The sequence below is a fragment of the Hippopotamus amphibius genome, chromosome 2 (assembly GCF_030028045.1).
Source record: "Hippopotamus amphibius kiboko isolate mHipAmp2 chromosome 2, mHipAmp2.hap2, whole genome shotgun sequence".
Classification (NCBI taxonomy): domain Eukaryota; kingdom Metazoa; phylum Chordata; class Mammalia; order Artiodactyla; family Hippopotamidae; genus Hippopotamus; species Hippopotamus amphibius.
In genome coordinates, this window is record NC_080187.1 from 174,347,728 (window position 1) to 174,419,816 (window position 72,089).

Consider the following 72,089-nt stretch of genomic DNA (forward strand, 5'->3'; position numbering starts at 1 on the left):
GAACTAGAGCCCACATTCCAGTGCACCCTGGTGCAGCCAAATAAATAAATAAATATTTTTTTTAATAAAAATTAAAATGTAGGTAATGTTCATGTGTTCAAAATCCCAAAAGTATAAAAGGATATAGATTCTCCCTCCCACGCTTGCCTCCTAGGCAACCAACCCAAAATCCTTTTGGGGTTTTATGATGGCTTCATTACATAGGCATGGTTGATTAAATCATTGGCCATTGGCGATTGATTCAATCTCCAGCCCCTCTCCCCTTCCATAAGGTCAGGGGAGGTGGAACTTAAATTTCCAATCTTCTAATGAAGTGGTTGGCTCACCTGGCAACCAGCTCCTATTCTTAGGTGGGGTCCAAAAGTCACCTTATTAACATGACAAAAGGCACCATTATCACTCTCAGCACTCAGGAAATTCCAAGGGTTTTAGGAACATTATGCCAGAAATGGGGGTTAAGACCAAATATATATTTCTATTATAAATCACATTATCACAATAGACTTTTTTAAAAAAAACTTATAAAGTTTTATTACAAATAAGGTTCTTAAACCTACACTACTTTATATTCCCTCCAGCAATGTATAGGAGTTCCAATTTCTCCACACCTTCACCAAATCTAGTTATTATCTGTCTATTTTATTATTGCCATCCTAGTGGGTATGAAGTGCTATTTTGTGGTTTTGATATGCATTTCCCTGATGGCTCCACATGATGGGTATCATTTCATGTGCTTATTGGCCATTTTTTATCTTCTCTATAGAAATGTCTGTTCAGATCCTTTGCCCATTTTTTATTGGGTTATTTACCTTTTTATTGTTGAATTCTAAGATCTCTCTCTCTTTTTTTTTTTTTTTTTTTTTTTTAGGCCAGCACTAATTTCTGTTTTTATTCTTTCTCTGGGTGTCAGAGGCTTGACTTACCTGGGACAAGAATAGAGTAATATAGTTATGATGCTGGTGTAATAATGAACAAGTAAGTAAAAATGGGAAATGGCTTGATAAAATTTACTTTGAAATCTGGGAGTAACAGTCAGTAGCTCGCCTGAGCCCACTGCAGAGACCTGACGTGGGTCTTACCTGTGGAGAACAATTATGGCTTACTGTTCTTACCACACGTGCCTTCTTCACAGCTTAGCACGCCTGGCATTTTGATCCTTTCGCTCACTGACGCTCACATCAGTCTGTCAAAACATCAAGGGGGAAATTCCCCGAACTGAATAGATGAATAAACACTTTTAATGTGAACAATCATATTCAGATCAACCTCTTTTGAAAAAATACAAGTCAGTGGGTTTTTTAATCCTTAAGTAACTCAAATATTACTATTTTTCTGCCTTACTAAAATGGCACTTTTCATTTTATTGACATTAGCCAAGTATTTGCTACTTGCTTCTATGTTTTTCTGATCACATTGGTACCCTATGTTTTCCTTTTGATTGAGGCTTATACTTTCCTTTCCAGAATAGCTGATCATTGCCTAACTTTATCTCATTCTGTGAATAAATCTGCTACTGATTAGTGAAAATCACAAAAGCAAAAAGGAAGCTGTGAGTACTAGCAGGATCTCACTTCAACATTCGTACAATTTTTTAATGAGAAAAATATTCATCTTTATTTTGGAATCTAAAACCACTATTGTTTGATACTGTCTTTTAGCGTACTCAAACGGGTCGACATTCAATATGAACAGCAAGCTAGCTCACAAAAAACAAAGTGTGATGCACAAGTACGTCCAACTGGTAGAATCCCAGCAGCACGGTAATAAAGTGCAGCAAAAATTTCCTTATTTGAATAAGAACTCCAGTAACCTCTGAATATTTTTGGTAAAGCTAAGGAAAAGCTACTGCAGTCTGGAGATCGGTAAACTTTAGACTTCAAAGACTGGCTACCAGGGACCACAGTGAAACATTAGACCTGAGGTCAATGAAAAACACTAGCTTAAGAAGGAATGGGTTTTTCAAAAAAAAAACAAAAAACAAACCCAAAAAAGCAACATTATACAGATGCTTGATACTACAATTTGACAGATTTACAGTGATAAAACAGCAACAATAAATGACAACATTATTTATACTTTTAGTGTATAACACTAAATAACACAGATTTAAAAATTGGCAGCAAGAAATTCTATGACAGCTCCTGAGACAAGGTATCCTATGCCCTACAGCCATTCCATGCCAATGATGACCAGTCTGAAGGGTAACACAGAGTAAAAACAGTCACCTACTGTATGTGAATCAGAAAGTACTGGAAAAGTGACAAAACTGTATGTTATTAAATGACAAAACATATTTAGAGGCTTTATTTAAAAATCTCTCACTGTTCATTATCAAAGTTACAAGATTGCATACCAATAGACAGACTGTAAACATAGGAAATTTTCAGTAAGGAAAGATGGGTTTACTGTAATTTGATCTTTTACAAAAAATTACTGAAAGTTATTGATAACAGAATTTCTCTTTTACTTTCTTAAGTCTAATTCTCTTGAAAATTAAACCAATGTTTCCACTCCCTCGAGCTAAAGTTCAACCATGGTCACCTTAGGAAATACACCTGTTTATTTGTTAATCAGAGATACAAATTGAGTGGCACATATTTCCATTTTCTTCTTAGGCCAAAGGTTTCGGCTTCATTATATTTTACAAGAAAACAGAAGACTTGCAGTGGTCCTGTAAAGTCTTTCATGTTGCAGCTGAGGTTTAATGACGGCAGTGGAGGAAAGCAGTGGTGATGCAAAGTAAGACCAGCCCGAGTGCCCTTATCTGACATGGAATCTTTTTCCTGTTTGGCTTGTAGCAGTGTTTCTGGTCAGGCTGCCTCCACCAAATCTGATTGAAGCAGAAGGGTGACATGCTCTGGTACATTCTGTTTAAGGGTGATTCCACGCAAGCAAATGATTGATCCTTCAATCTGTTGGTCGCGGGATGATACTAATATGAAGAAAATTATCCGGATAGCTCAGATGTTCACTCAGCCACTGCAAAGGTGTTTCCAACATTGGCTCAATTCCATGAATCATCACTTGATTCTTTTTTTCCCCATCTTCAGGAGCGACAGCAGAAGGACAGACTTCTTTGAGGAGATCTCCTAGTGCATGCAATTGTCCATCTGTAGCCACAGGACGAAAAAGCTTTTGAATGAAAGGCCGTTCAGTTGTTGTCTGGTATATTCTAAAAGGGATGTAATGAAATCCATTTTCTTCTGCAGGATATTCCATGAGTTTCCGATTGATGGCCCAAAGCTGGTCAAATCTGTCATTTTGTAAACCCATCCAGAGTTGCTTGTGATCTTTTTTCTGCATTTCATTGATCACTTGACTTTTGTGCTTTAAAGCATCTGCTTCTTTCACACAAGACATAAAATGAGCTTCAATTACATCCTTAGATGGACAGTGCAGAAGGTCTTTTTCTGGAAAACTCTTAAAATGTTCTGTGATGCTCCAAGGAAGAGCTGAACTTGATGCAAGAAGATCAAATAGCAAACCAATTGGATAATGCCATTTCAGTGGTGTGCCTTCATATTCAAACCATATCTCACTAATGTCTTCTTGTCTCATAACCTTCTGAAAGTGCTTTTTCACTTTGTCAGTTACCAACGTCAAATAACTTACTCTTGGCAAAAGCAAATAATATGGTTCTGCCTCCCGTTCAGTTATCTCATCCTGATACAGGGTGAAGCAAGTTGGAATTCGTCCAAACCACACATCTCGAAGCACATCTTTGTCATCTGTCATTCTTCCAGTGGTTAAAGCAGTACATATAGGCTAAATTCTCTTTCAGCCAAAGCCAAACTTAGCAAGGAACTGATGCATTCCCGGAGAGACCGCGCAGGCTACCTAAGATCTCTTTATATACTCTAGATGCAAATCCCATATCAGATATATGATTTGCAAATACTTCTCCCATTTCATAGGTTGTCTCTTCATTTTATTGATGGTGCCCTTTGAAACACAAAAAATTTTAATTTTGAAGTCCAATGTATCTACTTTTTCCTTTTTTTCTTGTGCTTTTGGTGTCATTTCTAAGAATCCATTGCCAAAACCAAGATTATGAAGATTTACTCCTGTGTTTTCCTCTAAGAGTTATAGCTTTTCCACTTAGGTCTTCGATGTATGTTGAGTTAATTTTTATATATGGTATAAGGTAGTATAACAGGTAAGAGCCATGTTGGACTACATGTTGGATCTGTTTCTTTGACTTTAGCCTTTGCTTTTCATTGTTTTTGTTATTATAACCATACATAATGGCCTGCTTCAGGGAACCCTACCCACCTGTGAATGGCTGAAAGAAAGAAGAAATTAACACATCCCCTCCCTGAGGCTTCGACTTGGTAACAGTAGGAGTGTGACTTTATTCTTTTGCATACAGATATCTAGTTGTCCCAGCACCACTTGTCAAAGAGACTATTGTTTCCCTCATTGAAAGGTCCTGGCACCTTTGCTGCACATCAGTTGACTACAGAAGTATGGGCTTACGTCTGGACTCTCAGTTCTATCCCATTGACCTACACTTTTCTTCTTACACCATTACTCCACTGTTTTGACTACTCTGGCTTTGTAGTAAGTAAGGGTTGAAATCTGATAGTGTGAATCTTTCAGTGTTTTCTTTTTCAAAATTATTATGGCCGTTTTGGGTTCCTTACAATTCCATATGAATTTTAGTATTCTCTTTTTCATTTTGAGATAGAAATTCCATTGACTTTGAGCGGTATTGCCATCTTAACAATATTAAGTGTTCCAATCCATGAACACAAGATGTCTTTACATTTATTGTGAACTTTAATTTCGTTCAGCAATGTTTTGTAGTTTTCAGTGTACAAGTCTTGTACCTCCTTGGTTAAATATTTTACTAACTATTTTTATGCTATTATGAATGAAATGATTTTCTTAATTTCATTTTCAGATTGTAGTATTTTATATAAATCTAGTCGTGATTCCTTTTTAAATAATTCTTCCCCTTAAATTAGGTGATTTCTTCTTAGTCAAGCTATTTTTTAGAAGAAAGGGTGGGAAAAACTTCAGAAAAAATGTTCTAAGTCAGCAAGCCTTATTCGTTCTCAAAGTGAAGCCATGGATAGTACGTATTTTGTGTCTGTGAAACTGCAAGGTGATTTCCCTTCTCCTTAGTTAACAAAAGTAAACAGCTATAGAATTACTTGCCATGCTGAGATTCTTCTCCACAGGCTGCATTGTTTCAGAGACAGTGTTTAAAATTTCCTCATTCAAACTCTTCTGCCACACTGTGACGCCAAGTAGACTAGACTCTTACAGCCACTCCTAATTTCTTCTAAAAGAGTAGCCAGTCGCTGGCCCCTATAGAGAAATCTATGCTTTGTTGACCCTGCTCAAACTCTGTAATGCACTTGTATTTCCCTGGCATCCTCCCTTGCCCTGATCCAATTTCAAATGCACTGATTAGCTCTTCTTTGTACATTTTTGTATTTTAAGTGTTCCCTTTTTAATTAAAACAGATGAAGTACCCCCCCCCCTTCTTCTCATTTTCCTCGTATTCAGTTGATTTCAGAGAGGAAGTTAATGGGCAGATAGTCCTTTATTCTGCGTCTTCCGTTTCTAATTTTCAAAGCTAGCATTTGTTGAATGCTTAATATGTGCTATGGCTGTGCTAAGATTTTACTTGCATTAACTATTAATCCTAACTACCACTCCGTGATAGGCATTATTATACTCAGTTTGCAGATGAAGAAACTAAAGCTGAAAGACATTAAGTAATTTGCTCAATGTCGCACTGGTTGTAAATAGTAGAGTCAGGGCTTGGACCCAGATGTATTTGGCTCTAAAGCCACTCTTAATTACCACCCTAGGTTTTTTATTTTGTTTTGTTTTGTTTTTTAAACAGTTAGCTATAGTCTCCCTCTGGTGTCTCCCTTCTGGAGTTACTACTGAATAAACCTAACCCAAGATATCAAGCTATAGGACCAAGGGCCAAATTGAGACTGCAGGTATATGTTGCTTGTCGAATATAAAGGATTTTAAATGTCTTTATTCAGTTAACAATATTTTTAATTGGACTACTTTTCAAGCAACTCAAGGTTTCCACCTCCTTTTGATCTGGCAGTACTGGGCTATGTGCCCACATAGCAACAATTAGTTTTTTCTAAGTAGTAGCCACTCATTTCAGAAGATGCATTCACTCTGGTTAGCCATAGTACCTACTCTTGATTCACTTATATTACCTGCCTGACCCTTGACACATCTGAATTTGTAACCTTTCGTCTAGTCCCCCCTTCATAGGAGAAACTTCAAAAGGTTTTTTTATCATTAATTCTTTGCAACTTTGTAGGAAGGCATTTTTTACATTGCCTAATTTCCAACTCCTTTATCATCTTGGTTTCCCTCTAGTAGAATTTCAGAATTTGTGAATATGACAGAAGTAAACTGATGGGGAAAGAGCAGTAAAATTTCTCTCTCTCTCTCTCTTTGGACTGTGAGAGATTAATTTATGACATACAAATTGTCTAGGACCATGTATATTTTTCACTAGAATTAAGGCCAACTATACTAAAACACTCCTTCCAAAATTTTTTTCTTAGGGACCCCAATTCGAGCCCCAAACTGAGTTTTGGCTGGGTTCGAATCCCAGTACATGGGTTCAAGTCCCAATCTGAGGTGCACAGTTTCAGCATGACTAAATATCACAAAACATTCATGTGAATACCACCAGCTTTATCATCAACAAGTTCTAGCTGCATTTCCAACACACCCATTGTGTGATCTGAAATATGGAGATTTAGTCTTCTGGAAAAGACAGCAGATATATATGTCATAGAGTGTTCTGCCTATGTTTTCCTCTAGGAGTTTTATAGTGTCTGGCCTTACGTGTAGGTCTTTAATCCATTTGGAGTTTATTTTTGTGTATGGTGTTAGGAAGTGTTCTAATTTCATTCTTTTACATGTTGCTGTCCAATTTTCCCAGCACCACGTATTGAAGAGGCTGTCTTTTTTCCATTGTATATTCGTGCCTCTAGGTGGCAAAAGAATGAAATTAGAATACTTCCTAACACCATACACAAAAAATAAACTCCAAATGGATTAAAGACCTACATGTAAGGCCAGACACGATAAAACTCCTAGAGGAAAACATAGGCAGAACACTCTATGACATATATCAAAGCAAGATCCTTTTTGACCCACCTCCTGGAATCATGGAAATAAAATCAAGAATAAACAAATGGGACCTAATGAAACTGAAAAGCTTTTGCACAGTGAAAGAAACCATAAACAAGACTAGAAGGCAACCCTCAGAATGGGAAAAAATAGTTGCCTATGAAACAACGGACAAAGGATTAACCTCCAAAATATACAAGCAGCTCATGCAGCTTAATACCAAAAAAGCAAATAACCCAATCCACAAATGGGCAGAAGACCTAAATAGACATTTCTCCAAAGAAGACATACAGATGGCCAACAAACACATGAAAAGATGTTCAACATCACTAATCATCAGAGAAATGCAAGTCAAAGCCACAATGAGGTATCACCTCACACCGATCAGAATGGCCAGCATCACAAAATCTGGAAACAACAAATGTTGGAGAGGGTGTGGAGAAAAGGGAACTCTCCTGCACTGTTGGTGGGAATGTAAGTTGGTACAGCCACTATGGAAAACAATTTGGAGGTTCCTTAAAAAACTACAAATAGAACTACCATATGACCCAGTAATCCCACTACTGGGCATATACCCAAAGAAAACCACAATCCCAAAAGAAACATGTACCATCATGTTTATTGCAGCACTATTTACAATAGCCAGGACATGGAAGCAACCTAAATGCCCATCAACAAATGAATGGATACAGAAGATGTGGCATATATATACAATGGAATATTCCTCAGCTATAAAAAGGGATGAGATGGAGCTATATGTAATGAGGTGGATAGACCTAGAGTCTGTCATACAGAGTGAAGTAAGTCAGAAAGAGAAAGACAAATATTGTATGCTAACTCACATATACGGAATCTAAAAATGGTACTGATGAACTCAGTGACAAGAATAAGGACACAGATGCAGTGAATGGACTGGAGAACTTGAGGTTTGGGAGGGGGCAGGGAGTGAAGGGGAAGCTGAGACGAAGCGAGAGAGTAGCACAGACATATATACACTACCAACTGTAAAACAGATAGCCAGTGGGAAGTTGTTGTATAACAAAGGGAGTTCAACTCGATGATGGAAGATGCCTTAGAGGACTGGGAGGGGGAGGATGGAGGGGACTCGAGGGAGGGTGGGGGGGGGGTCAAGGGAGGGAGGGAATATGGGGATATGTGCATAAAAACAGATGATTGAACTTGGTGTACCCCCCCAAAAAAATAATAAATAAATAAATAAAATTTAAATTTTAAAAAAAGGGGTGGGGGGAAGACAGCAGAGAAAATTGTCCTGGAGTCTCAGCAAAGAGACCCTTGGCATAGACTGTTAAATGACACAACAATAAAACCTCAAGGTATTGACCCTTGGAGTCATGCTTCTTGACTAAAAAAGACACATCAGTTTCTCATGACTCTGGAAACCCATTCAATTGGAGGACTTCAAACTGAGGAGTTTTATAAATTCTCTAGAAGCTGATGACTGCAGAAGTGAATGACTTCTTTCCAAAACTAGGAAACAGGTACTAACTACTAAAGTAAACAGCTTCCTACCAAAGAAAACAAAATAAGACTAATTTTCTCTCCTCACCCTCTTTCTTTCCCTTTGATCTATCACTAATCTTGTTTATTATTGTATTCAACCCCTTCTCTTACCTAACTAAAAGGATTATCAAGGGGATCTTTCCCATCTTCATCATGTTGATGGTCCTCTACCACTTGGAGAAAAAGCAAAATTCTCTGGTGTCTTTCTCAGACCACAATCACAGATTCAGCTGATTGCCAGATTTGTGATCCCTCACCTAATCTTACTGACAAAAATATAATACCTGTTCCTTTAAACACTTCAGAAGGTAAATTCCCCTCTACATATGTGCTCTGGTACTTAAGGTTTTCTCACGTGATTAATCTCAAGTTTTAGTCTTGTAAAAATTGGATTTTCACAACAATATCTTCTTTTGCAGTCATTATAATCCTAACACAAAACTCAATAGATCAGAAATGGAAACTAAGATTGGGGCTATCTTTGATATAGTACTCAGTTTGTTCTGAATATTATAAAACTGAGACCCTCCAATTTACTTTGCAAGAATTGTTTAACTCCACTTTAAAAATCTGCTTCCTTTAAGATGAAACGATTGTCTCACTCCTGTTGAGTTGAATAATGCTCATATTCCCAATAATTTGTGTCCCTCTAAGTCAATACCATTTATGAAGGGACTTCCCTGGTGGTCCAGCAGTTAAGACTCCACACTCCTAATGCAGGGGGCCTGGGCTCAATCTCTGGTCAGGGAACTAGATCCTAGCTAAAAGATCCTGCATGCGGCTGCTAAAGATCCCACAGGCTACAACTAAGATTCCTCATGCTGCAACTAAGACCTGGTGCAGCCAAATAAATAAATATATATATATATATATTTTTAAACATAAAAAGGGGGCTTCCTAGGTGGCGCAGTGGTTGAGAATCCACCTGCCAATGCAGGGGACTCCGGTTCGATCCCTGCTCCAGGAGGATCCCACATGCCTCGGAGCAACTAAGCCCATGTGCCACAACTATTGAGCCTGCACTTTAGAGCCTGTGAGCCACAACTATATTGAGCCCATGTGCTGCAACTACTGAAGTCCACGTGCCTAGAGCCCGTCCTCTGCAACAAGAGAAGCCACGGCAATGAGGAGCCTGCGCACCACAGTGAAGAATAGCCCCCACTCACCGCAACTAAAGAAAGCCTGCGCACAGCAAAAAAAGACCCAACACAGCCAATAAAATTAATTAATTAATTAATTAATTTTTTAAAAAACCACACACATAAAAAAGAGTACCATTTATGAAAATACAACTTATGCTCTGGAATCCCAAAAGGCAGTTTCAATTTATATTCATTAGCCAGATTTTTCATGGATAAACATAACTCACTTTCCTCTTAGCTAGATAAGGGACACTTTATGCCACAGCAAATACTTCCTGATGCATCTATATAAATAGTGCGGGTCAAGTAAAACAGTTTATGACTAGGCTAAAAAAAAAAAGCCACTGGTTCTCTAGAAAAGACCTACTATACTTTTGGTTATGTTTTTATTGCCTGAGTTTAATCATCTAAGCTCCTGTCCTCAGGATTTATTATGAGGACTAATAATCATCTTGTTCCTGGTAAGTGCCTGTGTTGCCATTAACCAGTGTACACTGTCCGTATTCCTTTTTGTTTTTAAGAACTTTTATTAAGATACAATTGACATAAAATAAACTGCATATATTTAATGTGTACAATCTGATTTTTTTTTCTTATTAGTAATGTATATATGGCAATCTCAAGCTCCTAATTCATCCCACCCCAACCCACCCACCCCCACCCCACTTTCCCCCCTTAGTGTCCATATGTTTGTTCTCCACATCTGTGTCTGTATTTCTGCCTTACACACCTGTTGATCTGTACCATCTTTCTATATTCCACATAGATGCGTTAATATATGATATTTGTTTTTCTCTTTCTGACTTACTTCATTCTGTATGACAGTCGCTAGGTTCATCCATGCCTCTACAAATGTCCCAATTTCGTTCCTTTTTATGGTTGAGTAATATTCCATTGTATATATGTGCCACATCCTCTTTATCCATTCATCTGTTGGTGGACATTTAGCCATGACCTGACTATTGTAAATAGTGCTTCAGTGAACACTGGGATGCATGTGTCTTTCTGAATTATGGTTTTCTCTGGGTATATGCCCAGTAGTGGGATTGGTGGGTCATATGGTAATTCTATTTTTAGTTTTTCAAGGAACCTCCATATCTTTCTCCATAGTGGCTGCATCAATTTACCTTCCCACCAACAGTGCAAGAGGGTTCCCTTTTCTCTACACCCTCTCCAGCATGTCCATATTCTTATCTGCTACTGCAAATGCACAGTCATGTTAAAAAATTCAACGACTACTGTACAGCAGAAATTAACACAACATTGTAAATCAACTGTACTTCAATAAAATTTTTTTTAATTTTTTTAAAAATTCAACTACTCCGTACGCAACAAGGAGCAGGAGAGATTAATCTTAGTCCAACTACAGAAAACAGTCTCCGGACAACCTCCTGATGAACAAAACTTTGACAGTGATGGCAATATGGATATCACAGATGCAGGAGGAAAAACAGGGTGCTGAAAACTTAAGTGAGATAAGGACCAAGAACTATCCACTGAATTGACCAATATGTGTGTCACTGCTGACCTAGATAAGAGCAACTTTAGTGGAGTGATTGAGACATAAAGCCAGATTGGAGTAGATTCAATAAAGAAATGATAGGAGATGAAATGGAGCCAATGAGTAGAGGTAATTCTTCTGAGGAATTTTGCTAAAAATGAACAGAAAAATTAGGTAGTGATTTGAGGGAAATGTGGAATCAAGAAAGGGTTTTTTGGTACCAGAATTATTATAGTATGTTTGATTGCTGGTAGGAATGATTAAACAGTGACAAAGTTTGATGATGTACAGATAGGAAATTACAGGAGTAAAGTCCTTGAGAGGCAAGAAAAAATGGGAACCTAGGTACAAATGGAGGGGTTGGCCTTAGAGAGAGCAGGATATCCATTACAAGTGTGGGCAGTTTATAGGTTCAGATGCAAATAGTGGATGGATTTAACAATGGGATGGGTTAAACGTTCTCTTCTCATTACTTCTATTTCTCATTGAAATAATAAGCAAGATTTGACTTCGGTCAATGTAAAATACTTACCATGGGGACTTCCCTGTTGGTCCAGCAGGTTAAGACTCCTTGCTCCCAATGCAAGGGGCCTGGGTTCAATCCCTGGTCAGGGAACTAGATCCCACATGCCACAACTAAGAGTTCACATGCCGCAACTAAAGATCCCACACTCCACAAAAAAGATCCCGTGTGCCACAACGAAGACCCAATGCAGCCAAATAAGTAAATGAATAAATAATAAAAAATAAAATAAAATAATTACCATGGAGAGTAAAAAACTAAATTGGCTATGGAAAATGTAGTAGAATTGCCTATTTGAAGTTGTGGTCAAAACTTGAAGATGAGACCATCTATACAGTCATGTGTTTTCCTTCTTTCTGGAGAAGATGCTAAAGAACTGAGACAAGAGTACTGTATGGATCATTTGTGAGGATGACGGCAAAGGCCAAAGTCTTCGAGGAAGGAGGTGGAATGGCCTAGAGGACAATTGAAAATACAATAAGAAAGGGTTGCAAGTGGAATAGTCTGATAGAATTTTCTTCAAAAGATGACTTTTTACAAAGGGGGAAAGAAAAATCTGAATCAGCACCTGTTAAATAATAAATATATAAATAAATAATTTTTTTTAAAAGACACCTACCAAAACTTGAGTCCTAACATAGGAGAAAAAGCTCGTACTGTTTAAGAGGGCTGCAGGAGACAGGTGCATAGAGCAGGAATGTGAAGGTAATGTGCAGAAAAGAGATTGGGGATTCCACGTGCAAAATGCTATCCAGAGGTCACAGTGAAGAGCCAGAGAAGGATAAGAGTTTGACTAGGGAAAGTACCAAGACTTAAGGAGATAAGAAGTGAGTAGAAGTTTCAAAAATAAGAAGACTGAGATGAACAGCAGATAGGGTTTGATGAGATGGAGGTGGATAGGTAACAAGATCTAATTGTAGATGTGACAGAGGCTTTTAGAGGAACTGTCTCAGAAGCTGTCGCTGAAGTAACAGCTTAGAGAACCAAGCAGCCCAGAAACCCAGGCGTGGAGTTGATCCTGCGGGAGAAAGGGGTTCATCATGGCGGATGACCTAAAACGATTCCTGTATAAAAAATTGCCAAGTGTTGAGGGACTCCATGCTATTGTTGTGTCAGATAGAGATGGCGTGCCTGTCATTAAAGTGGCCAATGACAATGCTCCAGAGCATGCTTTGAGACCTGGCTTCTTGTCTACTTTTGCCCTTGCAACAGACCAAGGGAGCAAACTTGGACTTTCAAAAAATAAAAGTATCATCTGTTACTATAACACCTATCAGGTGGTTCAATTCAATCGTTTACCTTTGGTGGTGAGTTTCATAGCCAGCAGCAATGCTAATACAGGACTAATTGTCAGCCTAGAAAAGGAACTTGCTCCATTATTTGAAGAATTGAGACAAGTTGTGGAAGTTTCTTAATCTAGCAGTGGTTTCAGTGTATACCTTATCTTCATTATATCAGACACCGTATCAATCCAGCAATCTTTGGACACCAACAACACTTGTATCCATGTACTCAAGAAAGGGCCTCTTTTTCCACCTTCCGCTAGAGAAAAAGCCAGTAGATAGAATTTATGGACAGATTGATTGTTATCTTTTCTCGTGTATGGCTTTTTCTTATTTAATGAGGTCGGGATACCACAGAAATGGTTCAGTCTATCACAGCTCCTATGGAGTTAGTCCAGTCACCAAATACGCGTGAGATTCTGTTCGGTGGCTCAGAATCAATATGATACTTTGATCCACTTGAGCCATGGAGTGTTCCCTATTGTACAGTATGCCAGGCCTGCAGAATGAAGCAGACTCTTTTTATTGTGAATAATGAGAACATATTTTTCTTCATATTATTTTCTTTGTGTTGAGTGTGAAGAAGGTAAAATGGCTTAGTAAAAGTAATAAAATCAGTACAATCACTAAAAAAAAAAAAAAAAAGATCTAATTGTAGCTTCCTCTTTGGGTCCGATTTGTTGGAGGGGAGAATGATGTTCTCACCAAGAGCATGCAAGCTCTGTTGGTTCCCTTCCCCTCTGCTGCGAGGGGTGTGGAGGGGCTGGGACAGAAGGTCACATCACGTTGTTAATTCCTATTGCATTTACTGGGCAATATGATGTCAAAGTTTTTTTCAAAGGATTTCCTTAAATTCCTAAAATAAATGCCATCTTACTTCACTGTACTGTAAACTCCTCATAGGAAAGAATCATTACTCATATGAACTTCTAATCTCATACTATACTAAATATGACATTGTACCTACCCTAGGTTGTTGACTGCTGATTTATTGCTTTTAGTAGAGAGTCAGTGACCTTTCAGAAGTGACCATATCATTTTGATCTTTTGGAATGGAGAGAATAGAACTGAAAGAAGGAAGGAGTGAGAGAATACCAAAGAATCAGTAAGATCAAAGAATTCTTAAAAAATTATCTCTTCCCTATACCTATGAAAAAATTCTACATGATTTAACAAGCAACTCTTTATTGAGATATAATTAATATATAACATTATATTAGTTTCAGGTATACAATGTAATGATTTGGTATTTGTATATAATTCAAAATGATCACCACAATAAGTAGTTAACATCCATCACCATAGATAGTTACAATTATTTTTTCTTCTGAGGAGAACTTTTAAGATTTACTCTCTTGGCAACTTTCAAATATGCAATGCAGTATCATTAACTATAGTCACCATTCTGTACATTATATCCCCGTGACTTATTTTACAGCTAGAGGTTTGTACTTTTTGACCCTCTTCACCCATTTTGTCCACACCCCATCCCCTGCTTATGGCAACAACCAATCTGTTCTCTGTTTCTTTGAGTTCATTTTTTTTTCTTTGTTTATTTGGTTTGGTTTTTTTTTTTTTTTTCAGATTTGACATATAAGTGAACAAGCAACACTTTTAAGTATGCATCTTCTGGGGTTTCCTAGGTGGCGCAGTGGTTAAGAATCCGCCTGCCAATGCAGGGGTCACGGGTTCGATCCCAGCTCTAGGAAGATCCCACATGCCGCGGAGCAACTAAGCCCGTGTGCCAAAAAAAAAAAAAAAAAAGTATGCATCTTCTATAGGTGGTAAGATCAAAATCTAGTGCTCCTTTATAAATGGCAGCATCCAAGTGAAGTTAAGAGAATAAGTACTAGATCCAGCAGCAGATTACCTGAGTTCAAGCCGTGGTTCAGGTGCTTACCTGATGTGTAAACTCTGTGAAAATCACTTAACACCAGTTTTTCTTTAACACTCTCTACCTCACCAAGGTGTTATGAAGACCAAATAAAACAGTAGGCCTGAAAGAGCTTTTCAGATGCTAAAGTGCTATGCAAGTTTAAACAACTGTTTTCATTTATTCTGTGAAGGAAATAGGAATAGACAATTTTGGAGTGTGAGGGACTTCCAAGGAGGGAAAGCCTGAGTGCCACCGATGTGGCAGTCTGTGCACAGCCAGAGGAAAGTAGTGGGCCAGGGGCAAGGGTTACAAGAGGAAGAGGGAACACATAGAAATTGTTCAAAAATTAATTTCTGAACCTCTCATTTTACCAATGACAGTGGTGATAGAAATTGGCATATAATCAATTGAACATCATTTTCTATATTGCCCTTGGTATATTATGCCTGTGAAAAAGTATCTCAGTTCCAAATGTTTAGAGAATTAGTATGGTCAGCATATCGCTCTTCCTAATGTGTACCCTGATTGCCTATGTGACAATAGAAGTCCCACGTTAGCCAAGTAGCAATATATGTAAGTTTTGGAAGCACATGGTTTTCTAAGATAGTCAAATCTGGCTCCTGATTAGCGATGATGAATCCAGCAAGAAAACTGGGGAAAAGATGCCCAAGCCATGAGTCCTTGGGAGTAGGAGTTTTTGGTCACTTCTGACACTTTCCCTCTGTTACCATCTTCTCTTCCACACACTGTTGCATGGAGAGTTGGCTAAAAGCTTACTTCTAACTCCACACCCTTTATTTTGGATATCCTAACCATCCCACAAAACAATTCAATCTTGTAATTCAAAGTATAACCTTCATCCCTCTCCTTTGGATTCTTCCTTTACCAATTTAAACTATCAAACTCATATATCTAAGCAGAGAAAACAAAACGGGAATTAGAGCAAGAGGTTCTAATTTTTCATTATTATCTAAAGTAATGAATAAGTGATGGGAAAAAAAAGTTGGCTTGTAATTAGTGGTGGCTTTGGGGTTTGTTTCTTTGAATTGCATGTTACATAATTATATTAATGTAGATAACACATTTATTAAGTGCCACATGCCTTGCAAAGATTTCAAGAGCTGTAAAAAAAAGGTACCATTTTTATTCACATTTAATGGATGAGAAAACGGAGGCCCAGAGGTTAAATAACTTGCCCAAATTTACATGCTTAGGATGTTGGAATTTGTGCTCAAGCAATCTGACTCTAGAGTCCAAACACTTGACCTCTGGCAGAGAGCTGATTAAATTTTTAACTCCATGGCCCATCCCCCAACTGTGTGTTTTTATACGAATTAGATAAGAAAACAGGAAATCCCCTCAACCTAATACTTAGCACATAGTAAGTAATCGCTAAATAGTAGTTCATTTAATCAATATAACCACATCCTAAAGATTTAGATGTTGAAGCCCTGCTTTCTCATTAAATGCCCTTAGTGAAGATTGCAAAGCCCATAACTTCAGTCCCCACAGAATTAACTTTTTCTAACTGGTGACTAGGGTAAGCTGATGTCATTGCTTAAAAGTTCCCATATAGCCTATATAAATCAGGTAGAACAATACCAACACTGCAGCTGCCCTTGCCAGCTGCTTTCTTTCTCTACAGATTTCCCTTCAGTCCTTGAAGGCGGAATAAACCATCTGAAACGAGCAAGACAAAATTTACACCTAGAGAGTGCGCTGAAAAGAAAACAGGATGCTTCAGTTACACTGGTTCTGAATAATTGGGTCAAGTTTCGTGTCCTGGTAAACTAGCGTGCCTGCAAAAGTTGTTGGTAGTGGCTTTTAATCCCTTCTACTCATCACTACAGCCTGACAAAGGGGAAAAAGATATCATTCCTATACCACATCTTCAGTTGACTGAAAACCAATTCTAGAAAATCTTAGTGCAGAGCTGTATGCTCTACATATTGAAAAGCATGATAATAACATAGATACAAAGGTGTGATTTTGCATAAATGCTGAAGTACCTCTGGTAAAATATCACCAAATATATCGACTGTGACTTATTACCAAAAACTGTGAATAAGACCCAAGGGAACTTCGAGGGCTCTGATATTCCTCATGAAAAAAATCAAGGTAAATGCAGTTATTTGACTTTTCAAGCTTAAAAATAAATTCTTATTTCTACTGCAAGATAATTCTCTTGATATTGAAACTACAAGACTAACAATTCAGTTCTCTTTAGAGGTGCTGAGAGCAACAGAAGCAACTCGGTGAGTTTTATAGACGTTTTAGTTTTATTCTGTTTCTGCTCTTAAATGTTTTCTCCTGTTTTTCTGAAATGCATGCAATAGACACTAGATTTTTTTAATGTGTGAACCATATTCTTGACATAAACTAACACAAAATTCCTACTGCAGTTGAACACATGTCCCTTTTTTCAAAACATTTTTTCCTGTGTCACCACAGAAATAGAAAAAAAATAATAGTGATGGAAAAAGTTCAGTTGACGGTAGCAGGAAAAGTCTGGTTAAAATGTATATCCATATCCTCTGAGGAGGGAACAGTCCTTGTTTCAGAGCTAGTTCTCAACCTGCATATGCTTTTCTATGTGTGCAGATGAAATTTTTCATACTGATTTTAAAATAAACCCTTGACTCTATTCTTGGTTAGGTCTTTAGCTTTCAATTTTGCAATCATTCTTTTAGAACTTAATAAATTACAAAGATAACAGATGTAAGTCATCAAATATTTAAAATACTTTTCTGGAGCAAAAACTTTAAGTGAACACTCTAAGAAAAATTTCTAAATAGTGAAATCAATCCATAGCTACATTAAGATGTTACTATAAATATTAATCCAAGCACTAGATACCATGAGTTTAACTCAAATGATAACTGAAAGTCTTCTCTGCCCCCCAAAATACCTTCTTTGCCACAGATCTGCTTTGCTAGTTCTCTGACTTGACACTGCCATTAGTCTTTCTTCTGACACAGACAACAAAAATGCCATTGTCTGCAGAAGATGGGCATAATAAGGCATAGGAAATATTTGAGAAGAAAGGGTGATGGAGCAAAAGAGAAGTTTTCTCTATCTTTTTTATGTAAACAGTGTGGAGTTGATTCATCTGTCTGGCAGAAATCCTGATCTTGTGGGACAAAATAAAGAACCTGTAGTCATCAGTGATGGGAAGAAGGTAGCATAGGATGATAACTCCCAAGGAACCAAGAGGGCAGCTTGCTTGGGTGTGCCACCCCTGGAAGGCTCCACATCGAGGCAGTGGCACATAAGAGCCAAGCTAGGGAAGAGAGGCTCCCCACAAATGCCCACCCAAGCCATCCCAAGACACTTAGGAGAGGAGGAGCAAGGTCACTGAGACACATTTTACTTAATAGCTCAATTAAGCCAATCACCACAAAAGTTCAGGTCAGAGTGATGGTAGAGTAAAGAAAGCCTGGACCAAAAGTCAGGAGGCCCAAGCTCTAGACTCAGCTATTACTCCAATTCTCTATAAACTTGGCCCAGTTGCTTTACCTCTCTGTGCCTTATTCTCTCTGTTTGTAAAATAAGAAGAAGAAGAACAATAATAATAAAAAATTAGGTGAACTCTTAAATCCCCTTAAGAGCTAAGATCTTGTGACTCTATATAATATATACATTTCTTATAAAAATTAGTGATGCTTGGGTCAAAGATAGGCTAATTTTTTTAAAAGCAATTACATTTGTTTTACTGTGGTTCAGTAAGTCAGACAACAGAATTGGACTTTAAAAAGAACTGAGGATAACCTAGTCAAGACAGTGATGCTGTTAGGCCTGGACATTGACCTCCAGTTTAAGAACGAGCACGTTTGCTCTCAACTCAAAGGTGAAAAATAAGCAAGTCTTCCTTTAGCGTCTCCAGATTTTCTGAGTTTTTCTGGGTTTTATCCAGCCTCCACTAAAGAATCATTCAAAAAACACCACATTGCCAGCAGCTTGGTGAAAATTTTCTACCTTCTGAAAGCTAGATCATTGAAATTACAGTCTCAGGATATCATGGTAGAGCAAACAGAGAAGCAAAGTTTTGGGTCAATGAAAATGCAGTCAACAGGACAATAAAGAAAACTGTGTTCAAGGCCAGAATTTGTGTAACCTTGGACAAATTACTTATCAAGGGTAAGAAGAACCTTAATTTTTTCTATAAAAATCTATAACCTAAGGCTAAACACTGATATTTTACTACAATAAGGGAGAAATAACTTTATTTGATTCCTCCCTATCCAAGATTATTTTATATCTCTTTTTTTTCTTTAAGACCTTTTGAGATAAAATTGACATACAATAAACTGCATGTATTTAACAATTTGATAATTTTTTCTTATTAGTAATATTTTATATCTCTTAGTGAATCAATTTTCTCTATTCTATTATTCCAAAAGTGTATGTTTAGCAACTACTACCTGTCCAGAATGATTTAAGATGTTGAATGGGGATTTTGTGTGCGTTTGTGTGTATTGGATGTGTTGGGTCTTCGTTGCTACGCAGGCTTTCTCTAGTTGTGGCGAGTGAGGGCTACTGTTCATTGCAGTGCAAGGGCTTCTCAGTGCAGTGGCTTCTCTTGTTGCAGAGCACGGGCTCTAGGTGCACAGGCTTCAGTAGTTGTGGCTCGCAGGCTCTAGAGCACAGGCTCAGTAGTTGTGGCACACGGGCTTAGTTGCTCCGAGGCATGTGAGATCTTCCCGGACCAGGGATTGAACCCGTGTCCTCTGCATTGGCAGGGGGGTTCTTTACCACTGCACCACCAGGGAAGTCCCAAATGGGGATTTTATTTTTTTATTTTTTTAAGCTCTTTATTGGAATATAATTGCTTTACACTCTTGTACCAGCTTTGGTGGTACACCAGAGTGAATCAGCTATATTTATACATATATCCCAAATGGGAATTTTAAAATGAGATGTTTCACTAGAAATTCTAGATGGAGAGAAAAGTCAAAAATACAGAAGAAGTTAAGTAACCAAGTGATGAATGCAGATGTTAAGTGTTTTTTTTTCTAATTCTTGACAGGAGTGTCCAACAATGAGAATGGAAGAGGCTGTCCTACTCAATCAAACAAATTTAGTGACATATTTTTGGCTTAGAGGTTTATCTGTAAATCAGAATATACAGATGGCTGCATTTGCCATGTTCCTCATTTTCTACGTCCTAACACTGACTGGGAACATCCTCATTGTCATAACTATTACCTATGACCGTCGGCTCCATACCCCCATGTATTTCTTTCTTAGCAACCTGTCCTTTATCGATGTCTGCCACTCCACTGTCACTGTCCCCAGGATGCTGATAGACACCTGGTCAGAGAAGAAGCTCATCTCCTTTGATGCCTGTGTAACTCAGATGTTCTTCCTGCACCTCTTTGCCTGCACAGAGATCTTTCTTCTCACTGTCATGGCCTATGATCGGTATGTGGCCATTTGCAAACCCCTGCAGTACATGACAGTGATGAATTGGAAAGTATGTGTGCTGCTGGCTGTGGCCCTCTGGACAGGGGGTACCATCCACTCACTAGCCCTGACCTCCCTAACCATCAAGCTGCCCTACTGTGGTTCTGATGAGATTGACAACTTTTTCTGTGATATACCTCAGGTGATCAAACTGGCCTGCACTGATACCCACATCATTGAGATTCTCATCATCTCCAACAGTGGGCTAATCTCCGTGGTCTGTTTTGTGGTCCTCATGGTGTCCTACGCAGTCATCCTGGTGAGTCTGAGGCAGCAGATCTCAGAAGGCAGGCGGAAGGCCCTGTTCACCTGTGCAGCCCACCTCACCGTAGTCACACTGTTCCTGGGACACTGCATCTTCATCTATTCCCGTCCATCCACCAGCCTCCCAGAGGATAAGGTGGTGTCTGTGTTTTTCACCGCTCTCACACCCCTGTTGAACCCTGTCATCTATACTCTTAGGAATGAAGACATGAAGAATGCCTTGAACAAGTTAATGGGGAGGGTGGAGGGAAGAGAAAAAAAATGAAAATGTCTAAGCCCTTAAGATGTTTGGTGCTCCAAATCAAAGAAATACCTTGCAAAGATAAGTTACAAAACCACATTTATCAAACTATATGACATAAAACTATGTTCTAGTCCAATATTTGACAATCAGAGCAATAACTATTAATATCATCCACAGGCTGGAAATTGTTCTAGGCAGTGTGCAATTACTTCATTCTCACAACCTACCTGTGAGGTATGTATTATGCTTGTTTACACATGAAGAAGCCAAAGCTCAAAGAGAGCAAATAGCATACCGGAGATCGCCCAGCTAGGAAATGATGAAGGCAGGATGTTAAGCCAAATATATCAACACAAACTCATGTTATTTTCATTACATCATGCTTCCTCTCCCTGCTTTTGTCTTAGGGTAGTAACCAAGGTCTAAACAGACGTTCAGATTTCCGGACAGTGCTTGCCAGCATCATTCATTCAGACGCTTGCCTAGATAGCTTAGCAAACACCAGTAAAGCTGGCAGAGTAAGTTCATGTATGACTTCAGTGATGTAGAAAGAAGACTTTGAACCACTGAAGTTATTGATATCCTCAAATATCCAGGAAAAAATCTTCCATCAAAACAATGAAATGGGGATAGCTCATTATCCATTCATTTGACAAATATTTACTGAGCACCTATTATGTGCTAAGTACTAGGTTTATAATCATAAATAAAACATATAATCCCCCCCCCAAAAAAAAAAATCCCTCTTTTATGTTGTTTAGAGTCTAGTGAATAGAAAACAAAAGTATAAACAAATTTTAATTACAGATCATGACAAATGCCATGAAAGACGATGCTGTTAGAGAGTTACAGAAGAGGCTGCCTTTAGATTGGTTAGTCTGGGAGGGCCTCTCTGAGGAAATGGCATTTAAGCTAAGGTCTGAAAGATGAAAAAGAGCCAACCATGAGAAAAGAGAGGCGATGAACATCCTAGGCAGAGGAAATGGCGGTTGTAAATATCTATGTTCAGAAAGACCTTGGCTTGTTCCAAGAAGTAAAAGACCAATGTGGTTACAGCTTTGACTATGAGGCAGAGAATGGTGAGAGATGATATTGGAGAAGTAACAGGAATACTTTCATGTCCTTTCAAGGAGTTCAGAATATTTTTCAGGGCAGTGGGAAGCTATCAGAATGGTGCAAGCACGGAACAGACATGATACAATTTGTGTTTTAATGAAATTATTCTAGTTATTATGTAGAGAATTCATTCAACTAAGCATTTATTATCATAGAATAGTCACTCAATTTTGCACTAATGTCTGGGAGAAAACGTTGAATAATACGTGGTCTATAATCCAGCATCTTGAGTCTAGTTGTGGTGACACACATTGTAGCATTGTGATACATTGTGCTCTGAGTGGTGTGTGCTCAGTGGATTGGATAACAGGGGATATGAAGAGGATATTTCAAACAACAGTGTCTCACATACCTATATACAAAAAAGTATGGCATAATGGGACCCAATAGTTCACTCTGTCTCCATCAGTGAGAAGGGCATGCTTAAATGCTGTGGGATTTCCCAGGCAATCAGTAAGGGTGCGGTCAATAAACATGTGGGTCACAAGACCCATGTCATATTTTTTGTGGTACTTTTGCCTGGAAATGTGTTAAGCAGGAAATTCAACCCCTATAAGCCATTTCAGTTATACAGAAGTATGGTTGTTATGGTATTAAGGCATTCTGTAGGGTTTTCTGGGCAGCACAATTTAATTTCCAACCGATGATTCTAATAATAGTCTCATTCCCAAAGGTAACTCTCTGCACAGTATAAAACTACATTCACTGGGACTGGTTGGTGGAATAACTAAACTGAATTTGAGAATTGTAGAATTTGTATGAAATAAATGCTTTTATTGTAGGTAATGGCAGACAATCAAGAGATATAGCTCATCAAAGAGTCCAAATAGAACTGCTTTGTGCAGGAATCAGCCACACAGAGGAACACCCGCAATGATAGTAAGACAACACTTCATTGCAGTCCTTAAGTGGTAGCTGGTAAAACTACAGTGGAACAATCTCATGTTTGCTTTCTTTAATAGTTGCTGCAAATTTTCTAATACTACTGATCTTCAATCATATTAATCCTCACAACTCTCCGGGGAGGTAAAGTAAAGCATTTATTCTCCAATTCACAGAACTAGCTTTTTAGACTCAGGGATGAGAGAAAATGTGTTCACTAAATAAATAGAAAAGAGTAAAATGAAAATATCTTGACTCTTGGTTCTGTGGTTGAGTTACTTTAAAGAGGAGACAGGGATCATTATTTATCACATAGAAATGTGTTCAGCAACTTTGTAATAGACAGCTGAATTCCTCAGATTATAATCTTCTCTGCAATAGAGTGACTAATATTGCCATAATAGAAATAAACAAATAAGGCTTTCGGAATTTATTTCTGCATAAAAGGTACTAATGAATATGAAAAATCTGTGCATATAAAAGTCCAGAATGGAGAGGCATAATTAGATCATTTTTCTAAGTTTTTCAGGTATGTATAGTAGTGATATCTGGCCTAATTTCATCACAAATACATAAAACTCTGGTTTTGACTTGGGTTATCTATGAAAATTGTAGGGGATTGACAATATGCTGCATTTGTTTGTCAATTTGCATGCAATGGTGTTTAGATATTTTCATGAACGTCCCCCAGTTTAGTAAACTGCTTCTTGTTCTTTGTCCTTTTGAGTACTTTCTGTCATTTCAATCATTTCTTACCTTTCAGCTGGGGTTAGTGAGTCACTCACTCTGTGTTGTGTACGTGGATGTCCATATTATCTGGAACCCAATTCCCTAAAGTACTCACAAACATTATCTCTACAAGTAAACAGAACTTGGTAGAATAATAACCCAAAGACCTCAATCAATTCTAATTCCTTTCAGAATAATCAAAGAAAGGTTAGGTATATTTTTATTATTAAGTGTATTCTATTTTGTTCTATTATCTCCATTAAAATTGGTATGACTAGTTTATATGGCAGCTTTCTGACCAGCTATTGGGTCCTCTAATCCTATCCTTTTGGTCACAGTACATCATCATCCTCTTTACCTAAGCAATTTGCCATGGAGTCTTCTTGATTTGGACTTGTCCATTCCACAATAAATTGTTGTACTTCTCCCAAAGAGTGATATTACTTAATTCAGGAAATTAGTACTCTGAAATTATGTAAATCTAAACAGCTTCTTAACTATTTTCACCTATTTCTTCAAACAAATTTTAGAATATTATTGAAAATTTTACCCAAAAAAGTCCTGTGGAGTTTTGTTGTGGTTTTTTTTAAGCTCTTTATTGGAATATAATTGCTTTACACTCTTGTACCAGCTTTTGAGGTACACCAAAGTGAATCAGCTGTATTTATACATATATCCCCATATCCCCTCCCTCTCGTGACTCCCTCCCACCCTCTCTGTCCTGGCCCTCTAAGGCATCTTCCATCCTCGAGTTGGACTCCCTTTGTAATACAGCAACTTCCCACTAGCTATCTATTTTACAGTTGGTAGTGTAAATATGTCTATGCTCCTCTCTCCCTTCGTCCCAGCTTCCCCTTCACCCCCCCCCACCTCCACCAACCCCGTGTCCTCCAGTCCATTCTCTGCATTTGCATCCTTATTCTTGCCCTGTCACTGGGTTCATCAGTACCTTTTTTTTTCCTTTTTTAGATTCCGTATATATGAGTTAGCATACAGTATTTGTTTTTCTCTTTCTGGCTTACTTCACTCTGTAAGACAGACTCTAGGTCTATCCACCTCATTACATATAGCTCCTTTTTATGGCTGAGTAATTTTCCATTGGATATATATGCCACATCTTCTTTATCCATTCATTTGTTGATGGGCATTTAGGTTGCTTCCATGTCCTGGCTATTGTAAATAGTGCTGCAATAAACATTATGGTACATGTTTCTTTTTGGATTATGGTTTTCTCTGGGTATATGTCCAGTAGTGGGATTACTGGATCATATGGTAGTTCCATTTTTAGTTTTTTAAGGAACCTCCAAACTGTTTTCCTTAGTGGCTGTACCAGCTTACATTCCCACCAACAGTGCAGGAGAGTTCCCTTTTCTCCTGTGGAGTTTTTAAGTTGAGTAAATCAAATCTATAATTAGGTCCATTATATTAACAATTTTTTATTATTTTATAGAGACATGTATACATCTCTGTCTCTTCACATTTTCTCAGCAGAGCTTTGTAGTTTTTTTCATAGAGATGCATACACTTCCTTTATTGGGCAAAAAAAAAATCTCATGTAAACAAATCTGTATTGATTTTTTATTGCTGCTGTAACAACTTTACCACAAACTTAGAAGCTTAAATCAGCATAAATTTATTCTCTTACAGCTCTGTCAGAAGTTCAACACAAATTTCACTGAACTAAAATCAAGGTGTCAACAGGGCTACATTGCATTCTCGTTCTTCTTCTTCCCAGGTTTATTGAGGACTAATTGACAAAAATTGAATACAAAGTGTAAAACATGATATGATAATTTGATATATGTATACATTGTAAAATGATTACCACAATCAAGCTAATTAACACATCCATCATAAGTGGACCCATGCAATTGAAACCCACATTGTTCAAGGGTCAACTGTATGTAAATTAATTGTATTTCTATACACTACCAAAAAATAATTTAATTAAATTAATGTAACTAATATAATTAAATTAAAAATCACATCAACAAGCATAAAATACTTAGGAACAAATTTAATATAATATGTGTGATTACAAATGAAGATGACTAATATTGCTGATAAAAATCAAAGAGAACCTAAATAAATAAAGGGATATACCAGGTTAATGGGTTGAAAAGCTGTAGATCATTAAGATGTCTATTCTTTCCCAAACTGATCTATAGATTCAATGCAATCCTAATCTAAGTTTCAGCACTATTCTTTGTAGAACTATACAAGCTTTTGATAAAAATTTACACAAAAATACAAAGAATTTGAAATAGCAAAACAATTTTGAAAAAGAAGAAATTTTGAGGGCTCACACTATATAACTTCAAGATTTACTATAAAGTAACCAAGACAATGCGTTGTTGATTTAAATGTAGGCATACAGGTCAACGGAACAGAATATAAAATCCAAAAATAGACACTTAAAAGGTCAACTGATTTTCAACAGAGGTGTCAAGGTAACTCAATGCGCAAAAAGTCTTTTCAAATGGTGCTGAGTCAACCAACTAGATTAAAGAAATGAATCTCAACCTTCATCTTATACCATATAACAAAGTAAACTCAAAATGGATCACAGACCTAAAATTTAAAGCTGAGACTATAAAATTTCTAGAAGAAAACAGGAGAAAGTCTTCGAGACTTTGGTGTAGGCAAAGATTTCTTAGGACGCAGAAAGGATCAACTCAAAGTAAAAAATTAATAAATTGGACTTAATCAAAATTTAAACTTCTGCTCTTCAAAATATATCATTCAGAAAGTAAAGCTGCAAGCCAGAGAGTAAGAAAAATACTGGCAAGACATAGATTCATCAAAGGTCTTATATCCAGAATATACAAAGAACTCTTACAACATAGTGACAAGAAGACAAAAAATAAATGAGCAAAATATTTGAATAGGAAGTCACAAAACAAGACATATGAAAGCATGAAAAGTAAATGAAAAGATTCTCAATAGCAATCAATAGGGAAATGAAGAGTAAAACCATACACTCACTAGAATGCTTAAAATTAAAGATTGACAGTTCCCATTGCTGGATGTTAAACTCATACTTCTGATGAGAGTATAAAATCATACAATGACTTTGAAAAATTGTCTTATAGTTTCTTACAAGTTAAATATACACTTACCATGTGACCCAATAATTCTACTCCTAGGTATTTACCCAAGAGAAAGGAAAATACATGTCCAAAATAACCTGTAAATAAATGTTTATAGCTACTTTATTCATAACTATAAAAAACTAGAAACATCCAAATGTCCATCAATACATGAGTGAATAAACAAATTGTAGCATGCCCATATGATAAAATATTACTCAACAATAAAAAAATAAAAAGGAATAAACTACTGAGACCCACAAAGACATGAATTAATCTCAGAAACAGCATGCAGAGCAAAAGAAGTCAGGCATAAAAGAGTACATACTGTATGATTCAATTTATATGAAACTCTAGGAAAGACAAATTTAGTTTACAGTGACAAAAAATCAGATGCTTGGGTGCTTGGGTGGGGATAAAGTGATTGCCTGGGAAGGTGCTGAAGAAACTTTTTGATGTGATGGAAATATTCTATATCTTGATTAGGGAGATAGTTAGATGGGTGTACCTTTGTCAAGTTTTATTAAACTGTACAATTAAAATGAGTACATTTTGTGTAATTAATTTCTACCTCAATAAAGTTTATTTTTAAATAAGTTCTAATACATCTCCACTTTTGATTTTGTCAAAATAAAGTACTACAAAAAGTACAAAATAGATGTAGAAATAAATGAATCACTTTCAAAGTGACTAAATTTACTTCAATATTTAATACGATAAGGCTTAAATAAACACCTTGAAGATATTTATATTTGAAAGCAGGATTAAAACCACTATAATGTATAAAACACAGGTGCGATGTACAGCTTCCCAGAGGCAATAACCTAAAGAACAGTACAAATCAAAAAAGTAGGTTCTCTCACAACTTTACTTGTTCCCGAAACTGAGACCATGCCCCAAAGTCTGTGTATTCTTTCGCTGGTAACACTAGAAGTCTTCTTTAAACTTTTCCAGATCCTTTTCCCTTACATGTTACAATATGATTTTTTCCTTTATTTAAGTAATAGTTAATAAATCCCTTTCTAGTGCAAAAGTCTGCCCTGCTCTATGCCATTTCTTTTTTTTTTCCCTTTTTTTTTTCCCATGCCATTTCACCTAACGATTTTGATTTCTTACTTTTAGTCTCTCATTAAAGATATGACCATAATAATATCTGTAATTCCAAGCTCATCATGTACATGATTTCATGAAAAAAACTCGTCTCTGTCTGAGATGCTTCATGGCACTTTTTACTTCCTCATTCCTCAAGGTGTAAATGAGGGGATTCAGCACAGGGGTGACCACCGTGTAGAAGACAGATACCACTTTGTCAATGGAGAAGCTGATGTCTGGCCGAGTGTAGATGAAGATACATGGTCCAAAGAAGAGGGCAACCACCATGAAGTGGGCTGAGCAGGTAGACAGAGCTTTCCTGCGTCCTTCAGCTGACTGTTTTTTAAGAGAAACTAAGATGACGGTGTAGGAGGTAACCAAAGCCAGGAAACAGGAGAGGGAAATGGTTCCACTATTGGACACAATCAGCATTCCCGTGAGATATGTATCTGCGCAGGCCAGCTTGATGACAGGAGGAACATCACAGAAGTAGCTATCAATGATGTTGGGGCCACAGTAAGACAGACGAATGGTCAAGAAGGTCTGCACCAGTGAGTGAACAGTACCCCCCAACCAGAGAGCAAAGACAAGCTGTACAGAGACCTTCATGTTCATCACATTGGGGTAGTATAATGGAGCACAGATGGCTACGTAACGATCATAGGCCATAATGGTCAGCAGAAAGATCTCAGCACAGGCAAACAGATGTAGGAAGAAGAGCTGTGCAATGCAATTGTCAAAGGCAATGGTCTTTCTCTCTAAAAGCAAACCCTCCAGCATCTTGGGAACAGTGACAGAGGAGTGGCAGATGTCAATAAAGGACAGATTGCTCAGGAAGAAATACATTGGGGTATTGAGACGTGGAGTAAAGACTATGGTAACCATGATGAGACTGTTCCCCAAAAGGGTTAGCACATACATGACTGAGAATGCCATGAAAAATAGTATCTCCAGCACCCAGTTGTCAGTGAGTCCCAAGAAGACAAATTGAAGCACTCTTGTTTGGTTTAGAGCATCCATCTGATGAGTTTCCAAAGGACCTTGGGGAAAAAAATATGAATACTAATTTAGCCTTAATGTTATAGAACTGGAACTAATTGAAGTGACTCTACATTTCTATCTGAGTTGCTTATTTATTATTAGGGTATATGGAATATAGGATCAATTTAGTAACAATTGTTATAATATACCCAGTATGCCTCAGGAGCCATTCCATGCACTTTATATACACCATTCTCTTCAACCATAACCACACCATGGCATAAGCATTACTGCTCCTGTCTTGCAGAAGAGATAAGTGAGCTCTACAAGAATAAATAAGTTGCCCAAAACCTGTAGCCACTAGCTAGCTGGCTTTTTTCTTTTCAGTCTAATCCACAGGTAACGCCAAATTAATATTCCAAAATAAAACTCCCAGCTAAAATCATTCACTATTTCACTCTTTTTTTCAATTTATTTATTTATTTATTTATTTGGCTCCATTGGGTCTTTGTTGCTGCGCCAAGGCTGTCTCTAGTTGTAGCAAGCAGGGGCTACTCTTTATTGTGGTATGCGGGCTTCTCATTGTGGTGTCTTGTTCCAGAGCATGGGCTCTAGGCTTTCAGGCTTCAGTAGTTGCAGCACGCAGGTTCAGGAGCTGTGGCTCACGGGCTCTAGAGCGCAGGCTCAGTAGTTGTGGCGCATGGGCTTAGTAGCTCCGTGGCATGTGGGATCTTCCCAGACCAAGAATGGAACCCATGTCCCCTGCATTGACAGGCAGATTCTTAACCACTGCGCCACCAGGGAAGTCCCGCTAGTTCACTCTTCCTATCAAATTAAAAGTACCTTCAAAGCCTGTAACAATCTGCTGCATATTTATTTTTTCAGTATTGCATCTTCTCTCCAGCCAAGCAAGTTAATATGCTCCAGCCATGCTACCTCCACCTACTTACTTTCCAAAATCTTTGCCTGTATTTATGCTGTTCTCTCTGCCCAGAAAACATACCCTCTAATCAACTATACTCTCCTCATTGCTGACTATTAAAATACTATTCATCCTCTAAGATTACCTCAAAGAGCAATACCTTTAAAAAAAATGATCCAATCAAATCCTATCTCTTCACTTCATACTTCTTTTATGTAAAAGAAAGTACAAAATAAGACATCTGTTTTTGCTCCCCATTAAATTGAAATTTTCTTGAAAAGCAATAGGCACATATGACTTATGCCTTGCAGCACTTAACATGGCTTCTAGAACACAGTAGGTATGCCAAAGATATTTTTATTTGAACTTAACCTAACTTCTTAGGTACCCTGAAAAAGAATCCAATCCTTCTTCACAGTGCAGCTAATAAATGACTTTAAAAACCAAATTTTTTTATTTTGTAATATGATTTGTCCCCTAGAAGATATTATTGTATAAACGCTAAAGTTATATTACCTGTAATTTTCTATACTGATTGACTGGCCAAAAACTACAACAGAGTTTAGGAAACATTTACCACAAACCATAAAAAATATTTATATTCTTGAGCCAATTATTTCACTTGCAGGAATTTCCTAAGCATCCAAACTATGGAAAAAGCTAAATGCAAGAAAATATTAATTACAGCATTATTTAAAACAACAGTCATGGACCTTTTTTTTTGAAGTTTAAATGAATATAGTAAACTTGATATATAATGATATTTATATAATATATAACTTGAATATAATGCACTGTATGCAACCTTTAGAAGTGGTAATAACACAGGATTCATAGTATGAGAAAATTTTGAAATATTATGAACAATTAAAAATGAGATAAAATTTATTTATACAGTTTCAAAAATTTTAAATATATATAGTGCCATATAAATTATCAAAACACATATAGTAGACTAGAGAAAAATACTACAACACATACAAGCAAAAAGGGTAACACTGCTAGTATTCCAAGATCTCAATATTTGACAAGAAAAGACAAATGACAATTAAACATGGCAAAAAAAAATATGAATGGCCAAGTCACAGAAAAAGAAATGCAAATAACAAATAAATATGAATAAAAAGATGCTCAACTTCAATCGCAGGTGAAAAAAAGCAACCAAACAAATACCTTTTGTCTCTTTTCAGATTGGTAAATGTGTAAGGAATTGAGCACTCTATAGACTGCTACTGGAAGTAGGTTTTATTAAGAGCTTTTTGCTAAATAATCAGGCAGTACTTATTAAAATTTTAAATGCCCATACCGTAACCCAAGAATTCCACTTCTAGGACTGTATTTAATAGAAATAAAGCAATCAGGAATTAAGGATATATTGATATGTTTATTTAAACATGTTAGCAAAACAAGGTACTGGAAATAAACTCTTTATCAAAAGAAAAATAGGTAAATAAATTTTAGTACAGCCACAGTATGCAATATTATATAGCCATTAATAAGAATGAGTTGGATCTATGTATATCGACTTAAACAGTGGTTCACAATGTGGCTGCACTTCAAAACCACCTGGCGGGGGGATTCTAAATTTTGCTGCAGAGGCCTTGCCCCAGAAAATTAATGCAGAATCTCTGGAGGTTGGACCCATCAGTACTTTAAATCTCCTTGCTAATTCCAGCATACAGTCAAGATGGCAAACTTCAAAAAATGTCAACAACGTGTTGTTAAGTGAAAAGAGCATGCTATAAATATATTGTGAACCAGGAGGGAAGGGAAGGGAGGAAGGGAGGAGGGAAGGGAGGGAAGAAAGAAAGAAGTAATAAACAAAGAACAAAGGAAGGAAAGAATCAAAAGAGATTTTTATGTGTGTGTATATATATATACATATGAATATGAACTTATTTACACATATTTGAATATATATATATATTCATGAATTCTGTTTGTATGTATTTATTCCTAAAAAGAAAGATATGTGCTGAAGAATACACACTCATTTTAACACTGGTTACCTGTGGAAGTATAGAATTGAATGGAACACTAGTAGCTTTTTATTAAATTTTATATTATACTCTGTAATTATTCAAATTTGTACATAAGCATGGGTTACTTTGTTTAAAAACAAAATATTAGAAGAATGCATGGAGGAAAAAACAGAAAGGAAATGAAAATGCTGACTTTGTGGGATTATGAGTACATTCTTCCTTCTCCGTGTCTAAGAGCTTATAATATGGTTGTATTTCTTATAAAGCAATGTTCTTAAGATGGGGAGGACTTTTCTTTTTTTGGGGGGGGTACACCAAGTTCAATCATCTGTTTTTATACACATAGCCCCGTAGGACTTTTCTCATAAACTCCTGGTCAGCAATACATTAGTAGCAGAGAACCAAAAGCTGTTTTGCTTTCAACTAGGAAGAAGAGGGTAGAAAGCTTTTCATAAGAGCACATATGGTGATTTCAAATAACTCTGACCTTCGGCCATCACCTCCCTAAGCCTCAGTTTTCTAAACTGTAAAATAGGAACTAGATGAATCTTTTCTATGTGATTAGTTGTAGCAGATGTCTAGGTCTCCCGTGAAAAAGATCAAGAGGGAAGCCAGGGAATGGGAATAATCTCTGGCTTTGAAGAGCATCATTAAAATTGAAGCTCGTATACATATTTGTCTTAAGAAAAATCTAATGGAAAGCACTGAATCTTGGGATTGGCTAAAATTCGCAAAGCCAAAGTAATTCCCTTGATGTTCTTCAGCTGTTCCCAGGGACAGCCGAAGGTAGTTATTGCATCTTTAGCACCAGAGAAATCTAGACAGCATTAGTGAAAAGAGGTTCTGCTCTGGTTTTAAAAAGAGATGGGCTGACACATTGACTCTGAGATTAGGTGGCTTTGGAAAAATTACTTAGCCTCTCTGAGCTTCAGTTTCCTCATCTGTACAAATGGAAATACTAAACCTACTTCACAAACCGTCATAAAAGTGATTAACATATTGCCTGGCACTTGACATGCACAAAAAGTCTATTCTTTTTGTTATAACTAAGAGCTCTCTGCAAAAAACCATCTCAGAAGTCCTGAAGAGAGAAAATGCAGGTCATGTGTTTAGGCAGCCTAAAACCAGGACCACAAAAAAAGTAGATGAAAGAAAGTGAGGAGTCACTAATCAAAGAATATTTAGTGAATGCTCCAGCAGGATCTGTGCCCAGGGAACATTCTTCCCTCAGACTTCACAGGGCTCCCTCTTTCTCATTTTTAAGGTCTTACCTCAAATATGATCCCTCTCGCGGAGGCCCTGCAGACGGTTATAACTAAAAGAACACTCCCCACTTACACAATATCCTAGTCCATCTTCTTTATAGCACTTATAAACACTTGAAATTATCTGAATTATTTGCATCCATATTTATTGTCTGCCGCTCCAAATATAAATGCTTCAAGGCTAAGATCTAGATCCACTTTGTTTACAACTACATCCCCAAAACTTGTTTAGCAGCAAATGAGATCCCAACACCCAGGCCGGTAATAAGTTGAGCAGTGCCTGAGACTTCCATGCTCCAAAACTACAGAAGCCCCTGAAGAAATGCTAGGCAGTTTCTGCCCTAAAGAATCCATAAAAACAAAAACATACATAATAAAAGCTAACAAGTATATACTGCCAACTGGAAGAAGATTTAACACTCTCCTGGTTTTTTGAGATTTCATTCTTTTCTTCTGAAAAATACAGAGCACCTCCTTCAACCTTCCCACTACATCTTTCTCTACTTCTCTTCAAACTTTCCACTCTTTGCCCACCATCATGTTGATCTGTTTTGTTCTATATTTTTGCTTCTCTCTTTTCTATCCCCTGAAAGTAAGAAAAGAAATCTGGAGGGCTTAGGAAGCATAATCAAAAATTTGGAGAAGTGAGGCACATTGGCATGGCCAATAAACCTGGAGGGGAGAAATGTACACACAAAGAATTGTTATTTTTAGTTATTGGTGACACCTGAGTAGTGCTATCTTGCTGTAAACACACTAAAATTCACTCATTCCTTGAGTCATCCAGGGAACCCACAGATGGACTGATCCATGACTCAGGGCTTACAAACTAAGAAAAATAGAAAATACTAAATTCAAATCATTGAGGTCAAATAAAAATTAGTGTTAAAATGCCTCTTTTACTGACTTAGTAGTAGGACTTTTAAAAAAATTCTTTGGAAAAAAAATAGCTTCATTTTTAAACACACAATCGAATGTATCAAAATTTAAGCCGTGAATTAGACTTTTATTTGCACTTCAAAGCTTTGCTCTTAATCTTCTAATAGATCAAACGACTAGTTTCTTAATAAATGGAGTGTTGAGAAATTAATCATAGAGATAATATGGGAACAAGATGCCCATGTTGCACTATGAACACTGAAGAAAATTAGAAAAGAATGCCTACTCTCTCAGATATAATAATTAGTTCTTCTTTTAGAAGTACTTATAGCTTTTTATCAAGGAGCTCAGTGGTGGAAATAAATTTTTTAAAGCATCCATTCTGCCCAGACCCTTCATCAAAACTCTGTCACCCTGGGAAGTCGTGGTGGTTGTGCTTCTTTCTTATACCAACAGTGATTTGTCATAGAGTCTTTCCTAGATGAACAAAGGTTTGATGGGATATTAGAAAGAGAATTTGTTGAAACCGACAAAGAAACCAGCAAGACTTAATATGAGAAAGAACAAGAAAATTACCAGGTACAGACATGCCTACCAGAAGCTGGTTCACATTCCTCCCAGCCACCGTCATCACCACCACTTCACAGTGAGCTTGAGACTTGAAGAATTAAAAACCTCCAAGTACATATACATTAACAGCACACAAATGTGAACCTTCAAGGCCCCCATGATGCTTTCCTTTCTCTACTCTTGAAGCTGTCATCTCATTCACTTGCCTCTCTAGGTCTCCAATATCTTCCAAACCTAATTCACTGAACCAAGACTTTCGGTCTTTACTTCTCTTGGTTCACCTTATGCCTTTGACATCACACCCATCTTGATGTCATATTTTTACATACATATTCTCATTAGGAAAGCCACTTAGTGGAAAATGGAGTGGGAAAAATACCCATAATCCCATAACCTAATTTAATTGCTGTTATCATATTATTGTTGTCTTAAATTTGTTCTAATTTTATTACAAACGTAATTCTACCTTCTATTTTTCTCTCGGTATTATATTATAAGTATATGACTGAATGACATTTCATCACATATATGTATCAAAATGTATATAAACATTCCACCTTTTGTGGCCATTCAAGATGTTTCTAGTTTCTCACTATTAAAAATAATCTCAATGTAACAGTGAGAAATCCTATTAAAATATAGGTCAGATCATGTCATTCCACCAATCAAAGGTTTCCAAGTGCTTTCTATCTCACACCCTTGAAGGAGGAGAAATAATTTCCTTCATTTTTCTACCCACATAGAAAGTACATGGCACAAAAGAGAAACTCACTAAATACTCCAAGAATTAATTGAAAAAAATATTTTAAAAGTAATATTACACCTGGAAGAAATGGATACATTCTTAGAAAAATACAATCTTCCAAGACTGAACCAGGAAGAAATAGAAACCATGAACAGACCAATCACAAGTACAGAAATTGAGGCAGTGATTAAAAATCTCCCAACACACAAAAGCCCAGGACCAGATGGATTCACAGGCGAATTCTATCAAACATTTCGAGAAGAGTTAACACCTATCCTTCTCAAACTCTTCCAAAATATTGCAGAAGGCGGAGCACTCCCAAACTCATTCTATGAGGCTACCATCACCCTGATACCAAAACCAGGCAAAGATGTCACAAAAAAAGAAAACTACAGACCAATATCACTGATGAATATAGATGCAAAAATCCTCAACAAAATACTAGCTAACAGACTGCAACAGCACATTAAAAAAATCATACACCACGATCAAGTGGGGTTTATCCCTGGGATGCAAGGATTCTTCAATATACGCAAATCAATCAACGTGATACATCATATCAACAAATTGAAGGATAAAAACCATATGATCATTTCAATAGATGCAGAAAAAGCTTTTGACAAAGTTCAACATCCATTTATGATAAAAGCTCTCCAGAAAATGGGCATAGAAGGAAATTACCTCAACATCATAAAAGCCATATATGACAAACCAAAAGCCAACATTGTTCTCAATGGAGAAAAACTGGAAGAATTCCCTCTAAGAACAGGAACAAGACAAGGGTGTCCACTCTCACCACTGTTATTCAACATAGTTTTGGAAGTGTTAGCCACAGCAATCAGAGAAGAAAAAGAAATTAAAGGAATCCAAATTGGAAAAGAAGAAGTAAAATTATCACTCTTTGCAGATGACATGATACTATATATAGAAAACCCTAAAGACTCTACCAGAAAACTGCTAGCACTCATTGATGAGTTTAGTAAAGTAGCAGGATACAAAATTAATGCACAGAAATCTCTTGCATTCCTATACACTAACAACGGAAGAGCAGAAAGAGAAATTAAGGAAACTCTCCCATTCACCATTGCAACCAAAAGAATAAAATACCTAGGAATAAACCTGCCTAAGGAGGCAAAAGATCTGTATGCAGAAAACTTTAAGACATTGATGAAAGAAATCAAAGATGATATAAACAGATGGAGGGATATACCATGTTCCTGGATTGGAAGAATCAACATTATGAAAATGACTGTACTACCCAAAGCAATTTACAGATTTAATGCAATCCCGATCAGATTACCAATGGCATTTTTCACAGAACTAGAACAAGAAATCTTACGATTTGTATGGAAACGCAAAAGACGCCGAATAGCCAAAGCAATCTTGAGAAGGAAAAATGGAGTTGGTGGAATCAGGCTTCCTGACTTCAAACTATACTACAAGGCCATAGTGATCAAGACAGTATGGTACTGGCACAAAAATAGAAAGGAAGATCAATGGAACAGAATAGAGAACTCAGAAGTAAGCCCAAACACATATGGGCACCTTATCTTTGACAAAGGAGGCACGAGTATACAATGGAAAAAAGACAGCCTCTTCAATAAGTGGTGCTGGGAAAATTGGACAGCAACATGTAAAAGAATGAAATTAGAACACTTCCTAACACCATACACAAAAATAAACTCCAAATGGATTAAAGACCTACATATAAGGCCAGACACTATCAAACTCCTAGAGGAAAACATAGGCAGAACACTCTTTGACATACATCAAAGCAACATCCTTTTTGACCCACCTCCTAGAATCATGGAAATAAAATCAAGAATAAACGAATGGGACCTCATGAAACTTAAAAGCTTTTGCACAGCAAAAGAAACCATAAACAAGACTAAAAGGCAACCCTCAGAATGGGAAAAAATAATTGCCTATGAAACAACGGACAAAGGATTAACCTCCAAAATATACAAGCAGCTCATGCAGCTTCATACCAAAAAAGCAAATAACCCAATCCACAAATGGGCAGAAGACCTAAATAGACATTTCTCCAAAGAAGACATACAGATGGCCAACAAACACATGAAAAGATGCTCAACATCACTCATCATCAGAGAAATGCAAGTCAAAGCCACAATGAGGTATCACCTCACACCAATCAGAATGGCCATCATCACAAAGTCTGGAAACAACAAATGTTGGAGAGGGTGTGGAGAAAAGGGAACTCTCCTGCACTGTTGGTGGGACTGTAAGTTGGTACAGCCACTATGGAAAACAATTTGGAGGTTCCTTAAAAAACTACAAATAGAACTACCATATGATCCAGTAATCCCACTCCTGGGCATATACCCAAAGAAAACCATAATCCCAAAAGAAACTTGTACCATAATGTTTATTGCAGCACTCTTTACAATAGCCAGGACATGGAAGCAACCTAAATGCCCATCAACAAATGAATGGATACAGAAGATGTGGCATATATATACAATGGAATATTACTCAGCTATAAAAAGGGATGAGATGGAGCTATATGTAATGAGGTGGATAGAACTACAATCTGTCATACAGAGTGAAGTAAGTCAGAAAGAGAAAGACAAATATTGTATGCTAACTCACATATACGGAATCTAAAAATGGTACTGATGAACTCAGTGACAAGAACAGGGAAGCAGATACAGGGAATGGACTGGAGAACTCGAGGTATGGGAGGGGGCGGGGGGTGAAGGGGAAACTGAGAAGAAGCGGGAGAGTAGTACAGACATATATATACTACCAACTGTAAAATAGTCAGTGGGAAGTTGTTGTATAACAAAGGGAGTCCAACTCGAGGATGGAAGATGCCTTAGAGGACTGGGGCAGGGAGGGTGGGGGGGAATCGAGGGGGGGGCGTCAAGGAAGGGAGGGAATATGGGGATATGTGTGTAAAAACAGTTGATTGAATCTGGTGTACCCCCAAAAAAAAATAAAATAAAATAATAATAATAAAAAAAAAAATAAAATAAAATAAAAGTAATATTACAAGTAAGGAAAATGAAAAGTATCAAAATTTGGGAGGAAGTTGATCGGTACTTTAAAATAATTGCCCAGTTTTTTAGGAAAAACAGTAAAAATCTTATCTACAAATGGGCAATGGAACTAAAAGGATCAGAATCCTCACTGGACATCAGTATTGTTATATCAGTATGTATTGTGTATATATTGGTATTCTTCACATAGCACTGAAAGACAACGAAAATCTGTCCCGTCTTACCCTGTGCCTGTCCTTCTACCTTTCTCCCAAGAGCTCTGCAATTCCCACACCAGCTCCACAATGTAGATAGTAACAACTTTTTCACTTTTGAAATCACTCCTTTCAGGAATATAGTGAATTGTTGGGAGTCAAACATTGTAAGCAGCAGAATCTCCTTTACCTCTTGAATCCCTGGTTTCAGCCTAGTTATCTTTGCTGTTTGCTCAGAGATACCCCAAGCCATATCTTTCTCTTCCTCTTCTCTCTTTCTTTCTACCTGATCTCTAGTTCAGCACTGCAGACTCATGCCTTGGCAAAGACATGTTTAGAGAAGGCTTCTTTTTCCAAAAGGAACCAGAGTTCCATCCTAGTAGACCATCATCATTTTAGCTTCAAATGAATTTGTAAAATCTTGAGTTGCCAAGATCTTGCTTACAGGATCTTGTATGAGAGAAGTGCCCGTGTCAGTTTAATGTAAGGAGCTTAAACCCTGAAGAAGAGACAAGGTAGAAGCTCATAGGGACACACTAAACTTTGACAGCTTTATTTCTCTAACAAAATGGGATGCAGCTAAAGTTCAGAGATGTTTTGTGGCTTGCCCTGCTTTTACATGGCAGAATTGGAACTCTGTCCCAGCTCCTCTGCCCTTAGATTTTTCCACTACTCAGCAGTTGCCTCCAGAGAGCTGAGCTAGATTAACTCCTAAATCTTTTAGTATATTATACTTAGTCTTTCTTAAAGATTTTATTCTTCACAATATATTGCATTTTTTTTAAAGATTTGATTCTTCATTGCGTATCATGATATCATCTATCTGGTTCCCAGTCAACACAGGAAAAGAAACCTCCGAGAAAGAAGCTGCCCTGGGGTTTTAAAGGCGAGGATTGTCTAAGAGCCAATGGCATCCTCCTCTGCATACAGAGGAAGCACTCAACAGCCCTCCCTCCTACATTACAGGGATGCGGTGATGGGGAGTGTGTCCCAGAGAGTGAAAATGGGTAGGGAAGCCCAGGGGAGCAGAGCTATCAGGCTTCAGCTGTAGTCTTCCACATCTTCTCCAGAACAGCCCACATCTAATTTGTATGCTGACTTTCTGAGCACAGAAAGGACAGGCTTTCTCTGGTGGTGAAAAGGACTCCCTTGCTTAGGCAAATAAGCAAAGACTGAATGACATCTGCCAGTAAAAGAGTCTCATTCTTTCTTTGAAACGTTGTATTATACGCAACTTTCGTTTTATAAACATTTGTAGTGCCTTAGCCAGGCACTGTGCTAGGGAGTCAAATACAAAAAGGCAGAGAGAAATGATGGTCTTGATCCCTCCCAATCCCCAAATCCATAATCATATGACTTTTTTCATAACTAGAAAAAAGAAAGAGGTACTGTGGCAAACTCTAAAATGTGACAAGTCATAATTCCAGGCATTTTGAGGAATCTTGGAGGGCATCTATATTGGGGGGGGAGGTGTTTGAGTGTAGGTGAGTTAGTAAAAACCAACACGTTGAAAAAGTATTCTGAGTTCTGAGACAGAAGAGAGGTTAAATAATTCTTATACCTTAAAAGGCCTTCTATTAAACTTCTAAACACCGCACACATATGCAATGTAACAAACAAGTGAATGAGGCTGAGTCTTGCTCAGTACCTTTGCATATGTGCATACCCACAAAAAGCAAGGCAAGCAATGCAAATAAAGAGGTGGTAAAACTTACCAATTTTCTCCAACTACGCAGGGGGAGCTTAGCTAATTGTTAGAATGTTCTTTCATTTACTTTTTTCGTAATTTCTTCTGAAATGAAAGAGAGAGAAAGCAAATAGTTTCACCCTTTTAATATTGGTCTCTGGATATGTTAATCCTTTTCCTTCTCTGTAAATTTTGCATTTGTCCTCCTCAATACTTTTGCCTTCTTCTGATAAGTAACGTAGAAATAAGCCTACTTGCCATTTCATTTTAGTCATTAAATACGATGGGAACCGTTAGAACTATATTTGAACATGTTCCAATATCTGTTACTTGAAGGCCATTCATTCATTCAACAAACATTCATTATAGAAAGAATTTATCTTTAGTTAATACAAATAAATTGCATACTTTATGAGATATGACCTGATACTAACTTTAACATTTTGTGTCAAGAAAATATGTCTTTTGATTTTGGTAAACATGTAACAATGTATATGTGTAGCAAATCATCACATTGTCACCTTAAATATATATAATTTCTATCTGTCAATTATACTTCAATAAAGCTGGGGAAAAAATGTAAAAGTTTTTAAGAAGTTGTGTCAAATCAAATTCAGTTAGTCTTATGTTCTGTTATTGTCCTGCTGAATTAAAAAACATTATTAAGTGAAGACCTATTTTGTGAGTTAGTATATCTAAAAATTTGGATTCTGCTTCTTCTTACTCCTTTAACCAACTCATCTATCATATCTCTGGTACACTTGGGAAAGTCACTTGACTTTATATTCGTTACCTGGAAAGTAGGTGATAATTTTACCCCTTGGTTAATTTTTTGTGTCACATTGGCTAAGCCTTATATCCAGTTATGTGGTCAAATACCATCTAGCTGTTGGTGTGATGGCGTTTTTAGATGTGATTAACATTTAAATCAGTAGGCTTTGAATAAAGCAGATTACCCTTTATAATGTAGGTAGGCCTAATACAATCAGACGAAGGTCTTAAAAGAAAAGATTAAGATCCCCAGAAGAAGGAATTCAGCCTCCAGACTGTGTTTAGACTCAAGACTGAAAGACTTACTCCTGCCAGAGCTTCCAGCCTGCCTGACCTGACCTTCAGACTTCAGATTTGTCAGGCCCCACAATCTCATGAGCCAATTCCTTAAAATAAATCAATCTCTCTCTCTTTCTCTCTCTCTCTCTCTCCCCCCCCCATATATAGAGATAGATATATAAAATTTATTTCAATCAAAAGATAGATAGATAAGTGATAAATAGATATGTAGAGAGAAAGATTCTATTGGTTATGTTTCTTTGGAGAACCCTAACTAATACAATTACCTTTCTTGCAATGGTTTTAAAGGTGGGAATGTGGTTTAGGTTTAGGAAAATTTAGACACTCAGGAAGACCACTGTTCATTTACCACTCTCAGGAGCTAAACTTCTCTTGAAGATCTTATTATCTCCTCTCTCCCTCCCTCAACAGCCACCTTAAATAAGTAACAATAATCATTACCACTTTACAAAGGTGAGGCAGAAAGAGGATAGGAAAACTCTGTGTCACCAAATCAAATCAATCAGCCCAGGAGCTCTATTAAACACTGGCTTCCTTGTAAAGGCCAAAGCAATATTCTTCAATGTATAATCAGTAACATTTGTTTTTAGACTTACCTTGCTTTTTTAAAATAGATTTTCCACTGACATCAAACACTTGCCATCTACTCCTGTACCTCCTCTAATGATTCAGTTCTCCTCTTATACCTTGTTACAGAAACCTAGGACATAAAATCACAGAGCACAAAATTCTGCTCAAGGTGGATTTCAGGCTTCAAAGCTTTGTGATTTTTATCTATGCAACATAGGATTTTGAAGTGATCATTGCATGACTATAATTGAACTTGCCATCAATAAATACTCAGGGGAATTATTAAAAGTTTTCCATTCCAAGGAATTTCCTGTTATTAGTCCCATTCACTTATCAGTTTAATAAGTGGACAGTAAAACCAGGAGACTCCAAATATGGAAGAGTTCCAAACTTTCGGCAATTTGCAACATGCACCAGGGATTCAAAGTCCGTTGACAGGTGAAAGCTCACCTATGAATACTAAGTAACTGGTTTCAATCCATGGGCTTCCAAAATGCCCAATAAGCAGCCTGGAACTTAGCCTCCAGAAGTATCTGGCTCAACACGTCCTCATTTATTTTTTCTACTGCTTGAGTAAAAGTTCAGAGCCAAAAAAAAATGTCCAGAGCACTTCACAGATTGCCTACATGAGGTAACTGTTAAAATAAGGCAAAAAGTATCAAGATGTTCGGTAACCAGCTAGTTTTTAACACTCCTTAAAAGAATTTTCACTACTCAGAGCAAAAATAATAATGATGCATTGTGAAATTGTAACATGTAGGAGTAAAATATATGAAAACAATAACAAAAAGCCTGGGAGGAGGAAAATGTAAGTTTGAAAGATTCTTATATGGTCAGTGGTATCATATTATTTGATGGTATGCTACATTAAAGATGTATAAATCAGGGGTCCCCAACCCCCAGGCCATGGACTGGTAGTGGTCCGTGGCCTGTTAGGAAATGGGACACACAGCAGGAGGTGAGTGGCAGGTGAGTGACTGAAGCTTCATCTATCACTCCCCTTCACTCGCATTACCTCCTGAACCATTCCCCCTGCACCTCTGGTCTGTGGAAAAATCGTCTTCTACAAAACCAGTCCCTCGTGCCAAAAAGGTTGGGGACTGCTGCTATAAGTGAGAAACAGCTACAAATAAAGAGGTGTATGTAGCTAATAAGGCAATAGTAGACATGAAATAAAATATTTTTAAAAAACTCAGTTAATCCACACAGAAAAAGAAAATAGGAAAAATGAGAATAGGAAACCAATAGCAAAATGGTGGATTTCAACCAAACCTCATCAATAATCATATTAAATATAAATGGTATAACGTGTATCCAGAATATACATGTAAGAATATACTTATACAACTGAACAATAAAAAGACAACTTAAAAATGGACAAAGGATTTGACTACACATTTCTCCAAAGAAGATATACAAATGTCCAATAAGCCCACAAAAAAAATTTCAACATAATAACCTTCAGGCAAATGCAAATCGCAATAAGATACCACTTGAGATCCACTAGGATGACTCAAATCAAAAAGACAGACAGTGACAAGTGTCAGAAAGGGTGTGGAGAAACTGGAATTACAGAAACTTACATTACTTGCAGGAATGTAAAATGGTACAGGCACTTTGGGAAACAATTTGGCAGTTTCTCAAAATGTTAAACACAGAGCTATCATAACCCAGCAAATCCACTCTGATACCCAAGAAAATTAAAAATGTATATTCACACAAAAAGTTGTATATAAATATTAATTGCAGTGTTATTCATAAAAGCCCAGATGTGGAAACAACCAAAATGTCTACCAACTGACAAATCAATAAATAAAGTGTAGAATTGAATGTCATTCAGCAATAAAAAAGAATGAGTTACTAATACATGATACAACACTTATCCAGCTTTGCGATGTAGGAGATGGAGACACTGTGGAGTTTGGTGTTGTTGAGGAAACAAAGGGTACAGAGGCAGCAAATGTTACAGGCCCTACTGGAGTTCCAGCACAAGGCAGTAAGTATGCAAGACCCTTTGACCGTTATAGATGCTACCCACATGGTAGGGGTTTTCTACCAATCACCAGAATTACCAGCACTGTAAGAATAAAAAAAAGAATGAGGGATGTGAGAGTGGTCCAGAAGGCCAGGCCCATTAGTGCCAGCCCAACCTCAGGCCACAGTTCTCATTCTACTACACATGTAGATCCTATGAGCATCAACCACAATACTCCAACCCTCTGGTGCAGAAAAAGTAGTGAAGTGTGCTGATAACTAGGGGATAGGAAATTAAGGTAGACTAGTGTGAAAAAAGAGACATTAGGCCCAAAATGGAGACACTTGTGCTAAGCCAACTTCACCAAACCAAAAATAATACCAAACCAAACTACAGTTTCAATCTGCCCCAGGAATGTGATCTTAACTGGTCAGCCTGGAATTTCCTGGTCAGCACTAATGAGGTAATCTGCCTGATAGACCCCTTCCGTAGAAAGATTAGGTAATCCATTTTTTTCCATGTCCCTGCCCGCTTCTGTCTATAAAAGTCTTTCCTTTTCAGCAGCTCTTTGAAGCTCCTTTCTATTTGCTAGATGGGATGCTGCCCAATTCATAAATCATTGAATAAAGCCAATTTTTTAAATTTATTTTTATTTATTGGCTGTGTTGGGTCTTTGTTGCTGTGTGCAGGCTTGCTCTAGCTGCGGTGAACAGGGGCTACTCTTCATTGTGGTGCGCAGGCTTCTCAGTGCGGTGGCTTCTCTTGTTGCAGAGCACAGAGTCTAGGTGCACACGCTTCAGTAGTTGTAGTTCGTGGGCTCAGTAGTTGTGGCTCACGGGCTTAGTTGTTCCACAGCATGTGGGATCTTCCCGGACCAGGGATTGAAACTGTGTCACCTGCCTTGGCAGGAGGATTCTTAACCATTGTGCCACCAGTCCCTGAATAAAGCCAATTTAATCTTTAAATTTACTCAGATAAATTTTGTTTTTTAACACCAGTGAGGCAGAATATGTATTGGGGTTGTAGATTATGATTCCTTATGGGCCCTTGTCACCAAAGACAGCAGAGAGAAGACAGCCAACGAGAAGGAGAAGGAAAATCAAGGAGATGAGACCAAGGTCAGCGGCCACCTCAAGGTTGATACCACCACTTCAGTTACCTCTTCAGATGCCCAGAAAACCCTAAACCACAACACAGCAAAGAGACAAAAGCAGCTGATCCCCCAGCTAAAAATTCACCTGTTCCTAAAGCTGAGCGGGACTAACCTGAGTAAAGGTGAGTTTACCACCTCGATCCTCATCCTGTTTAGTCATTCAAGAAGAAGAAATGAATATGGGATTCCAGCAGTAAAAAACGAACAAAAGATTGGAGCTGAAGACTTTAAGTGTTTATTTTTTGCCCATTGACCAGATAATTAGAACTATCTGCATCATCTATACAGCTTGGGGTTTTTAATACTTTTACCTAAAGACTGTAAAATTAGTAAATGGAGGCTTCAATTAAATAGAGTTGGGATACCGGAAGGGTAAGCTCTCAGGCCCTGTGACAATAGCAGAGCCCAACACGAAGAAGAAAAACTCTCTTTCCTGTGAGCCTTCCAACTTCCTTTCCCTCTCTATAAAAACATTCTCCTGCGAATTCTCTGGTGGTCCAGTGGTTAGGACTCTGAGCTTCCACTTCTGGGGGCCCAGGTTCAATCCCAGGCCGGGAAACTAAGATCCCACAATTTGTGCAGTGTGGCCCCAAAAAAATTCTCCTTCCATTACCTTGTGGAGACTTACACATGGATGCCATGGTTACAGACCTCAAATTGCAATTTTCTGCTGATCTCAAATAAACCTATCTTTGCTGGAGAAATATCTGGTAGTCTGTTTGTTTCAGGTCAACAAAACATATCTTTTGGGTGCTGAAAAATGCGTTGGTTTTTTTTTTTAAACCTGGTTTTCTCAATACACATTTAAGTGTTTTTTAATTGTTTCATATCTACCCAAGCTGAGATTTTTAAGAACCTCATTTTTGTTCGAGAACTTTTATTGAGATATTATTGACATACAATAAACTGCATATATTTAAAGTGTACAATTTGATTTTTTTCTTATTAGTAATGTATACATGGAAGAACCTCATTTTTAATTTGTAATAAAATTTTATAATTTCATTTTTTAAAATCAGTCGTGATAGTGTGATTTATAGTAAATTCATGTTTGCTCTTCATCCCCTCTTCTGGCACATAGCTCCTAAGTGATGAGAGTCATAAAGTTGTCTTTCATCACGTTAATAAGGTGACCTCTGGAAAATACTTACAGATGGGGGCTGGTTGCCAGGGGAGCCAACCATGTGATTAAAGTATTGGAACTTTCAGTACCACTTCCCTGACCTCCAGGGAGGGGAGAGCAGCTGAAGGTTGAATCAACTGCCAGTGGCCAATCAAACATGCTTATATAATGAAGGCTCCATAAAAACCCAAAGGCATAGGGTTCAGAGAGCTTCCAGGTTGGTAAACACGCGGCGATTTGGGGAGAGTGGTGCCTTGGAGAGGGCATGGAAGCTCCGCACCCTTTCCCCATACCTCACTACGCATCTCTTCCATCTGGCTGCTCCTGAGTAACATCTTTTTATAGTAAACCTATAAGCTAGTGAGTAAACTGGTTTCCTGAATCCTGTGAGCCACTCTAGCAAACTAATCAAACCCAAGGAGGGCATCTGGGAACCTGATTTACAGCCAATCTGTCAGAAATATAGGTAACAACCTGGACTTGCAATTGGCATCTGAAGTGGAGACAGTCTTATGAGACTGAGCCCTCGATCTATGGAATGTGATGCTATCCTGGGTAGAGAGTGTAGGAATTGAGTTGAACTATAGACACTCAGCTGCCATCCTAGAATTGCTTGGTGATGTGAGAACACACACACACACACACACACACACATCAGAATTGGTATCAGAATCTTCATCAACAAACTGCAAGTATCTGTTTGAAGGGTCCCAAATAATTAAAATGTTTAAAAGCTGATGTGGTTAATCAATATCAGAAAACTATATTTCGGGGCAAGCATATTACCAGGGAAAAAAAAGAGGATCATTTTCACCCAAAGAGAATTTTGTTTAATCTTTTATTCCAAGCAGTGTAACATATGACTAACTATACCTTATTTTAAATTGGGATGGCCCTCACTTTTGATATTCAATAACCTACAATTTGCACTTCCAAGCTCTGATCAACTTTATCACGTGTAGGGATAAAGCCGCAACAATAATCATTTACTTTCTAAACCTAGATGACAGTAAGCTGTAATGTTTAACAAACCTCATTAAAGATTTGAAAGCAGGAAAGGAAAATCTTTAAATTGACTACAGATTTTTACTGTTCTTCATACCCACTGACAATACCATATCATAGGCATCCCCTACTCTCTCCTTCCTCACCTGAATTATACCATTTTGCTTCTGTTTTCTCTTATTTCCCATCTTCTATAGGTGATCATGTCCATGTTCCTCAAGTTCAAAGCCCTAAACCTCATTTCCAGCCTGCCTTATAGACTCCCAAAGTATATTAAGATCACATTAATTTCTCAGGGATGCACACATGAAGACAGCTGTCTCATTTTGAAGCATTTGTATTTGGACTTCCAAAGTTCAGGGTCCTCCCAAAGAGAATGAGTATCACCCCAGTGATCCCTTCAGAACAAAGAACCTACCCCATAAACAAACTTCATCTTGCATCCTTCGATCTACAATATAAAAATAGTTGTCAGGGTTTCACCTTCTATAAACCAAGGATAGAGAAATACTGAGATCCAGTCCCAGAACTCGTCTTATGATACTTAGTGAAAGATTAGAAGTGAAATAGCTAACACTTAAATAGAGCTTGCTATTGCCAGCACTGTTCCGGGTTCCCTCTCTCTCTCTCTCTCTCTCTGTATGTGTGTGTGTGTGTGTGTGTGTGTGTGTGTGTAACTCACAATTACCCATAAGGCAGGTACTATTACTTTTATTTTATAAATGGATAAACTGAATCAAAGAAAGATAAATTGACTTGCTCAAGACCACCCAGCTGGAAAGCGGCAAATTCTCTTTCAGTTAGTCTGGTTCCAGAGTCCCCACTCTTAACTCACAGCAGGCCTACACTCAGGAAGTATAACTTCTCATTGCCGTGGTTGCCTTTGAGTTTTGGGGCAGCTGAAGAGGCTTGACAGACACCGTGTCTATCACAGCACAGAAGTAAGAAGCAGAGTCTTTTGTGTGGAGCTCCTTCAGAAGAAGGTAACCGTGTGCATCAGAGCGACTAAGGAATGAAGAAAAATGACCTCTCTTCTCCAAACTATCCAGAGCATTATAAGAGAGAAACACGGGGTGCTCCGCCATTGTGTTGCTGGTACCAGGACAGCCCGTTGGACCCAGAGGTCTGGTAGGTGCAGCTGACCTGGACAAAGGTTCCTTCCATAGCCATCAACTCAGCCGGCTGGGCTGCTCAACGCCTTGTCCTGCAGTGCCTAGGAGAAGACACATGACTGTTACCAGGGCAGCACTCCTGGAAACCGCATCATTATTAAACAGGATAGTTTCCATGTCACAAAAAACTGCCATTGATGGAGGAGTTCCTTAGTTAGAAATAAATGTTGGTAGAAAGAGGAGGACAAGGATGAGGGTTGGGAACAAGGACAATTAGCACCACTAATATGTATGAGGAAAAATTCATTACAAACATTGGACGCTGTAATCATTTATCTGGAAGAAAACTATTTTGAAAGTTCCTGGCAATGTTTGCTAATAACTTGAGACTCACCTCATGCTTTCAGGGAAACACAAAGAAGGAAAAATCTCCACATCTGTTGCAGGACACCGCGAACCAGGCACTGCATCCCCGGTGCCTGAGCCAAGGAGCCAAAAGAAGGTGGACTCCCTCCCTGTGGCTGAGGGAAGAAAGCTCAGTCTGGATGCAAAACCCAGAAGAAACACAGGGGGAGGAGCTCCTTTCCTGAATGGGTGACTTTAAGCTTCCATGAGAGCAGCTGTGGGTTCCCTTACGGGAATGTCTTCACGTGAACATTTTCTACTGATGAATCCATGGGTATTAATCCATGTGATTTTGTGAATATTAAACAATAAAATAGTGTGTAAAGAACAGAGATGGCAAATGGGAAGAAAGGTAAAGGCAGAAGTGGTCAATTTGACAATACTAAGAGTTTGTCTTTCTCATGGCAAGAGAAAATAGAAACAGGAGTGCAATTAGAGGTACCTTATGCACATAGTGTGTGTGTGTGTGTGTGTGTGTGGTGATGCTGATGGTGGTGGTATTTGTGACAATACAGAAGAGATGGAAAGGTTTTTCCACCATCTAAATTTATCTTCCAACAGGCAATCAGATATTTTTAAAAGATCTAAAGATATACAATATATCTGTCTGTATATATGTATGAATATAGAGGAAGAAATGGAAACACAAAGGAAAATATTCACTTTAGTTACTTCAGAAGGTTGGGATTAAAAGGAAATGGTGATAACATTAACCTTTTATCATACATCTCCATTTTGTTTGACTTGTAATGTTTTATGTAACAAAGTGAGGACTTAAAGAAATCAAAAGAGAAAGGAGAAAAAGACTAGAAGGGGAAAGAAGGAAAGGAGGAAGGGAGGGAGGGAGGGAGAGAGGGAGGTGAAAAAGCTGTATTTCAAACTATTTCCCAAATGTCACAAAAGGAAATTATCTCTTCTAACACATAGTTTTCCCAAGTTAATGTACCCTAAGTTAATATAACGATAATATAGCATCTTTTTTTTTAAATAAGCACTCCTCCAGTTTTTGGTTTTGTTTTGTTTTATTTTGTTTTGGCTGTGTTGGTTTTAGTTGTGGCACGTGGGATCTTCATTGCAGCACTCTCTAGTTGCGGTGTACAGGTTTTCTCTCTCTAGTTGTGGTGCACGGGCTCCACAGCATGTGGGCTCTGTAGTTTGCAGCATGTGAGCTCTCTAGTTGAGTCGTGAGGGCTCAGTAGCTGTGGTGCAGAGGTTAGTTGCCCTCAGTTAGTTGCCCTGCAGCATGTGGGATCTTAGCTCCCCAACCAGGGATGGAGCCTGCATCCCCTGCATTGGAAGGCAGATTCTTTACCACTGAACCACCAGGAAAGTCCCAATATAGCATCTCTACTAGAGGAATTTATATCTCTCCTAAGCCCTCTGAATTTATTATTTCTATTTACTCCATTGTAGCAGACATAGCACTTGGTTTTAACAAAGATAATACTGTCATCTTGTGGCCAGATGTAGCACTGCAACTTTAGACGCACGCGCACGCGCGCGAGCACACACACGCACACACACTCACCCCAAACACTAAATACCTTCTTCCTTAGTAACTTACAATTAAAAGGAATCTTAGAAATCATCTAGTCTTTGTCCAGCTTTTCAGTTTTACAGTGGAGGCTCCTGAAGGTTCTATCACACTCCAGACTTCTTCTTCATTTCTAGCCAGTTCCCCAATAGTACTCAGATTAACATTAACTTTTGTAAAATAAATAAGTGAATACCCAAAGCACTTACACAGGCACACGCTGCCTAAACCTGCACGTGCACATGAGAATCAATCTGATACCAAATAAAGTCCTGATAACCTTAAATTTGAGGTTCACATTTGAAAGCACAGCTTTTTTCTGCCTACAGCACTTAATATGTGTGGCAGTTTCTCCTATTCATTCATTCAAAACTATTTATTGAGAACCTGCTATATGTCAGGCAGTGTGCTTGTGTTGGGGATTCCTTAGTGAGCAAAACTCCCTCCTCTCATGGAGGCTACCTTCTAGTGAAGGGAGACAAACAATAAACGAGTTAAAGAGTAGATATAGTTTGTTAGACGATGTTAAGTGCTGCTGAGAAAAATAAAACAGGGGAGGGGGAGAGGGAGGGTCAAAAGATCCTCAATAATTAGGTGACTTATGTACAGAAACCAGAAGAAATGATGGAGGATGCCTGATGGGTATTTGAGGAAAGAAAATGATCAACTGAGAGTTTATAACACCTCTAAGAAACTGAAAATCATCCAAAACTATGCTGGCAAGGTTATTCCCCACAGCCCCCTTTCCAGAGACCTGCTAGAAACATTTCCTGCTCTCTCTCTCAAAACAAAATAATGAGGACTTGGGTAGGCAAGATGTCATTAGGGAAATACTTCAGAGTGGTAAATTCCCCTGAGGTTAGAATTTTTCTTCAACTCCCTTGACAGTGTTGGGGTTTTTTTTTTCTTTTATTCAGAGTGAGAGAGGTAACAGCTGATGAAAGCCAATATAAACCATGACTCAGGAGATACAGAAGTCACATTCATCAAAGAGCCCTGAAAGGCAGGTGCTCTCAAAGCTTCGAAATATTTATTTGTCAGCAATAAATCCCAAAAGAATTCTAAAGGCTTCCAGAACACATATGGGAGCTCTTTACAATAGGCTAAACTGAATCTCTAAAGTACATCTCTCTATGTGCTGGACCATTCCCCTCAAGGACAGCCAGCCTCCTCCACAATTTTGCACCTCTGTACATGTAAGTCTGCAAGGATTGGAAAGCAATCCTGAAACCAGCTCCATTCAGAATAAGGCCACAAACTAACTTTGGAAACTTAAGATTTTCTGTTATTTTCCCGCAAATGTTAATCAGGCTCTTTTCCCCATCTTCTTCCTCAACTCTTTCTCAAACTGCTAGAATTAAGTTCCTTCTTTCCAAACTTAGGGAATTTCTTTTTAGAATGAGAAAATGGTTCAAAAGAAAATGCTATTTTATTTTCATTTCTCTCTCTCTCTCTCTCTCTCTCTCTCTCAGTCATAAACAGAAGAGTTGGGCAGTGAAATGTCATAGATGTTGTGAAGAAAATTCTTTGATAATTGTGCAAATATAGACAGACAAGATTCTTCGTCTTTCCTTTCTCCACTGAAGAAGACACAAAGTAGCTTTCCATAAGCAAGTTCATTCTTTTTAACCTTGGCAGAGGAAAAGAATCTCTTCTTGTGAAAAAAGATAAAATATGTCTAGGCCACCCCAAACTCTATCCATTTCCCCTACTCTGCCCTAGCTCTACCAGGATGGTTAGTTACTGAATGGATAATGAAAGAAGGGGAATCTTCTTTCCAGAAACAGTTCTGGGGTGGGTCTTATCCCAAGAGGAAATATAGAAGTCCTTCAACCCTAGTGTGTCTGACACAACACTGGATCTGTCTTCATTCCTCCTCTTCAGGACGTTATAACTTCCCAGTGGCTCAGATCCCAGACTTCATTGTAGAAATCCAAAGTTTCAAATAGCTGATTGGAGGGCTCTCCTCTGAGCCTCTCTAAATGGGGAAAGGTTACTGCAAGAGATGTGCTCACAACAAACTGCACTGATTTGGGGGAGGGGGAAGTGGAGGGATGGGAGGGCACAGAAAGCAGCCCGTCCCATGATCCCATGGCCCCACAGAATTCTCTAGAAGGTGTTCTTGTTCTCCCCTCTCTCCAGTCCTTATCTTCTCAGTGCCACTCTTTCACCTCATCCCCACAAGCTTTCCCTAGAGTTTCCAGGATAATTGATTTTTAAGCATGTATTGCTTATTCTCTCATGTCACTGGGCCCTCATTTTCAGATGCTTTTTATACTATTTTAATTCTTTGCTAACTTTGTGTGCTTTTGTATTTAATTTCTAACCATTTTACCACATGATTTTAGCAACATCAAATAGTCTAAAACTTGGGAAAGTTTTAAATAGTTTGGTTATCTAATTAGCCAGGGTAGATATACTAAAATTGTTTTAATTGTTTGAAATTCTTTGTCTGCCCTTTCCTTTACCTTACATATCCTAAGTTTCCACAGCTGAAAAATAGGAGCAGACCTAAAACAAAATGACACATAAAGCTACCAGGAAGAGGGAACGGGAAGGGGTGGGGGGTAGGGGCAGACAGTTCTCTCTCAACAAGAAATCTAATCCTTCATCAAACACATTTCCCTGTTTCCCAAAAAATCCACCTTCTGGAAATCTACTCTGCCTGTCTCTCTGCACCACAGGTTGCCCTCTTATACAACCCCTAAACACCACACCCCAAGTCAAAACCACCATCCTCTCCCAGATCTGCCTGGAGAAGTTACCTGCGCTCCAATCCACCAGCTGTAACTCACCTCTCTTTCCTGGCCCTACCAGGCAGGACACCCAGAACCTAGAGGTAAAAGGAACTTTCTTCCAACAGGGCACATGGGAGAAGCAGAACCAGATTTATGCACAACAAATGGGAAAAATCAGACTGCAAAGCAGATAAACTAGGGAGAATTTTTTTTTTCACTATACATAATAAATATGCATTATGGAAATCCTCCAAAAGAATTCCCCCAGTGGTACAGTTCAATCTGATTTGATATACAATTGATTTTCATAAAACATTTCAGGAATGTATCTTTTGCCTAAGTGGAAGCACACTGATATTACATGTATGTATTGACAAAAAAAATTTACTTTGGCTTTTATTAGCATTTTAAACATAATCTTAATCCAACTCTTTCTATCTCTTGACTATATTCTAGCCAAAGAAATAAGAACTAGTATTCCCATTCATTTTCAAATAAATCAAAGTGTCTTGCTGAAACTCAGGCAGTAAAAACCTGGTATTTCTTCTTTCTTTGTGGGCAGAGGGCATGCTTAATATTTTCTATGGATCCTGAAGAACCATGGTTTATTAAGTATTATTATTACTATTAATAGCTCTTAGGTGTTAACATATGAATTAAGTTATTTTAGAAGATAGCCAAGATAAAATCTCTTGGTGAATATTCTGATGGAAAATTAGTGGTTAAATCTACTAATACTCACATATAATTTATAATTAATCTGCTACTATTCTAATTGCTTCCTGAAAGTAGACATTTAAGTAACAAAGTTATTTTATTGCTAAATAAGAGATGACAGCAAACGCTAGTAGGGGAAAAATCTTTTTCAAATAGCATATTTGACAAAAAGAGTGAAACAACCAACTGTAAAATAGATAGCTAGGGGGAAGTTGCTGTATAACAAAAGATCAACTAGATGATGGGTGATGCCTTAGAGGGCCAGGACAGGGAGGGTGGGAGGGAGTTGTGGAAGGGAGGGGATGTGTGGATATATGTATAAATACAGCTGATTGACTTTGGTGTACCTCAAAAACTGGTACAAGAGTGTAAAGCAATTATATTCCAATAAAGAGCTAAAAAAAAGGGAGTGAAACAAACATATTTCATCCCTCTATTTCTTCTTATCATGTGGATTAGGTACTTCAAATTCTTTCAAGGTCTTTAGAGAGAGTTACTGTATCATAGACTGCAATATACAGTAGACCCTGAACAACACAGATGTGAACTACCCAGATCCACTTATAACTGGATTTTTCTTAATATAGTACCTTTATTTTCAATTTACAGAGATTTAAATTAAGTAAGGGGGGAAAGTTGTGTTCCATTAGAGATCACAATACGTGGAATCAAAAGCTCCAGGGTTTGAGTCCTGATTCTATCCAAAGTGTTTCAGCTTCCTACCCTTGGTAACACAATTATCAATTCCTTTCTGGGGTTTTCTTTTGAGGGGGTTAGGGTTTTTTTATTTAAGTATAGTTGATTTACAATGTTGTGTTAATTCCTGCTGTACAGCAAAGTGATTCAGCTATACATATACGTGCATTCTTTTTTGTATTCTTTTCCATTATGGTTTAATCGCAGGATATTAAGTGTTTCCTTTGTTTTTGAGGCAGAGATAGCAGTACTCGAGTTTTTGACTACACAGGGGTTGGTGTACCTAACCCTCTTGATGTTCAAGAGTCAACTATATGTCTATATCTAGGTTATATCTAAATATAGATATTAATTCTATATAAAATTATAACTAAAGATTAAGTTCTGCATTAATCAAAGCTTTTATAATAAACAATAAAAATTTCTCTGAAACACCTTACAAAAAAATCCAATCCCAAAAAAATGCACCACACAAATCAACCAATAAATCTAAATGATACCCTGGAGCAATAAAAAACATGAAAGGTCCTTGAAGTTTGTTATAATGAAACTAGACCCATAATGTATAAAATGAGAGGGTCCGTTGCCAGCCAGGTGGGCCCAGGGTTTGGAGGAAGAAACATATCAGTGTCATATCAGTAGGATTTGGCAACATTCATTCAACATTCATTCAGTTATTCAGAAAATAATTATCACTTTTACTGTGCTAGAGGGAATAACTAATGGAAGGGACATTAGACAACAGCAGTATAATGTGATACATGTTCTGAAAAATGTAAACATGTCCTCAGGAATCAGGAGAGTCTTCTTGAAGACGAGGACCTCCAAACTCAGTCCTGAAGGAAAAGTGGGCATTACCTACTGAAGGGAGCAGAGAAGGGAGCAGAGAAGGCAGTGTGTGCACAGGTTCCAGGCTAGAGCATTGAATCGTCAGAGCACTGAGGACATCTGTGCATCAGAACACCAAGAAGGAATTGCAGTGAGTATGATGGAGTGGCAGATAAGGGCCAGAAAAATTAATATCTTTGTATGCTATGGTGAGGAGATGGAATTTCAGCTGAGGGCAAAAAGGGGGCATGGCAATAACAGTAAGTGGAGGAAAAAGTAGATATGGTAATTCTGGGGTATGCATTCCACACTGCACTGTCTCAACCTCAGCCCCTCTTTGGTGACCATCCTTTTTAGCTGGAGTTAACGGTACTTCCCTATCATTCACACATTTCCCTGTTCCTTTTCTTTATAATTTTTATTGGAGTATAGTTGATTTACAATGTTGTGTTAGTTTCAGATATATGGCAAAGTGAATCAGATATATATATATATATATATATATATATATATATATATATATATATATATACTCTTTTTAGGTTCTTTTCCCATGTAGATCATTACAGAGTATTGAGTACAGCTTCCTGTGCTATACAGTAGATCCTTATTAGTTATCTATTTTATATACAGTAGAGTGTATAAGTCAGTCCCAATTTCCCAACTGATTCCCTTGTTCCTTGATCTGCCAAATTTTGCTTCTCAGTATCTCTCAGTAGATAACAGTTTCCATCCATCTAAGACACTAAGTAGCCTGTGGGAGATTTCTCTTATCAAGTAAACAAAAATCACTAATGGCAATACCACCTCTTTTTCTTTTAGAAAAAAATGTAACAGTATTCAGTTTATCTAGTAACTCTCAGGCATTAATCCTCAGGCGTAAGCATCCTCTCACTACCTCCCTGTGTTGTATTCCCCTTGTCTGACTTCATCATTCATCTTAGCAGATTACAGAACAACATGGGAAAGACCAGAAATGCATCCCTGGACACTGTGGTGACAGATTTCGTTCTCCTGGGCTTATCTCACCCTCCAAGTCTGAGGACTCTCCTCTTCCTGGTCTTCTTCAGCATTTACATCCTGACTCAGCTGGGGAACCTGCTCATTTTGCTCACTGTGTGGGCTGACCCAAAGCTCCATGCTCGCCCCATGTACATCCTTCTAGGCATGCTCTCATTCCTGGACATGTGGCTCTCCTCAGTCATCGTTCCTCGACTTATTCTAAACTTTACTCCTATCAGCAAGAGAATCCCATTTGGTGGCTGTGTGGCGCAATTGTATTTCTTTCATTTCCTAGGCAGCACTCAGTGCTTCCTCTACACCTTGATGGCCTATGACAGGTACCTGGCAATATGCCAGCCCCTACGCTACCCCGTGTTCATGAATGGGAGGTTATGCACCATTCTTGTGGCTGGAGCTTGGGTGGCCGGCTCCATCCATGGATCCATCCAGGCCACCCTGACCTTCCGCCTGCCCTACTGTGGGCCCAACCAAGTGGATTACTTTATCTGTGACATCCCTGCAGTATTGAGACTGGCCTGTGCTGACACAACTGTCAATGAGCTTGTGACCTTTGTGGACATTGGGGTAGTGGCTGCCAGTTGCTTCGTGTTAATTCTGCTCTCCTATGCCAACATAGTCCATGCCATCCTGCAGATACGCACTGCTGATGGGCGGCGCCGAGCCTTCTCTACCTGTGGCTCCCACCTAACTGTGGTCACAGTTTACTATGTCCCCTGTATTTTCATCTACCTCAGGCCAGGCTCCAAGAGTCCCCTGGGTGGGGCAATGGCTGTGTTTTACACTGTTGTCACTCCATTACTGAACCCCCTCATCTATACACTGAGGAACCAGGAAGTAAAATCTGCTCTGAAGAGACTAGCAGCAGGTAGAGGGGCTGGGAGTGAAAATACGTAACAATAGGCTCAGGGACTACCTACATCATCATGGCTACAACTCTTTTCAGCTACAGTTGCATGTGGCAAATGTTTCAAAATTGTTAATGATTTAAACTGTACTGAATTCAATTCTCTTTGGAAGAAACTTCTTAATTCTTTGAATTCGTAATCTTTTCATCTCTTTTAATTGGGTGGAATTGTTTTACACTATTTGTTGAAATAAATGGATGCGTTACTTCTACCACCTTCTGATTACCTTGTGAGATAAGAAATTTTCTTTCAAAGGTTAATAGGATGAGAATGTGTCAGCTTCTTTGGGGGTAAATTATGTCAGAAAATGTGAAAGGGAAAAAAATGACATAAAGCTACCCTATTTATTCCTTTTTCATCCTCTTTGCCCCTAAACCTAGACTTCTATAGATTCTGTGTTTCTTTCCTTGTACATGGCATTAACATTCCTAAGCACTTGAACTTGGAAATACTGGGTAATCTATATTTCCTTCCTGTCTATTTTTCTTCCCATGTGCTAAGACATCCAACTCTGTCTCCTCCACCTTTAGAAAGTCTGTCTTGATTCCTAACTAGTCTTTTGAACTCTTCCTCCTCATCCATACCACAATCAAAACTATCACTCTGAAACACAGAATCCATAGGACTCTCTAATGAAAGTAAAATAAAGCCAGACTCCTCAATCTGGAATTTATAGTCCGAAAAAAAATCTGGACCCAACCTACCTTATCTCCTAAGACATCTCTCCTCTCCTTTCCCCCTCAGCTTTTCCCATTCTCATCTTACTGCCATTCTTGAATGTGCCCAACACTTGCCTGCCACTCTTTAGCTCAACCTCTCCCCTCTATCTGGAATACACTTCTGATACAAATTCATATTATCTTATCTCTTAAGGACTTTTCTTAGAAATGTGTCAAACTATGCCCTCCAAATGTTAAAACTCTTCTTAATGAGGATCTCGGCTTTTATGGTTCTTCCAGTGACTTGAAGACACATGAAAAGACATAAGACCATTACCAGGGCAGCACTGCTGAAAAACTACATCATTATTAAAAAGGATCAGTTCTATGTGGTCACAAAAAAGTGCCACTGATGAAGGAGTTTCTTAGATAGAAATAAATGGTGGTAGAAGGAGGAAGACAAGGATGAGGACAGGAACAAGGACACTTAGCCCCACATAAGGAAAACATATATGAAGAAAGACCCTTTCATCACAAATGTGAAAGTTGCAATCATTTATCTGGAAGAAAATTATTTTGAAAGTTTCTGGCAATGTTTGCTAATAACTTGAAAATTATCTCCCACTGTCAGGGAAACACAAAGAAGGAAAAATCCCAACATCTGCTGCAAGACAACACAAGCCAGATACTGCATCCTGGTGCCTGAGGCCACAGGAGCCAAAAGAAGGTGGACTCCCTCCCTGTGGCTGAGGGAGGAAAGCTCAGTCTGGATGCAAAACCCAGAAGAAATGCAGAGAGGGGAGCTCCTTTCTTGAAGGGGTGACTTTAAGCTACCAGAGAAGCAGCTATGGGTTCCCTTACAGGAGTGTCTTCACGTGAACATTTTCTACTGATGAATCCATGGGTTTTAGTCCATATGATTCTGTGAACATTAAACAGTAGATTGTGTGTGAAGAACAGAGATGGCGAATGGGAAGAAAGGCAAAGTCAGAAGTAGTCAATTTGACAATACTAACAGTTTCCCTTTTTCATGACACAACGGTATGGGAAAAGGAATGAATTAGAGGTGGTATATGTGTGTACATATAGTGTATATTCTGTGTTTTTGTGTTTCATGTGTTTTGAAAGTTAAAAGGAGGGAATATACCTATGCTTCAAATATACTTGCAACAGCTAACATAGAAAAAAATCTTCAAAAATTTCAAAAGAAAGATACATGTACCACAATGTTCATTGCAGCATTATTTACAATAGCCAGGACATGGAAGCAACCTAAACGTCCATTGACAGATGAATGGATAAAGAAGATGTGGCACATATATACAATGGAATATTACTCAGCCATAAAAAGGAATGAAACTGAGTTATTTGTAGTGAGGTGGATGGACCTAGAGTCTGTCATACAGAGTGAAGTAAGTCAGAAAGAGAAAAACAAATACCATATGCTAACACATACATATGGAATCTAAAAGAATGGTATTGATGAACTCAGTGGTAGAGAAAGAATAAAGACACAGAAGTAGAGAACAGACTTGAGGACATGGGACAGTGGGGAAGGAGAAGCTGGAACAAAGTAAAAGAATAGTATTGACATTTATACACCACCAAATGTAAAATAGATAGCTAGTGGGAAACGACTGCCTAACACAGGGAGATCAACTTGATGATTGTTGGTAACCCAGAGGGATGGGATAGGGAGGGTGGCAGGGAGGCTCAAGAGGGAGAGGATATGCAAATATATGTATAAATACAGCTGATTCACTTTGTTGTACAGCAGAAACTGGCACAACTGTGTAAAGCTATTATACTCCAATAAAGATCAAAAAAATATCAACATTATCTTAAACTTCACAAAGAAATGTCAATTTCTTAAATACATAAATACATAAATAAATAAATAAAATTTCAAAAGAAAGACTGCTGGTTATTAAATGATCTATGTATATATGTATAACATCTTAAAAGTGTAGGAATACACACAGTGAACTTCAACAATGGCTACATTCAGAATTGCAATGGGAGAGTGGAGTAGGGAGATTTTATTTCTGGTACATCTCTGTGCTAGTCAATGTTAAAAAGAGAGTTTTGTTATTTAATTTAAAAGCAACTAAAAGCAGATGAGACTTGAAAAGAAAAAAGAGAGATACAAGAGGAAGAAAGAAATGGAATAAAGGAGGAAAGAAGAAAAGAACAGAAGAAAAAAGAGAATAAAAAAGGAAAACCTCAACCATATCTTAAACTATATGTCAAGATGTTCCAGAAAGGAATTTCCTGTGATCTCTGATATATATGTTTTAATACCTGTCGGTCTCTTATTAATACTATTTACTATCAAAGGCAGCTACAGTAAAAAAGACAATGACAAGTTGTTTGGATGTGGAGAAACTGTAACCCTCATACATTGCTGGTAGCAACGTAAAATGGTGGAGCCACTTAGAAAACAGCTTGGCCGTTTCTCAAAATGTTAAACAAAGAATTTCCATATGACCCAGAAATTCTACTCTTAAGTATACTCCAAAAGAAACGAAACCATATATCTACATACACAAAAGAAAACTTGTACATGAATGCTCATAGCAGCATTTTCATTCTAAATGTGTAACCAAATAAAATGTCCATCAACTGATAAAAAGATAAACAAAATATGGTATAGCTATAAAATGGAATAGCATTCAGCCATAAAAAGGAATGAAGTTCTTTTTCAAGAACTTTTATTGAGATATAATTGACATACAATAAACTGCATATATGTAAAGTATACGATTAAGGAATGAAGTTCTGATACATGCAACTACATGGATGAAACTTGAAAATGCTATGCTAAGTCAAAGGAGCCAGACACAAAAGGCTACTTTTACATGACTTCGTTTATATGAAATGCTCAGAATAGGTAACTCCATAGAAATAGAAAGTAGATTAGTGGTTACCAGGAGTTGGGGTGGAGGAGGGGTAAGGGGCAAGGATGAAAAGTGACTCCTATTGAGTGTGGGGTTTCTTTCTGGAGTGATGAAAGCGTTCAGGAATTACACAGGAGTGGTCCATGCACAACTTTGTACAAATACCACTGAACTGGACACATTGAAAGGGTGAACTGTACAATATTTGAATTAACTTTGATAAAGCTATTTTTTTAATTAATTTATTGGCTCCATTGGGTCTTCATTGCTGCACACGGGCTTTCTCCAGCTGCTGTGAGCAGGGGCTACTCTTCATTGTGGTGCACGGGCTTCTCATTGTAGTGGCTTCTCTTGTTGTGGAGCATGGGCCCTAGGCACATGGGCTTCAATAGTTGCAGCACATGGGCTCAGCAGTTGTGGCTCACGGGCTCTAGAGCACAGGCTCAATAGTTGTGGCGCACAGGCTTAGTTGCTCCGTGGCATGTGGAATCTTCCCAGAGCAGGGCTGGAACCCGTGTCCCCTGCATTGGCAGGCAGATTCTTTACCACTGCGCCATCTAGGAAGTCCGATACAGCTATTTTTTAACGTATTTAAATCAATGTGAATAGATATTGGAGAATTTCACTATACTTGAAATCAATACATTATGAAAAAAACTATTTATTGAGCTCTGCTATGAACACAGTCCTATTTTGAAACTGCTGTCTGACTGGGATTTTGAATCTTTACTGCTCATTTTTATCATGTAAAGTCAGAATTATCTTCCCCCATGGAAGGCCTGTGGAATCAAGAAAGTTAAAACTACTGATGGGTCCATGGGAAAGTAGGCTTTCCTTGACATTCATAAGTATATATTAACTCCTCACCTATGCTGAATTCAGTCCCTTGTACAACTGCAAACTGTCTAACAGTCAATGGATAACAGATGGGTTGGGGGATATGTAACAAAGATTAGCTCAATTATTGAAAATTAAGTACTTTTTCAATGCATTTCTGAGTAGAATGTGGGTAAATGTGGATCTGACAACACTTCAAAAAAAAGAAAAGGAATCATAGAAATTGGAGACTGTATCTATCCCCCAAACAGATCTTGTAGTTCTTCACAGCTCATTTTCTAGATAGTAGAAAGGATTCCTGCTTGCTGCCAAAAGAAAAAATAATGAGGACCAGGGGAATGTAGTTCTCATGGGGGAAGTGTTTTAGGGTAGAATTCCCAAGAGGTAAATATTCCTCTACAAATCTCTTGACAGTCGTGTGGTCAGGCCACTCACGACGGCTGTTCCCTTGCTCTTTGTACATCCCCAGCTGGACCAGTCCCTGCTTCACCTGCACCCTACTCACAAGAACGTGTTTGTCCCCAGCCCCAGCTGGTGATCGTTCTAATCCTGAGGCCAGAACGGCTCCACCTGCTAGTTTATTAAAGGGAAACATCTGCCCTCATGATGGTTGTTAATCTGAGGTTATGAGGGACCTGCCCCAGCTGCTGGTTTCCCTGGTAACTGATGAGCCAATCAGATGTCAATTCCGCCTATAAATAGCCCCATTCTCCCCAAGTAGCAAAGATTGCTGCCATGTCCTGTGTTCCTCCAGGACATTTTGCTTGAGCTTCCCCTGTCCAATAAGCCGTTCGGAACTGGCTGCAGGAGCTGAGGGTGGAAAGGCGGTGTGGTACTGCAGGCCAAGACAAAAACCACAGGCAGTGGTATTATCCCAGAATGTTGTTACTGATGAAAATGGCATACATGGCATTTCCGTCTGCCTTACAAGCCCACTGCTGCTGGCCTAATGGAACGGATGGATGGACCACTTAAACAACAATTGAGTTGGAAAATCTCAACTCTGCACCAAAGGCTAACTCAAGTCCTATGAACTGTAACTGAACATCCCAGGAACAGTGCCTACCCCATGTTAACCCAGAGACAACTAGTAAACCAATTGGAGTTCAACTGTTGACCACCAAAGGACCATTGCCAACTATCAGTCAGGACAATAACTCACTTTTGGCCTTGCCATAGGATCTACCCCCAGAGGAACACATTAAAAAACGGCCCTAGGACTGGCAGGTAAGTCCCTGGTGCTTTGGGTTTGTTGCCCCATGGAGAATAGGATTAGAAAGGGATACACAGATTTCACCTGTCCTCTACCTGACCCCCACCTAAGACTACTAAGGTAATTAATCCAGGCACCCTACTAGAGCAAGGCCCCATTATATTAAGGCTGCGGTCTGCTGTTGCACTGCCTCTCCAGTATTCTGCACTGGCTATGGGGACTGAGGGTGGACAGATGGTATGGTACTGTAGGCCAGGGCAAAAAACACAGGCAAGGGTGGTATTATCTCACAATGCTGTAATTGCTTATATTTTGCTTAATGGCCATGGTCTTTCCTATAAGATGTCTGTTAAACATCTTGCACTTCATTCCTAGTCGGAGGGGGGAAATCTGTTTGCAGAATGGGCAATAATTGTGGCCTCAGTGTGAAAGGAGTTTTATTGCTGGGTCTACAGCGAGATGCCATTGTTGTCCTCTTCTGGACTTTCATGAAAAATTGACCCAATAATCACCTGGCTACAAAGTTTGCCCACATCTTGGACTTTTGACACTCTTTAGCTGCTGTAGTTTGTATTGCATTTGTGGTCTTTGGTTCCAGTGCACCTAACAGACCTAATTCCAGGATATCCCAGAAGAGAGGCAGACCAAGATTACAAGGGACCTGCTGGGTATGTAGGGGTGGAGCCGTTTAAGATATACATATGTATGGTCAGGCCATTCACGATGGCTGTTCTCTTGCTCTTTGTACATCCCCTGCTTGACCAGTCCCTGCTTCACCTGCACCCTACTCATGTGAACATGTTTGCCCCCAACCCCTGCTAGTGAGTGTTCCAATCTTAGGCAGAATGGCTCCACCTGCTAGTTAATTTAAGGGAACCATCTGCCCTCATGATGGTTCATAATCTGAGAGGTTATGAGGGACATGCCTCAGATGCTGGTTTCCCTGGTAACTGATAAGCCAACATGACGTCAATTCCCCCTATAAATGGTAGCCTCCTTCTCCCCCAGGTAGCGAAGATTGTTGCCATGTCTTGCCTGTACTTTGCCATCAATGGTAGGGTTTTGCTCCAGGGCCCTTTGCTTAAGCTCCCCTGTCCAATTACCACTGATGTCTTTGTGGCTGTCTCCAGGCTTTCTTCCATCTCGAAGCTGGGCAACTACAAGGCTTGTAGGCCTGTGGGGTCAGCCCCAAAACAGTATTTTGTTTAAAAACTCAATCAAAGGATATCCAGCTAAAAATGTAACACACGTAAAATCTAAGACACTTAAGTAGAAAAGTCACAATCTATAAAGAGTCGCTCCCTTGGAAGATTTTCATTCCATTCCATAGCAGAGATCCAGGAAATGCTCTGAAGGATGCTTTCTCACCTGCTGGGCCATTCTACCTGAGAAAGGCCAACCTCTTCCAAGATTTTGCTACCGTGTCCATGTGAGTCCAAGAGGGGAAGCACTCCTAAAGCCAGGCTTATTCACAATCAGAACAAAGACATACTTTACAAACTTCAGGTGTTTCAGAAACTTTGTCCAAAACTCTATTTAATCTGTCTCTTTCCCTCATCTTCCTTAACTCACCTTCTCCTCAGAGTTAATATGTTAAGCATCTTACTTCCGAATTAAATGAGGCTTTCTCCAGATTTGAGAACTTTCTTCTTTGAATTGAGAAAAAGTTTTAAACATTTATCTTTAATTTTCTTTATTTGGATGAGGTAATAATGCAAGATAAATAATGCATCAGATTCAGCCTCATAGAGCAAACACAGAGTCAGATTCTCTTTTTTTCTAAATAAATTTATTTTTATTTATTGGCTGCATTGGGTCTTCATTGCTGTGTGCAGGCTTATCTTGCTGTGGATACTTGCACCGGCTCTAGGTGTCAGCTTCAGTGAGAGTCAGGTTCTTTAATGCTTCTTTTCCCAGTGGTGGGCACACTTAGTCAAATTACTTGAAGGTTGGAAGGTACATTTCACGTACCATTTCTTAAACAAAATTTTTTTAACTTACAGTGCAAGGACAGTGTCAGTATAATGAGGGAGATAAAATATGGGTTCTGTCTCCCCATTGTATCCAAACTCTATTCAGGCTGCCTAATGGCCTGAAATGGGTATGTTCTGAGTCTGATCCTAAAGATAAGCAAAGGTGAACAAATCAGTGCTGGGTTCTTCCTCATCCTTCAGCCCCAGTGATTCATATCAGCTCTGGGCATGGATGACACCAACCCAAGGTGCCCTATGCAAAACCTTAACTCGGCATAGACATGCCAGAAAAATGTCAAACCTCCTCAATACTCTGATTTTCTTTACAAAGTGAAAGAAGCATTGCTTGCAAAGGGCTCAAAGTAAGGAGACCTCCTGGTGAAGGGGAGCCCACCAACAGTCCATCCTATGACTTCCTATCTGACCCAGTAAGAAAGTCTCTTTGCTCCCTGACTTGTTCTTTCAATGCCACCTTCATACATCCATCCCTAGGAGTCTCTCCCTTGAATGCCAAGGCCAAAGCCACTGCACCTAATTATTTGCTATTTTATTTATCGTTTTATTTTCTGCAGATTTATTGTTGAGTAAACTTATCTTTATATAATACAGAACAATTAAAGCTGACCAAGTGCAACAAATAAGCCTACTGATTACACACATAGCTTTATACCAGCCATATAATGCAGCCAGTTGTCAAAATTCCAAAAAAAGTATCCAGACTCCCAACATACTAATGATAATTCAGACCAGTAAATAAATTTGAGGCAGATCGGCATACCCAAACTGCAGTGCTATCCAATAACTTTGCATAAAAACATAAGAAAAAAGGCATATAGCTGTGCCACCACACTATTTTTTTTCTTTTGGCACCAAGACTAGAGAATACCTAGTAAAAACTTGACCATCAAACTCAAAATTAACTGTTATTGCCCTACTATACTTAAGATATTTAAAGTCCAAATAATCTACTGGCTGTAACATTCTAATGTCTACCAGATGCTACCAAAAAATAACTAAATAACTACATGAGGTGTTGCTAAGTGTAGGTGGAATTTACAAAACTGCTTTAGTCTCATTAAGACTCATGTCAACATTTCTTTTTTTATATACATCTTTATTGGAGTATAATTGCTTTACAATGTTGTATTAGTTTCTACTATATAACAAAGTGAATCAGCTATATGTATACATATATCCCCATATCCCCTCCCTCTAGAACCTCCCTCCCACCCTCCCTATCCCACTCCTCTAGGTCATCCCCAGTCATGGAGTTGGTCTCCTTGTGCTATGCAGCAGCTTCCCACTAGCCATCTATTTTACATTTGGTAGTGTATATATGTCAGTGCTACTCTCACTATGTCCCAGCCTCCCCTTCCCCTCCATGTCCTCAAGTCGATTCTCTACATCTGCATCTTTATTCCTGCCCTGCCAGTAGGTTCATCAGTACCATTTTTCTAGATTCCATATGTATGTGTTAGCATATGGTATTTGTTTTTCTCTTTCTGACTTACTTCACTCTGTATGACAGACTCTAGGTCCAACCACCTCACTACAGAGTTGGAGATCTGCACTTTTATCGACTGCTTCTTGGTTGTGAAAGAGACCTGGATCCTGATCTCAACCTGGACCGGGATTGGAAATACCTTGGTCCTTTTATAGAACCAGACCTAGATCGTCTGAGTGAGACTGATCTTGATCTACGAAGACACACAGATCTTGATCAAGGAGGAGACGCTGATCTTGACCTCTTTCCCCTGCCCCTGCTTCATGTGCGAGAGTATAGCCTACCTCTGGATTTTGAATGTGATCTAGACCATGACTTGCTTCTTCTTCAGCGGCTGTAGCAATGACAATCATAAGCATGATGTCCCTTTTGGCCATATGCATAGCATCTATCATTGGGATCAAAGGGACATCGGGCATGTGGTCTATCAAAATGAGATCTCCCAAGCATGCCTGTTGATAGTTCAACTCTCACTCAGGAACCACAAATCACTTTCTCATTCAGGCCTTGCACTGCATCTTCCGCAACTCTAGCAACTTCAAATTTCACAAAGGCAAATCCTGGAGGATTTCTGGCAATCCACACAGTTCTTAAGGGACCATAATAACTGAAAGCCCTTTCAAACTGTCTTTTGCCAGCACCAGTTCCAGGGTACCAACGTAGACCTTGGTTTCTCCTCCGTACCGCTGCAGCGCGACATAACTGGCCCGCGAGCTCCGTGCTTCCAGCTCTCAGTGCCCAGAAATAGACTTACACAAAATCTACAACGCTGACAAACACATTCATCAATGGTCCTGGTGACACTAACATTATTTGCTATGTTAAATGTTGATTATATCAATGATGTCACTAGCTTCTTATTTTCTTCAGTCATATACTTTTGAAATGAAATTACAACTTTTTATAATATGGGCTTAACAGTAATAAATACTACCTAAAACAGGAAATTTTGGAATATATATCAAAGTAGCTGTGGATACCTAAAATGTTTTTTTATCCATGAATCTAAATTTGCTTCACTCCTCAACTTAAATAGCCTAAGACTCACAGCTTCAAAAAATTATCAGTCCTATAACTTAAAAATCACAGATAAGTTAAGGCAAGATGGATCATTCACTTAATTTTCTTCTTTGAGGCCCCTTTTTTTCTCTTTTTTTTAGGATTTATTTTTTATTATTTATTTATTTGTTTGTTTGTTTTTTACTTATTTTTGACTGCACACTGGCTTTCTCTAGTTGTAGAGGGCAGGGGCTACTCTTTGTTGCAGTGTGCTGGTTTCTCATTGCAGTGGCTTCTCTTGTTGCAGAGCACGGGCTCTAGGTGTGCGGGCTTCAGTAGTTGCGGCATGTGGGCTCAGTAGTTGTAGCTCTCAGGCTCTAGAGCACAGGCTCAGTAGTTGTGGTGCACAGGCTTACTTGCTCTGCAGCATGTGGGATCTTCCCGGACCAGGGTTTGAACCCATGTCCCCTGCATTGGCAGGCAGATTCTTAACCACTGCGCCACCAGGGAAGCCCCCCCACCTTTTTTCCTTGAAAAGAAAGGATTGGTCTCTTTTCTAATACCTCTCTCTCCCTCTCTCTCTCTCTCAGAGTGGCGTAATCCTTCTACACATACACACTCTGCCCCTACAAGGCTTACACCTTCTGGAATTCACCTCTTCCTCAGTTTGCCTTCCTCTGCAACCTCAACATACCACCTCAAATGAAAACCACAATCTTTTGCTGCCTCTGCCTGGAAAAGGAGGCTCTCCCTCAGACCCACCCACTGGAAACACTCTGTCCCTGTCCATCCAGGATGCCCAGGGGCAGACAGGAGGAGGTACACCTCCCAGCCTTCTCCCAGCACGCCCCTTGGGAAAGTGCACCCAACTGTGTGCACCACAGCCAGAAGAAAACTCAGTTTAGCAAGAAAGATAAACTGGGGAAGATTTTTTACTATCTATAAGGATTTATTATAGATATTCTCCAAATAATTACCTTTTAGGTGTAATCACAATATAGATTGATTTATTAAAATTTGATTTTCATTTAGAAACACATCATTTACCTAAGGTAGAAGCATATTTGTGGAATACATATATATATATCTCCTCTAAGTACTACAAAGTAAGTTTTTATAATTGCCATCATGTGCACACTCTCAAACTTTGCCATCTCTTTCTGTTCTAGCCAAAGAAGGTACCATCCATCCATCCTAAAAGAAATTAAAATACTCCTTCTGAAAATCAGGTAATAGAAAGTTAATATATTTTTCTCTTTGTGGACAAAGCCTATAATCAACAGTTCTATGGATCCTATAGAGCAGGATACATTCAGTATTATTAATAATTACTGAATATTATTATATACAGTAATTCTTTTCAAATAATTAAGATAAAATAGGTTTGCAATTGGTATTTGTTGAAGGATAATTTTTTCTATTGAAATATAGTTGATTTATAGTATTTTGTAAGTTTCAGGTGCACAGCAAGGTGATTCAAATGTATATTTTTGCTTGTTTGTTTTGTTCATATACTTTTCTATTAGGAGTTATTAAAGATAATGAATATAGTTCCCTGTACTATACAGTAAATCCTTGTTGTTTATTTATTTTATATATAGTCATGTGTATCTGTTAATCCCATACTCCTAGCTTATTCCTCCTCCCTTCTTCCCCTCTGATAACCATGTTTGTTTTCTACATCTGTGAGTCTGTTTCTGTTCTGTATTATATTTTAGATTCCACATATCATATAATATTTGTCTTTGTCTGACTTTACTCAGTATGATAATCTTTAGGTCCATCCATATTGCTGCAAATGGCATTATTTTATTCTTTTTTATGGCTGAGTAATATTCCACTGTGTATATATACCACATCTTCTTTATCCATTCTTCTGTCAATGAACACTGAGGTTGCTTCCATGAGTCAGCTATTGTAAATAGTGCTGCTATGAACATTGGGGTCCATGTATCTTTTCAAATTAGAGTTTTCTTTGGATATATGCCCAGGAGTGGGATTGCTGTATCATATGGTAGCTCTATTTTTAGTTTTTTAGGAAACTCTATCCTGCTTTCCATAGTGGTTGCACCAATTTATATCCCCACAAATATCATAGGAGGGTTCCCTTTCCTCCACACCCTCTCCAGCATATATTATTTGTAGACTTTTGGATGATGGCCATTCTGACTGGTGTGAAGTGAGATCTCATAGTTTTGATTTGCATTTCTCTAATAATTAGCAATGTTGAGCATTTTCTCAGGCTTTTTTGATTAGGTTGTTTGGTTTTTTGATATTGAGTTGTATGAGCTGTTTGTACAATTTGGAAATTAACCCCTTGTCAGCTGCATCATTTGCAAATATTTTCTCCCAGTCTGTAGGTTGTATTTTTATTTTGTTTATGATTTCCTTTGATGTGGATAAGTTGTTAGCTTAATTAGGTCCTATTTGTTTATTTTTCCTTTTATTTCTTTTGCCTTAGGAGATTGGTCTAAGAAAATACTTCTTCGTCATTCAGAGAATGTTTTGCCTATGTTCTCTTCTAGGAGTTTTAGGGTGTCATGTCTTATATTCAGGTCTTTAAACCATTTGAGTTTATTTTTGTATGGTGTGAGGGAATATTCTAATTTTATTGATTTACACAAGGTTGTCCAGCTTTCCCAACACCACTTGCTGAAGAGACTATCTTCTATCCACTGTATATTCTTGCTTCCTTTATCAAAGATTAATTGACCATAGGTGTGTAGGTTTATTTCTGGGCTTCTTATTCTGTTCCATTGATCTATATGCCTGTTTTTGTGTGAGTACCATGCTGTTTTGATTACTGTGGCTTTGTAGTATTGTCTGATCTCTGAAAGGGTTATACCTCCAGCTTTGTTCTTTTCCTTCATTACTTTGTCAATTCTATGTGTTTTGTGGTTCTGTATAAATTTTAAGATTATTTGTTCAAGCTCTGTGAAAAATGTCATGGGTATTTTGATAGGGATCACATTAAATCTGTAGATTGTTTGGTAGTATGACTATTTTATAGTATTAATCCATAGACTCCAAGCCCATGGGATTTTTTTTACTTTTTTGAATCATCAATTTCCTTTACAAGTGTTTTATAGTTCTCAGTGTATAGATCATTCACCTCCTTGGTTAGGTTTGTTCCCAGGTATTTTATTTTTTTGACACAATTTTAAATGGGACTTTTTTTTCACTTTCTCTTTCTGATATTTCACTGTTAGTGTAAAGAAATGCAACAAGGTATTCCTTGGAAGTCCAGTGGTTAGGATGCCATGCTTCCACTGCTGGGGGCCCATGTTTGATCCCTGGTCAGGGAACTAAGATCCTCCAAGTGGTGGGGTATGGCCAAAAAAAAAAACAAGCAAAAAGAAATGCAACAAATTTCTGCATGTTAATTTTGTACCCTGCTACCTTGCTGAATTCATTTATTCTAATATTTTGTGTGGAGTCTTTAAGGTTTTCTGTGTAGAATATCATCACATCTGCATATAACAAAAATGTTACCCTTTCCCTTCCAATTTGGATACCTTTTTTTTTCTTGTCTGATTATTGTGGCTAGAACTTCCAATACTGAGTTGAATAAAAGTGGTAAGAGTGGGCAAGAGTGGGCATCCTTCTCTTATTTCAGAATTTAGTGGAAAGGCTTTCAGCTTTTCTCCATAAATATTATATTTGCTGTGGATTTCTCACAAATGGCTTTAATATGTTGAGATATGTTACCTCTATACCCACTTTAGTGAGAGTTTTTATCATGAATAGATGTTGAATTTTATCAAATGCTTTTTCTACATCTATTGAGATGATCATGGAGTTATCTTTTCTTGATGTGGTAAATCACATTGATTTGTGTATGTTGAACCATCCTTGCAACCTTGAAATGAATACAACTTGATCATGGTGTATGATGCTATAAAAGAATGTTTTTAATGGTATTCCAGTGGTTAGATCTGTCAATATTCAATCTTATGTATAATTAATCTCTTATTAGTTTACAATTAAAATTATAAGATATTTTAATTTAAGCAACAGGTAAAAATACTTGAAGATTATTATTAGAAAAACTTTTTTTTTTGGCCACACCATGCAATGTATGGGATCTTAGTTCCCTAACCAAGGATCAAACCCATGCCCCCTGCATTGGGAATGTGGAGTCTTAACTACTGGACCACCAGGGAAACCCCTAGAAAAAGTTTTTTTAAAAAAATTCATGAAGCGAAGTTTTTAAATAATATCTGGTTCAGCTGTTTAATTCCTTTAAAGGGGTTTTGAGAATTTCATTTGTTGAAAGGCAAATAAGGTCTTAAAATAACAACATATGAAAGGTCAAACCTATAATAATCAATTCTATATTAATTCAAATCACCAAAACCCATAAAGTACTTAGGTCAATCAATAAACAGAAACAACATTCTGGAGCAAAGAGAAAGCATGGATAATGCCTTTGACTTTGTTTACAATGAGAATAGACACATCACTAAAGTATGATGCTAATTCCCCATCTTACAGTCCTGACTATGTTGTGACATAAAGCATGAGAGATGTGATCATACAGGGAAACAGGATGCAAGATTTACATGAGTTGGCAATATCCATTCAGCCAGCCAATCAACCAACAAATGTTGATTAATTAACTTACTGTTGTCAAACACTGGGGCAAGTGTTGCAGATACAATAAAACAACAACATAGACTTGGTTTTTGCTCAGAAGGAGCTTATAATCTAGTAGAAGAAACCAATGAGCATTTAAACAAATAGTTTTCATCACACCATACTGCAATCATCTTTTATAATGTAAACTCTTATCTCAACTCTTATCTCAAAAGATTATCTAATAAAGGAGAAAAACTCTTCCCAAAGGAGGTGACAGCCAAAGTGAATCCTGAAGAATGAAGCTATGTTAAGATGAATCAGTATACTCCAGAAGGAGTAGGTTCAGAAGGAAGGAGAGTGTGATGCCCTGAGGGAACCAAAAGAAAAAAAAGTCTGTAGAAATATGCAAGAGCCAGATATTAAAGGATTTTTTTATTGATGCATAGTTGTTGTACTATATTATATAAGTTACAAGTGTA

General features: G+C 38.1%; 5 protein-coding genes and 1 pseudogene across 5 annotated transcripts; 3 read left to right on the plus strand and 3 right to left on the minus strand.

The window, feature by feature from the left end:
* Positions 1 to 2,269: 2,269 nt before the first annotated feature.
* LOC130845692 (autophagy protein 5-like) lies at positions 2,270 to 3,821 on the minus strand. Its single transcript, XM_057723264.1, has one exon. It carries the CDS (start codon positions 3,733 to 3,735, stop codon positions 2,908 to 2,910), a length of 828 nt encoding a protein of 275 aa, XP_057579247.1. The 5' UTR covers positions 3,736 to 3,821; the 3' UTR covers positions 2,270 to 2,907.
* An 8,941-nt stretch (positions 3,822 to 12,762) lies between these two features.
* On the plus strand, positions 12,763 to 13,626 carry LOC130845928 (ragulator complex protein LAMTOR3). Its single transcript, XM_057723788.1, has one exon. It carries the CDS (start codon positions 12,853 to 12,855, stop codon positions 13,225 to 13,227), a length of 375 nt encoding a protein of 124 aa, XP_057579771.1. The 5' UTR covers positions 12,763 to 12,852; the 3' UTR covers positions 13,228 to 13,626.
* Positions 13,627 to 20,015: 6,389 nt separating this feature from the next.
* LOC130846719 (olfactory receptor 4E1) lies at positions 20,016 to 20,963 on the plus strand. The gene has a single exon (XM_057725109.1). The coding sequence runs from the start codon at positions 20,016 to 20,018 to the stop codon at positions 20,961 to 20,963; it is 948 nt and encodes a 315-aa protein (XP_057581092.1).
* Positions 20,964 to 27,928: 6,965 nt separating this feature from the next.
* Positions 27,929 to 28,870, minus strand: LOC130846471 (olfactory receptor 1509). Its single transcript, XM_057724749.1, has one exon. It carries the CDS (start codon positions 28,868 to 28,870, stop codon positions 27,929 to 27,931), a length of 942 nt encoding a protein of 313 aa, XP_057580732.1.
* Positions 28,871 to 55,982: 27,112 nt separating this feature from the next.
* Positions 55,983 to 56,939, plus strand: LOC130844643 (olfactory receptor 10G2-like). The gene has a single exon (XM_057720763.1). The coding sequence runs from the start codon at positions 55,983 to 55,985 to the stop codon at positions 56,937 to 56,939; it is 957 nt and encodes a 318-aa protein (XP_057576746.1).
* A 9,163-nt stretch (positions 56,940 to 66,102) lies between these two features.
* Positions 66,103 to 72,089, minus strand: part of LOC130844645 (serine/arginine-rich splicing factor 7-like) — a 13,694-nt pseudogene continuing 7,707 nt past the window's right edge.

What these genes read in the sequence shown, in the direction of transcription:
- LOC130845692 (XM_057723264.1), bottom strand. Translation starts at nt 3,735, where the DNA reads ATGACAGATGACAAAGATGTGCTTCGAGATGTGTGGTTTGGACGAATT.
- LOC130845928 (XM_057723788.1), top strand. Translation starts at nt 12,853, where the DNA reads ATGGCGGATGACCTAAAACGATTCCTGTATAAAAAATTGCCAAGTGTT.
- LOC130846719 (XM_057725109.1), top strand. Translation starts at nt 20,016, where the DNA reads ATGGAAGAGGCTGTCCTACTCAATCAAACAAATTTAGTGACATATTTT.
- LOC130846471 (XM_057724749.1), bottom strand. Translation starts at nt 28,870, where the DNA reads ATGGATGCTCTAAACCAAACAAGAGTGCTTCAATTTGTCTTCTTGGGA.
- LOC130844643 (XM_057720763.1), top strand. Translation starts at nt 55,983, where the DNA reads ATGGGAAAGACCAGAAATGCATCCCTGGACACTGTGGTGACAGATTTC.